This window comes from Elaeis guineensis, chromosome 2 (assembly GCF_000442705.2).
Source record: "Elaeis guineensis isolate ETL-2024a chromosome 2, EG11, whole genome shotgun sequence".
NCBI classification, from domain to species: Eukaryota; Viridiplantae; Streptophyta; class Magnoliopsida; order Arecales; family Arecaceae; genus Elaeis; species Elaeis guineensis.
Genome location: NC_025994.2, coordinates 102,449,466 through 102,521,318, shown reverse-complemented (window position 1 = coordinate 102,521,318; position 71,853 = coordinate 102,449,466). Strand labels below are relative to the sequence as shown.

Here is a 71,853-nt window from a genome sequence, read left to right as displayed (position 1 = left end):
CCATGGCACCGTCACTAGATATACTTTTCATCACCATCATCAACTAATTCGTTGCATCTTGCACTAGAAGGTTAATGTGTTTTTTCATGATTTATTCATTATTGTTCATCAACCTCATCTTTTCATTTTAATATTCATATTTTGCTCTATCTACTATAATTTATCTATTAAAATCCATTTCTTCAATTTTAGTCAAGTAAATATGTCTAGTTTCCTCATTTTATTTGTGCATGTCATAATGTTGCAGCTTGAATCATTGGATGTTGATTTATTCATATCCAATATTTTTTCCAACCTTAACTCACAACAAATAATTTTTATTAGAAAAAAGAAAAGAAAACATGTAATAAATACATTTCTCTCTCCGTCTCTTTGCACGGAGAACAATTAAACCTACATGTACTCCTATCTATCCTGACAAGATTTAATTAGTTTAAAGAGCATTAGAGGTCCACACCTAGGGCTAGATGATCAATTTCGTGGTTCACTAATAACTAGATCTAACATAAGGTACCTAAATAGCTTTTACAATAAATATCAAGTTGTTAAAGATGATGGTCTATATATATGTAGATGGTAGCCGTCACTAACTGTTACATTAATCAACCCATGGACCAAAAAAAATATATAAGTTCAAGTTACATATACATACATATGCATACAAATATACGCACATATAAGCATTTTATATCTATTAAATAGATGGGAGAGAGAGAGAGTGAGAAATCTCTCTCCCATCAAAATTTTAGAAAAATCCTAGATCTAAAAAATTGAGCATGTCGCATTATAAATTTAAAAGCAATAGAACTATTCTTCCTCTTATTCCTACTACAAAAAATTACATTTTTTCTAAAATTTTATAAAAAAAATTTCTAATTTACCTTATTTGATTAGAAGTTTCACTTATATAAAACTCTTTTTGATTACAATTAAGCTTCTATAACTAAAAAAAATAATGGATTAAAAATATAAATTAAATATATTATCTTTAAAATAAAAAAATATTTTTAAATTGTGCTAAGCTTATATTTTGAAAAAAGAGAATCCAATATAAAATCTAAAAAGATAACTCTCTCTAAATTAGATTTCATATGTAATAAGAGTTCTACACTCTTTAAATCCAAATATATGGTGATTGTTGATCAAACTTCTTTTTTTTTGCCTTTTCTTTCAAAGAGTGATCATAACAAGTTAAGCTTATCTAGAATAAGAAATATATACAAAAGAACATCCAATAACTTTTTAAGATTTATTCAACACCTATATCTTTAATAATATTCATATACATTTGTGTTCATGCTTAAACTTGCAAATATCAGTCACAAGTGCTACCATATTTTTTTATGAATTTTTAGATGTACTCAATGGATGTCATTCATCCACAAAAAAATTGATTGCATGAATTATATCGTGATAGGAATTGCTAGTCACAAATTCAATTTTTTTATTATTTAGTAAAAAAGTTATAATTTTTTTTTCTTTTTATTCTTCTTGTTATGTTATCGTTATCTTCAATTCCTTCATTCATTTTTAGCAAAATGGTCCCATCACTTCATTACATTCCTTGCTTACATCGTTCCCCATCACACTAATTTTCCTCAACAAGATCTAAAACACTCTCTGACCTGCTTTTGTTTCCCCACCACACCATGATTAACTTGCTATTATCATTTGATCTATTTTCATAGTTTCAATAAATTTTTTCCTTTTAAAAATATATATTTTGAATAATTGTAAGTTGTTTTTCTTAGTTATATATAACCATATCCACCAATTAGCCTCATCAATTCTCGAGCCTTTCAAATCAAGTGTAATTAGTTAGAGAACAAAAAGAAAATCGAATACAATTTGAAGAAATTAACACACGCGCATATATATATATATATATATATATATATATATATATATATATATATATATATATATATATATATATATATATATATATATATATATATAAAGATATCATTATTTTTTAAAAAAAAATAGAAGTCCCAAGGTGCATGCTAGTGCACGCGTGCATATATATATATATATATATATATATATATAAAGACATCATTGCTCCCTTGCTGAGCCTCCACAACAGCCCTTCATCTCATCAACTTTGGTTTCGAGGGTTCTGATTACACTATTCTCTTGTTCCCACGCGCTTCCATTTGGCAACACCAGTTCTTGCCTAAAACCCTCGCAAAACCCTACCAAGTGGCATCATCCCTGGCGAGAAGCGCAGCGGGAAAGCCACCGTCTTATTTCTCCGCATCAATCCTCTCCCCTTAAATGGCAGCCGCGGTCCCCCTGAAACCACATTTCGATCGCAGAAACCCTAGCCCCGTTGGCGATGGCCGGTCCGTGTAGCCCCTCCCCTAGCGGTGCCCACTCCCCCGAACCCTCCTCTCCGCCCGGATTCGACGCCTTCGATTCCTTCCTCTACGACCCTTGCCCCGACTTCGATCCCGTGAAGGAGTGGCTCGTCGATCCCGACCAGTTCCTTATGCCCGAGGTCGAAGGCAATGGCCCGACCTACCTGGATGCCTCTGACGACCCGAAGACCGTCGAAGGATTCGGCGAGAGCTGTTCTGGATCCAGGACGATGATCGAATCGAGGTTGAAAGAAGAGTTCTTGAAAACGTCGATCGATGAAAAGATGGGAAAGGTCTCCTTGGCCGAAGACGGTGGGCATCATCATCATCATGGAGAGGATTCCTGTGAGGGAGTAGTGGAAGCGAGCGCGAACGTCGGTGGAGTGACTAATGTGGGTGGTTCAAATGATGGCAATGGCGTTTCTTCTTGGGGTTCCAGTGTTGCCGAGGGAGGGAATGGATCGAGGGAAGTTTGTACGGTCAGTGATTCGATAAAGGTGGCCCAAGAAAGCGATGAGGAGAGCAGCAAAGCAGAGACTGAGCAATCAGAAGATGACAGTGAGCCCTCCGGTGATGACTCCTCCTCCTCCTCTTCTTCTTCTTCGAGCAGCGAAGAAGAAGATGACGGTGATGACAGCAAGGATCGAAGCAAAGGGAAAGGGATAGCTCAGGCAGAGGAGGTGGAAGAGGGTGAGATTGTTGCTAGTGATGTGGATGAAGAGGAGGATATCAGAGGGCCCATCAGGACCAAGCATGAAGTCGAGGTAATTTGTGTGCTTTCCTCGAACTGGCTATGTTGCATTTCTTTTATCTTTTCAAAGAATATGTTGGCTTTAATTCTTTCTAGACATACATCGAGCACCTATGGTTTATGTATCAACTACATCTTCGCATGCCATATGCTCACGAAGAGAAATACAGGGCTGCACAGGTGGCGAAGAGAAATACAAGGGACACAGGGGATGCTTGAATCTTATACTAAAATGAAACATGATGACATCCATACATGGCTGGAATCAAACCTTTTGCAGTTATAAATAGTATAGGTACAGTGTAGATATAGATCAATCATAATTTTGTTTACTTAAGAATAAACTGAATAGGTATGACATTTAGTTTGCATTGATCATCATGGGTATCAAAAATTGACTCAGTTTCCCTAAGCAATAAATCATGTGAAAGCTACACATTTTTCAGCAATATTCGAAATGTATAGGATGAATGATGAGATGAATGGGAAAGTTTGCTTTTGTAAATACAGTGTCATCTCTGATTGTGTTTTGTAGACTTCAAATTTATTGGAAGTGTAAAAAGAAATATGAAGGCCAAGATGTATCCTGTGATCTTGTTTGTCTGCATGAGTTAATTTTTACTTGCAATCTTTATCTGGTCAATGGGATTGATTTTGTAGATCGAAGTATACCATGTCATACTTTCATAAAGTTTTAGTTTTTTCAATTGGATATAAGACTAACTTTGGCTCTTAATGAATTTATACTAAATTCACAGAAAAGGCAAGTTTGGGAACATCGTATTTTGCCCTTAGTAGCAGGAACTTCAATCGAAGGGCGCACTTGCTTCAGAATCTCCCCACAAACTCGTTCTTGTGCTTGCTTCCTAAGCATTTTCTTATTCATTATCTTTTTCTAGAGACTTCCTTCACCGTACCCATGCTCGAATTCGCTTGCACACTAGTCACGTGCTTTTAGTAACTAAGGTTTCCACCATGTCTTAGATTATCCATTGGTAGTAGAAAATGTTGGCTTGTCGATTACACAATTTAATCTCAATTAAATTTCAACCTTTTTCCAAATAATTTGTGGAAGTAAATATTTTAAAACCAAGAACCACATTGAAACTCCATCCTATCATGTGGATGCTTCAACGCTTGAATTATTTCATAATATGATATATTCATTCTCTATCAATGAAGCGAACAAGGCATGCAAATAGGCAACTTACATAAGCACGGACACTTCAAATTCAGGGTCCTTGCTTTCTTTGATGCCTAGGGCACTTCTCAACTCTTGAGTCATGCTATTCCTTCCCATCTTTTTGTGCCAAACCATGTTGACATCATCATTCTACATCAACATGGCAATTTGAGCAAACAGTGTTAACTCCAGTACTAAACTAAATATGGTCTTATTAAATTTGATGATATATAGGGCAAAATTTACCCAATTTATAGGAATAATAAATCATATGAAATGTACTCATTTTCCAACAATTTTCAGAAGTATTGTATGAATGCTGGAGACGAATGGTCAAATTTGCTTTTGTAATATAGACTTATCTCTTGTAGTCATTAGTAGAGTTCAAATTTAGTGGAAGTAAAAAGTAATATGAAGGCCAAGAGATCCACTATTATCCTTTTTGTCATGAGCTACAGTTGACTTGCAAGCCTTATCCAGTTAATAGGTTGACTTTGTGTATCGAAGAACGCCATAGCATAGTTTTCAAACATTTTAGTTTTTTTTTAGTTGGATCTCGAAGTAACTTTGGCTCTTAATGAATTGATAACAAATTCACTATTGAGGCAAGGCTAGCAATAATATGTTTTTCCCTTGGGAGCAGGAAACTTCCTTCCAGGAGCCATCTGCTTCAAAATCTCTTTGTAAATTCATTCTTATACTTACTTCCTAAGCATTTATTCAAATTCTTTTATGGAGACCTTCACGATACCCATGCTCAAAGCTGCTCCACACTAGTCACCTGCTTATAATAACTAAGGTTTTGCCATGAAAGTAGAATATCAATTGATGGAAAAAAATCCTAACTTGCCAATTACACCTTTTAATCTCAACTAAGATTTTAAATCCCATGGGGTAGGGCTGTCCCGATTTTTTCATGGAACAAGACGCACCGCTGTCCCGTCCTATCCCGACATTTAGGACAGGGGATGTCGCAATTAGGATTGTCCCGACACATGGGATGGTACTCCATCCCGGTGTTCCGGTGGGACGTGAATCCTTGATCTCAACAACTTTAAACTATTTCCTAGTAATTTGTTGAAGCAAATATTTAAAACAAAAACCAAGTTGAAACACTATCCCATCATATGTATGCTTTCGACACTTGAATTATTTTCATTATATGAGTCTTTTTTTCAATTAATTAAGCAAACAAGGCATGCAAATAGGTAACTTACATTAGCATGAACATTTCAAATTTAGGTTACATAGCACCTCTTGAGTCATGATATCCTTCCCCATCTCTTATTGCCAAACCATGTTGACATCATCATTCTACATCAATCTGTCAATTTGAGCAAAAAGTGTTAACTCTGGCACTAGATTAAATAGTGTCTTATCAAATTTAGTGATATATAGAGCAAAATTCACTCACTTTTCAGAAGCAATAAATCATGCGAAAGCTACAATGAATGTTGGAGATTAAGGGCAAAAAATTTGCTTTTGTAATATGGTTTTATCTCATATTTTGGTAGAGTTCATATTTAGTGTAATAATCAAAACAAATATGAAGGCCGAGAGATCTACTACGATCTTTTTTTTATTTTTTTTGCTTGCATGACATAATTTCAACTTGCAAGCCTTATCCAATCAGTATGGTTGACTTTGTGGATTGAAGTACACCATGCAATAGTTTCCTAACTTTTTAGTTTTCTCAGTTAGATTTCAAACTAACTTTGGCTCTAAATGAATTTATATTATATTCATGACTGAGGCAAGTTTGGCAACTCTGGATTTTTCCCGTAGAAGCAGGAAACTTCCATCTAAGAGTGTGCTTGCTTTAGAATCTCACCGTAAACTCATTCTTCTACCTGCTTCCTAAGCATTTTCTTATTCAATTTCTTATGTGGAGACCTTCACCATACCAATGCTTGAATCTGCTCCCGCACTAGTCCCCTACTTCTAGTAACTAAGGTTTTTCCATGACACTAGAATATTGGTTGGCAAAAAAAAATCCTAAATTTGTGTATTACACAATTTAATCTCAACTAACTTTCGACTAGTTCCTAAAAGATACTAAAAACAAATATTTTAAAACAAAGAACTGAGTTGAAATTGCATCCCATCATATGTGTGCTTTAAGTTTTGAATGATTTCATTGTATGAGATAGTTTTTCTTGATCAATTAAGCAAATGAGCGTGCAAATGGTGACTTACATGACCATGGACACTTCAAATTATGGTTTCCTGTATCATCACATACCATCCGATATGGGGCATATCATACTGTACCGACACTATCATACTATACTGTACCGAACCACCAATCAACACTATAATAAGATGGTACTGATACGGGGTCTAGTACCGAGATGATGAACCTTGCTTCAAATGGAGGGTCATCGTTGTCTTTGATGCCCAGGATGCTTAGCACCTCCTTGGTCATGATATTCCTTCCCATCTCTTATTGCCAAAGCATGTTGACATCATCATTCTACATCAACATGTTAGTTTGAGAATAAAATGTTAATTCTAGCCTTAAATTAAATGGAGTCTCATTAAATTTATTGACATTTAGGACAAAATTTATGCAATTTCCCAAAGTAACCAATCATGTGGAAACTATACACATAGTTCAGCAACAGTTTCCAATATGGGATAATGTTGGATGTGGATGGGCTAATTTGCTTTTGGATTATAATTTCATCTCTTATTGTGATAGGCATGGTTCAAATTTAGCGAAAGTGTAAAAAGAAATGTGAAGGCCAAGAGATTTATTATGATCTTTTTTGTTTGTATGAGCTAATTTCATCTTCCAAGCCTTATCCAGTCATAGGATTGACCTTGTGGATCGAAGTACACCATGTCATGTTTTCATAACTTCTTATTTTTTTCCCCAATTACATCTTGAATCATCTTTGGCTCTTAATAAATTCATACCAAATGCATGTCCGAGGGCAAGTCTGGCAACAAGTGATTTACCCTTAATAGCAGGAAACTTTCATTTATGGGGCACTTCAGAATCTTTCTATAAACTTGTTCTTGCACTTGCTTCTTAAGTGTTTGCTTGTTCAATTCCTTTTTTGGAGGCCCTCTTCACCATACCCATGCTCAAATCCATTCCCACACTAGTCACCTATTCCTACTAAGGTCTTGCCATGAAAATCCTGGCTAGCCAATTACACAATTTAATCTTAACTAAATTTCAATTGTTTCCCAATAATTTGTGGAAAGAAATATTTTAAAACAAAGAAACGAGATGAAGCACCATCTCGTCATGTATATGCTTCAATACTTGAATTATTTCATAAGATGAGATGGCTTTTTGTAAAATGAGATGCTTCAATACTTGAATTAAGCGAATGAGGCGGCAAATATTAGCTTGGACACTTAGCACCTCCAGAGTCATGATATTCATTCCTATCTCTTATTGCCAAACCATGTTGGCATCATCATTCTATTTCAGCATGGCAATTTGAGCAAAATGTTTTGTTTTAAGTTTACTAAATTAAATAAGACCTTGTTAAATTTGTTGACATATAGATTTTCTGAACTTTCATAAGCAATAGATCATGTGAAAGCTACAAATTTTTTGGCAGTATTCAGAAGTATAGGATTAATGTCGGAGATGTATAGGCATATTTGCTTTTGTAATATAGTTTCATCTCTTATTGTCATCGGTAGAGTTCAAATTTAATGAAAGTATAAAAGGAAAAATGAAGGCCAAGAGACATACTGTGTTCCTTTTTGTCTGCATAATCTAGTTTGGAATTACTTCCATCCAGGGGCCGCCTGCATCAAAATATCTATAAACTCATTCTTATACTTGTTTCCTAAGTGTTCTCTTATTCAATTCCTTTTATGCAAACCTTCTCCATATCCACGCTTGAATCCGCTCCCACGCTAGTCACCTACTTGTAGTAACTCGGGTTTTGCCATGAACTAGAATATCAGTTGGTGGAAGAAAACCCTAGCTTGTCAATGTCACAGTTTAATCTCAGTAACTTTAACTATTTCCTAGTTGTCTGTGGAAGCAAATATTTTAATACATTGAACAAAGTTGAAACACTGTCCCATCATATGTATGCTTCAACACTTGAATTATTTCATAATATGAGATAGTTTTTCTCAATCAACTAAGTAGACAAGCTGTGCAAATAGTAATTCACATAAGCATGGACACTTCAAACTCAGGTCTTTGATGTGTTAGGACAGATAGCACCTCAACTCATGATATTCCTTCCCTTTTATTGCCAAACCATGTAGTCATCATCATTCGACATCAATGTCACAATTTGAGCCTAACTACTAACTCTAGCACAAAATTAAATAGAGTATTATTAAATTTATTAACATATAGGGGAGCTGTTTTACCAGCTTTTCCGTCACATAATGCTTCAATAAATGTTTAGAGACACCTTCATGACATGCGGATGAAAAACATAAAGATACTTCTAGATGCTCAGTACTTGATGGTCATTTTTGGTTTACATATGCGCCATTTTAACCTGATTGTTTTCAAATATAGGAAATTCATAAACAGTTGCTTGTTAGACTTTCCATTTCCTTATTTCTTTAAAATTTACCTTTTCGAAATGTCTACAGAATCATAGTCTGCTTATGTTGTGCATGTAGAAGTTTCTATGCTTTTCGTGGTCCCTCATTGTAAATGCATCGTTCTCATATCTTTTGATCAGTTAACATGGTTCTACTTTCTCTTGACATTGTTTTTGAATTTATTTTACACTCTTTACACTCTAGTATGTTGCGATTTTAGATCTCCTTTCTAGAGCTATGATATGGTCTAGTCTGCACATCATTTAGGTTCATGCAAAGTTTTAGAAAGAATAGTTGGATAACTTGATTCATCACAGTGAATGTTCACCCATATGTAGTTTGGTGTTCTCGGTCGTAAGTTTCTCATTGTGGTATAACCTCCCAACTACAGTCATGCATATACAACTTAGAAGGGTTTTGGATACTAACGGAGAGAACCTATACTGCAGGTCCTTCCACCAGTTCCTAAAATCGAAGTATCATTGGAACCGCATCATCAGACTTTACCAGTGGGAGTCATATCATCTGTAAGTTATATGAAACTCAAAACAACTCATTTACAGTTTTTGTGGCTGCTTATATTCTCAGAAATGTAATGCTTTGTACGTATAACCCATTGAATATGTCATTTTCAATAGTGTATTACTTCTTCTCTGAATGATTGTTGTGCTGTCATTACAGTTATGGAAGAAAAAAATGATCAAGCATGTTACATCACATAAACTGTGGCGAAGAGCAATTCATCTGTAGGACTAATAAATGTGTAAACATGTGAACTGAGGCATTTACTTTTTGATCTTCCAAAACATATTAGAGGGGTCATCTCTTCATCAAGCAGAATAACTTTATATTCTGGAGAGACAACTATGGTCTTAATGCATGTAGGCATTGTTAATATGTTCGATTCCCAGATACAAGTAATGATTAATAGAATATGTTCAAAGATAACATTAGGCTTCTTTCTACTTGCTTTATTTTATCTTCAGGACACTCTTCGTCCTGTCAACTGGTGGTTTCAGTATATAATCTAAGATACTTCTGCCTTTTCAGAAGAAGTACCAGTGGTTGGTTATTCTTAAATCCTTTACTTTTAATGCTGCCTATGGCTAATTCGGGCAATAAGCAAAAAGAAGGATCCTGCGGATTAGTCATTTTCTGTAGTTTGTAACATGATTGTCTTAATCTTTTTGCTCTTTCTTATTTCAGATACTGGCTAACCGAGTAATTGTGAACGGTTCCGCGAAACACAATCCTCTCAATGAGGGTTCCATTCTATGGATAACAGACACAAGGTCACTGTTAGGTCCGGTAGATGAGATTTTTGGACCTGTCAAGAACCCCTACTATGTTGTTAGATACAATTCAGTCCAGGAGCTACCAGTTGGAATTAGCGGGGGAACTGCTGTCTCTTTTGTCATGGAGTTTGCCAACTGTATCCTCAATGCAAAAGAACTTCATAAGAAAGGATATGATGCATCTGGTGAGCATGACGAGGAGCTGAAAGATGAGGTGGAATTTTCTGATGATGAGAAAGAGGCTGAGTACAAAAGATCCCTGCAACAGGCAAAGAGAGACTGTAACGTTAGGTCACATGGGAATCAAGAATTTGTATCTGACATGAAGAGGGCCAATTATAAGGATGCCATGGTCCAAGAGGACATGCCAGCTCCTGCCCCTCATACATCGGTAGCAATGAGCCAACCACTACCTGGTGTTCCGGCGTCCCTTCAGACAACACCAGGAACAAGTAATTTGGGTCAGAGTAACATTTCTTCTTTTCAAGCTGGAAATCCTAGCATGAGTGCTCCTGCCATCATTCCGTCTGCAGTGCAAGGTGACAGTGGTTTTAGTGATCTGTCTCAGCAGTCATTACAGCAGCAGCCAAATGCTGTTTCAGCTTATGGATTTCCTCCGCATCAGCAGCCAAATGCTGTTTTAACTCATGGATTTCATCCGCAGCCGCAGCCAAATGCCGTTTGGACTCATGGATTTCATCCGCAGCAGCAGCCAAATGCCGTTTGGACGCATGGATTTCCACCCCAGCAGCAGCCAAATGCGAGTTGGAGTAATGCATTTCCACCTCAGCAGCAGCCAAATGCCAGTTGGGGTAATGCATTTCCACCTCAGCAGCAGCCAACCACCTATTGGGGTCATGGATATGCACTTCAGCAGCAGCCAAATGCCACCTGGAATCATGGTTTTCCACCTCAGGAGCATTTTATGGGTATGCAAGGAGGATTTCTCATGAACGTATCACCAGGTCAGCAGCCAGGAGACGACGCTTACAATCACCTGCATCAAAATCAAGCTTTTAATATTTTTCCAAATGGAATGCTATATCAGCAGTTAATTTCTAGTCTCGCAGCCCTGGCCAACACTGCATTGCTGGGTGGGCCAGTGAATCCATCTGCTTGTACCATGTCTCTGGGATCAGGAGCACAGGGAAACTTCAGCCAGGTAACATTTGGGTGCAATAATACGCAAGAACAAGGGGCTCCAAGTTCTTGTAACGTGCAGAATCATGAACAGCCACCATCAGCTACTGGTCGGGGGGATATCCGACCTCCTATGCAATTCAATCCAGGGAGGTCATCTTTTCGTGGTAGGAAGCCTCACTATAGGGGAGGCCGTCGTTCTTTTGGTAGAGGTGGCCGACTGCAACGCGGATAGAGAATTTTGTATTTATTTGTTTGCATGGCTTTTCTCCTTTATGTTAGCTTACTTGTTATGTTGCTGATACTTGTTTTTTTTTTCCTCTCTCTCTCTCTCTCTTCTTGATGGACAATTTTTGTGGACATGCTATGCAGTGGTTGAACCTTCAAATTTCTTGCATCATTGACATCAAAAGGAAGGCGTTCTCAAAAAATATAACGCAGGGAAGATTGCTTGATTTTTGTTTGTATCCCCTCTACAAAGGAATGTATTTGTTGGCTAATGTCATATTACTTTAGTGTTTTGGTAGTAGATGAAATTGTGATACACTCATTATTCAAAACAGTTGCTAAAATCAAGAAAAGATATCTTTCCTTGTTGAGATTGAAGTATCTTTTTTATGAACATCTACCTTAATCATGATCATTAACCCTTCTACTGGCAGCACTATTGGTTAAATGGTATGGTCTGAGTGCCCTCATCAAGGCTGTTCTATACCATTGCTTTTTCTTTCAATCCTACTAGCATTTCACCGTGATCCACCTAGCTTTAATCTAATATAATATAATTATGGAGAAGCATGTGACCCTTACCCACCATAGAGCACGCAGAACATTGGCCTTTTCAGTTCCATGTTGAAAAAGAGCAGTCAGAAGACGGAGAAACAAGGTATTAAAATGGCGGAAGATTTCATCTTTTCAATGCTTTAAGCTTAAGCGGCCGAGTATCAGCATCTTGGCGCAAAACAACGTTGATTCGAGACTGGCAGGAAACAGGAATAGAGGGGAAATTCATCTTTACACTTACAACTCAACTAGAAACAATCAGCAGTGCAGCTTAAAAGCAACACTAATTCTAGAGTGAAGTTCTCCACTTCATTTCTTTACTAAAATGTTAGGTAGGGTAGGTAGAAAGTTCGACATTCTGTGTTCCCCCTTCCCCCTCCTGATGCCATATTCCCACCCTTGCTCCTCTAATGTCACTTCTTTCCTGCCACTCTTTGGGACTCTTCAGTCGTTGATAAAACCCCTATCAGGTCAATGCAAATGCTACGTCACTATGAATAGGAACCGATTACTTTCGACCAAGCATGGCAGCATACACTACAATGACTATAATGAAGTTGAGTAGGAGAAACCTTCTGTTGCTCTGCGTGGGTAACTCTAAGCAAGGACTGAAATCCTCTGGTGCGTCGCTGGAGTACATCATCAGGGAAGGTTCTCTTGGCACACCATTTACTCCATCTCACAGATCCCAAAATACGCATTAATATAAATCAAAAATCACTTAAAGAACTCACCAAACTAAGAGAGAAAAAAAAAATAAATAAATAAATAAATAGACAGGATAGGAAAGAGGGGTGTGCATAATGTAAATCACTTAAAGAACTCTTACAATATAGACCAAACTAAGAGAAAAATAAAATTAAAAATAAATAAAGAGATAGGATAGGAAAGAGGAAATTGGTGGCCACCACTCTCCCTTCCGCCACCATCGCCTTGTCCAAATGCCCGTGAGATATAATGTCCTTTCCTTTCTCCTCTGGAGCGCAGCGAGATTCGACTGGGACAATTTAATCCGGTCAAATCTAACAATGATCTTGCCCATGTGAGGAGACATGAAGGGATTTGCTTTCTTTCCTTTGCACCGACATACAGGATAGTGGATCAAAGGGAGAGCATGACGCTTGGGCTCACCCAAAGGAAGGAGACCTTGGTGCAGTTGTCCCAGTCGATGATATGACGACAATGCAAAAACTCATTGATACATCACCGTGTCATGGATACGTACTCTTTTTTTCTTTTTTTTTTTTTAATGGTACATTTTAAATTAAAGTAATACATAGTTAAATCATTGTTTTCTAATACATAGGACATGTCTAATTAATACATGTTTGAAGTTTCTCGTATGTTGATACACATTCGGTATGCACCAATTATTTTGTGGAGACAACCTTGTGCCTTATAGAGACGTGCACCTCAAATCGGGTTAATACGTGGCCAATATTGTTACTTGTTGATACATATTACATGACGAAGCAATCCATACCTAAGCCTCCCTAATATCTGAGCATGCTCGTTTGATTTTCTTCCACTTTTTAAGGTCTCCAGTGATGAAATTAATCTATCGGTTATAGTATCATTTGGACAAGATGAGAGAGTTGATGCCTGGAGGTGAATGCCATTGGCAGTAAGGCGAGGACCTCTAGCTTGAGCATATTTGAGGTTTTGCGGTTCTATAAAAAGAGAAGGGTGATAGAGAAAAGAAAGATTGATGAAAAGTTGAAATAGTGGGTAATGACCATGCTATTGAGTTCTTGACGTAATTAAAGAACCCGATCTCCTATAATTATCCTAAGTAGGCTTTTAGAGAAAAAAAAGAGAGAGTGCTTTAAGAGTTGTGAGATGAGATATGTGGTGCACGTGCCAAAGGGCTCTTCTCAAATGATATACTCAAGTGACTTTACCAGAACATTTTTACCTTCAAAGGATTGTAAGACTCTAGAGACAATACATTGTGCAACAAATCTTTTTGGAATGCACCAAAGGAAATGATGGAAGTTTTTCCACAATTGCACAATTCCTTGTTGAACTAATCATTTTCCATAGATTTTGCAATCTAATCATGAAATTATTCACGACTTATGATCAAAAAATCCATCCCTTGTTTCCCTTTTTTGGTGGAAGGTGGTGGACATTGAAACCCGGCGTGCAATTCCAAACAATTGGCCTGGATACAAAGATAGGTCTAACTGATCACCTGGACCACGTTGGAATTCGATATATCTCATATTTTGATAATTAACCTACCACAAGCAAATGATCAGACCATTTAAACCCTATTTATAAATGCCCTTTTCTTTATTCATTTACATCAATCTCCATCCTAAACTCTTCCGAGTCTGATATCTAAGAACATATTTATATTGGTCTCCCACCTTTCAAGCTTATATATTAGACATTGTTTTTTGGGTGGAATGTTAAACCTATTGTTGCTGGTTGGTGCAATACCAATATGAAATCGTGAATGTAATCCGATATATTTAACCCAAAATCTCTGTGAACACGGGGTATGAACTTGCAAGATATTAGTTAGCGAGCCAGTCCATTCTTGTTATAGTTTGGTCCTCTTTTTTTTAAAAAAATGGTAATATTATAGCTTGGTCTTTCATATGGTTTAAATTGCATTTTTTTTCTCTTGAACACTTGCTTGGATTTTTAGCAAAAAAAAAAAAAAAAAACAGTTGCTTGGATAGTTGCTCTCTTTATTAAAAATTTATTACATAATATAGTTTTGAAATATATTTTTGATCTCCGTTCAAGTAAATGGTTATTATTTTTATTTATTTTGATACTTCATTTTGTTTCGATTGAACAGTACTTAGGACTTGTTTGATTGGGATAATCTGGTATGGGAAAAAGAATCTGATATTAAATTATCATATTTAGTATAAAAAATGGAAAAAAAAGATGGTAAAAAATTTAGTGGGCCCATGGCTATTTTTTGGAGAGAAAAAATAAAATAAATATCATGGAAAGATTGATATTTCTAAATTTCTGAGTAGAGATAATCTATACTTGACAAAAATATCTTTAATAAACCTACATATGTAATCATTAAATTTGTTCTGATGTTTTTTTAAATTTATTCAATAAAAAATTTTTACAAAAAAATTAACGTAAAGATAGCATTATGTAAAAAGATACATGATTATAGTTGCTATATAAAATCTAATTGAAAATGATAATGCTATCCTAATATTAAAAAATAGATTTACTACCGTACTTTTTTATATTATTTTATTATAAAAATATTTAAGATATGATATATTATTTTTTTTATATATTATTATTTTTTAAATAATATTTTTTTATTATTATTCCTCTCTTCTTCCTCCCTTTGCTTGTGCCTCCTCCACGCTTGTCGTCCCCCCCGGTTGGCGCCACCCGTGGCTCCTCCGTCGTCTTCCCTCCTCTCCTTGCTAGCAACCCCCCCCGGAGTAGCTTGCAACTTCTTTGTGCTACCACCCCCCAGGTGGCTCGTAGCTTCTCCATGCTATCATCCCTTCGGTGGCCTATGAGCTTCTCCGCACCATCGCCCTCCCCCGATGCGAATCAAGGCTTCGTCCCCCCACGGCCCACTATCACCTCCTCCGATCCCTGCGATCGGTAGCTTCTCCGTGCCCCTGCCCCCATGGCCTGTAGCTTCTCCGCACCCTCCCACCGCTACAATCGTTGCGGTAGCTTCTACGCGCTCCCACCCCCTTATCGACAGCTTATCTGCACCCTCCATCCTGCGACTGACAGCTTCTCCATGCCCCCACCCCCGCGACTAATAGCTTCTCCACGCCCTCCATCCCACAGTCGATAGCTTCTCCATGCCCCCAACCCTGCAACCGGCTACTTCTCCACGCCCCCCATCCCATTGCCAGTAGCTTTTTCGCACCCCCGTTCCTGTGGCTGACAACTTTTTTGTGGCCCTCCCATCGCCAGCCGCTGCACCCCCACCCCCCGATAGCCCACAACTTCTCCACGCCACTGCCCCCACCCAACCCCTGCAGAGCCCGCAGCTTCTTTGCACCACCACCGCCAACCCCAAACCCCTCCGATGGCCCATGGAGAAAGAGAAGATTTTTTTAAAAAAATAATTATGGTACAAAATAATCTCAATTTTTAAAATATTTACCGTACCAACCATGTATATGGACACTCCATCTAGCTGAAATCCGAATGGTCCATATTTAATCCGACATTCAGAAACAGATAAAAAATAAAAGGACTAAAATATTCTTTAGAGCACCGTAGCAAAATCTTAAAAAAATTATTTTATATTGAAGGATATATTTATAAATTTGCTCATATTCCCATACAGATTTATCTCCAACCAAATATAGTAATTTTTTTTCTGTGTCATTTTTCGAAGTAATTTTTCCACCAACCAAACAATATAAAAATTATTTTTTTTAATTATTTTTTCAATTTTTTTTAAAATTATCAAATTATTACATATTCCAGCCAAACGAACCCTTAGATTGGGTTTGATATATCGTCAGGTAATCTTGAAAGATAATGTAGATTACCTTCAAGATAAATTATCACTATTAAATTACCAGTAACTTGATTATTATGTTCGGTGTATGTTGATAATATTGCAGTAAAATTACTAGAAATCTTGATTGTCATGTTTGGTATGACAATCAAATTATCAATAATATAAAATTAAAATTTTAAAATAATCTTATAAAATTTTGTGAAATCTTAAATTACTGGGAAACAGTTTGATTTTATTTTTTAAATTTAAATCAAGATTTTTAAAATATATATGGTGAAAGGAGGGGGTAGTAGTTGGGTCGTCGGAGGAAGGGACGGTGATAACGGAGGCAAGAGAGGAGAGGTCGATGCGGTATAGAAGTGGGAGCCATATTCGAAGATGACGGGGGGCATAAATGAAGGGGAGGTGAACGAGGGCACTAAGGGTATGGGGGAGTTTGAAGAAGAAAGGGAGGATGAGAGCTGTCGAAAAAAGCAATAGAGGGATGAATTTTGTGTATTTTTTTGAAGATAATTTTGTTTAAAAATTTTTTTTATAATATTATTAAATAAATAATAATCTGAATAGTTATCTCTTTTTAAAATAATCTGAATTGTTAAAATAATTTAATTCATCATTCAAAAAATATATCAAATTTAATAATCAAATAAATTTATTTTAAATTATTAATAATTTAGATAAAGTTTCAGCCGCCAAATACAATTTTAATGCTATAGCTTCTCATCTGATATGGAAGGACGGATTGCTCTTCCGCCACCCCGCCACCTTGTTTACCTTCCGGTAAACCTACCTGATGACTAAGACGCCTTTTGGGCCCTCTCCAGCCGTCCAGCGGAGTCCGGCTACGGCGACGGAACGCGAGAACCGGGAAGTGGCGGTGGAATTTGCTGGCGTCACCCATGTGAGAACGTGGCCAACGTCCCCAATCCTTTTGAGTGGGGCCCACTTTGGAATAATAAAAAGAAACCTCAAAACGTTTGTGGGAGAAGCAAAAAAGTAGGGAAATTGGAATGGGTTGGACCCCGCTTGGCAATTAGTGGCTTCCAACTCCGGGTTTATTTTATCGAGGGAAACTCCCGGTCTCCGCGGAAACACAGCCGAGAATTGCGCTGGGCCCACAACGTGGCCTCGCATTCCCCTCCCCCTCTGTCTCTCCGCTGTACGAACGATGCCATCGATCCTGGCCGTCGGATCAGCGATCACGATGAAAGACCATGTTCGCCACAACTTCCCCGTAAGCTGACCTCCCTCACAAGACCTAGCTCTGTTGTTTGTACGGTCATCAGTCGCCATGAGTCACATCATGATTCATAATTGGTACGTTTATGAGGATTTTTTTATTTTTTATTTTTATTTTTAAAAATACCACCTCTCCAAATTTATTTTTCAAGTTACCATCCATGTTGAGATCGTGGATTAAACTGACGATTTCATGGATACATTGATGCTGATATGTCCTTTATTTTTATTTTTTATTTTTTTGAGCAATCAGAGGCCAGAGGACGGAGGATCCATGGGTGCGTGGGGGTGACATGGAGAAGTTGCGACGGGGGTAGGGGGAGGGGGTGGAGTTTGGGGGCTGGTGGGGGTGGCACGCGGAAGTCGCGGGTTGGGGGGGGGAGGGGGGGGGTGGGGGCCGGTGGCGGGGGAGGGGGGCCGTGCGGAGGAGGAGGCGCAGAGGAATGGTGGGCGGATGAGCTGCGGGTGGTGTCGGAGGGGGTTGGGCATGGAGAACCCACCGACAGAGGGAGGGGTCGTGCGGGCGGAGGACAGCATGCAGGGTGGGGATGGACCGCAGGCGTGCGGGGGAGGGGAGATGTGCGGAGCAGCAGCGAGTGTGGGGGGAGGGGGCGGGGGGGTGAGCGGAGCAGCGATGGACGGTGCGGTTGCAGGAGGGGGCTGGGGGGGTGGGCACGCACGGAGAAGCGGCGGGTGACGCCGCAGGTCAGGGGGGTGCGGCTTCAGCACGAAGCCAAGGGAGGAGGAAAAAACCCAAAAAATAAAATAAAATAAAATAATAATAATATATTAATTCAAAAAAATAATTTAAAAAATAAATATCTTCCAACCGCAAATCATCTATCGAGGGGTGCGCTTGAGAGCCACCTGGGTGAGTTCCTTTAACTCTAAGTATTTTTTTAATATTATTTTTTAAATAATATTTTATTATTATCTAAAATTTTTTTTTGGATCTTAAGTATTTTTTAAAATTAATATTTTTTTTAATATGTTAAAAAAATTTTAAAATTTTCTTCTCCTCCCGTGGTCCTGTGCTGAATACCCACCCCCTCTGGGGCCACCCGCGGCTCCTTCGCAAGGCCGTCGCTCCTCCACACTCATCCGTATATTTTTTAAAATTATTTTTTTAAAAATAATATTTTAGTATTATATAAATTTTTGTATTTACTTGCATATATTATTATTATTTTTTTAAAAAATTAATATATATATCTTAAAAATAATTTGAAAAAAAATGAGTGGGTGGGGGCAGAGGAGCAGCAGCCGGACAAAGGAGCGGCGGGTGGCGTCGGAAGGGGGTGGGTGTTCGGCACGAAGCTATGAGAAGAGAAGGAAAAATAAAAAAAAAAAAGATTTTTAAAATAATAATAAATTATTATTTTTAAAAAATAATTTTGAAAAATACATTGGTGGGTCTGGAGGGGTGGTAGTCTGGCGGAGGAGCCGCGGGCGCGCCGGAGGGGGAGTTGTGGGTGCTAGGCACAGAGCTGTGAAAGTGTAAAATAAAATTTTAAAATAATAATAAAATATTAATTTTAAAAATAATTTTGAAAAAAAGGTCGCGAGGTCCTCCGCTTCGACCGCCACTCCTCCGCACCCACCTATGCATTTTTCAAAATTATTTTTTTAAAATAATATTTTATTAGTATTTTAATTTTTTTTTTGTTTCTTTTTTCTCCCCTCAGTATCGAACACCCACACCCCGCTCCGACGCCACTTGCGGCTCCTCCGCCCAGCCGTCGCTCTTCCACACCCACCCATACATTTTTAAAAATTAATATTTTTTTATTATTTAAAAATTTATTTTAAACTCCTACGGCTCTATGCCGAGCATCCACAACCCCCCTCCGATGCGATCCATAGCTCCTTCGATCTAGGACTGTTCATAATTCGATTTCAGACCGAAAATCGATTCGAACCAAATCGAAAAATTGAATCGAATATAGTTCGATTCGATTTTTAATTTTTATTTTTAAAATTTTTTATTTTTAATTTAGTTAAAAATTAAAAAATCTAAAAATTGAATCGAAAATCGAAACCACAATTTAAATGTATGTTGTTTACTATTTTAAGAATTTGTAAGCTACATGGATGGATGATTGGATATTAGATTTGATCTATTATTATAATTTATTATGATGCTTGATTGTTTATTTGTATTGTAGATAATGTGATTTTTGATATATTATAATTTATTTATTATCAATTTATTATTTATCAATTATCAATATATTATTATTTATTAATTTTTAATTTTTAATATAAAAAATTATCAAACAACAAATTCAATAGATTCTGAATTTAATCAAATGTAATACAGCAAACTAACAATGAATCAATAATAATTATTTAAATATATTATATTTAAAATAAATAATTAAAAATAAAAAATTTATTAAAAAATCGAATAATCAAATGGAACCGAATCAAAATTCTCGGTTCGATTTCTTTCTTATTTAAATCGATTTTCGATTTTTATATTTTTATTATTCAATTTTTAGATCGAATCAGATCGGTTAAAATCGAATGAACAGCCCTACTCCGATTCACTCACAACTCACATATTTTTTGAAATTATTTTTAAAAATAATATTTTATAATAATATAAATTATTTTATTGTTATTATAAAAAAATCTACCGTTCCTCGTTCTCCTCCCACGACTCTGCGCTGAACCTCCTACCCCTAGTGGACCCCTGCACGGCCACCGGCCACATGCAGCTTAGGCCCGTCGTGCCTCCATCGCCTCCCAGCCCCCCGCGCCGTCTATACCACCCCCTGACCATTGCTCGACATCTCCTCCCACCTTCCTGCACCACCTCCGATCATGCGCGGCTTCACCACCCTCACCCACCCCATCGTCCCTTGCACGAGCCCTGTTGCTCTGCACATCCCAGTCCCCGCAGCACCCTGGCCCATCGCGCCTCCAGCATCGCAACACAAGCATCCACATCGCTCTCGACAGCTGCTCCATAGCTCCTCGCCTCCTATACCGCATGTGGCCCTCACCCATCCACACCGCCCGTCGGTCTCAAACGAATATGGCAAATTGCAAAGCTCGTAATTTCATTGGAACCGTCAGCTCAAATGGCAATTTGAGTGGAATAGCTGGTTCAAGCGGTGATTTCACTGAAATCATCTATCCAAATAGCAATTTCAATAAAACCATATGTTTAAGTGATGATTTTAATTTTATCCATCTTATATGGTCAGCTGTGTCCAAGGTGGGCTTAGGTGGCCATGAAATCGGGAGTTGAAATAGCGGTTTTACGTGGATTCGGGAATGAGTTGGAGGCGAGGTATTTTAAAAAATAAATATAAAAAAATAAAATAAAAAAATTTCCTGCTCATGGGAGGTGACGGGAACCGCAGACCAAACGGCTACTACGTTGGAGTGGAAGGGCAGCATCGTAAATATAAAGGAAAGGGACGGCGTCGGTTTTGAGCCCCGCTCCTAGGCATTGCGATCGCGTAGGGGGCTCGTGGGCGGTGGAGAAAAACATATCTCACGGAAGTGTCAAGATTTGGTCACCTCCCGGTGAAACACTCATTGCCTTTGTACGGTTCTTCAAAATCTACTCTTTGAATACAAACAAACTATAGCGCCACGTGATACATAAACCAATGATATGCGTGCATACAAGTATATATTTGAAGGAATTTTATAAATACCAACTTGCATGCCATATTCTATTATGTGTTTTAGTTTTATTAAAAAAATATTCATCCTCATGAATTAGATAAAATTATGTTGCATTTTCACAAATTTCTAATTCAGATAGGGTAAAATATATTCATAAGCTTTAAGAAACGCCATTTAGCTAATTTTGCCGAATGATTAAAAGAATATTTATTGATTAAGTAAATATAATGGATCAGACATTGATTAATAATAATAAATCTTGATGTATTTGGTAGGAAAGCTGGATGTTCCGTTACAGCTCAAGTCCAACCCATTTACATTGCTCCAGAGGTATGTTTACCTCCTCGTGGTGATTAGATCCTGGTTGCGTGCATCAAAAGCCGTCGTGCTCTATCCGTAACAGCTGGCACGGGATGTACGGGCATTCGGCAACTGGAATGGGTTTCGAAAACTAAAACCATTTCCTTACCGCTAACAAACAAGTAAACAAATTTAAATTGACGGCGCTTTGTTTATATATTTCAGGGTATGGGTTAACGGGATTTTTTTTGTTTCTGACGGCCAGGGTGACGGTTGGGGTTTAAGATATGCAGTCTACCATCGTCGCTGTCAGCCTCTCGTCATGACGACGGCCAACGGAGCGCCGCACACCGACGGCGATTCCCCAGAAAAATGGTGACAAACTAAACGCCCGTCTCCTTTGCCGTTATGTGAGAGCACATCGCATTTCTCGCCGCTTCGTTCGTCCGCCGGACCACCAGAGCCGTACGAGGACGGGTTCCATCTTCCGCAGGATTTACTCTACTTCGCGCAAAAAATTAGATCATGCGATAGACAGGTGAATGAAAAAGTTCATGATTCTCTTATGAGAAGAATGATCAATCTTCTTTCGAAATGTTCATCGCACCTCACATTGTTCTCAAAACAATTTAAATTTTTTTATTTAAAATTAAAAATAAATTAGATTGACTCATAACCCGATCCACTTCAAAGAATTTATAGGGTCGAGTCAAGTTTTAAAATTACATCAATTTTATTTTTCTGATTAAATCTAAATTTACTCAGTTCTAAAATCATCGGACACGGCCGATTCATTTGATTTTTGAGTCATTATTGGGTTTTATACTCCGATCCAATCCAAACTTGATATACATCATAATCTAAATCTATTTAAATTTTTAAATTATAATTTAAGAGTTATATAAGTAATATTTTTGACATAAAAATAAATTTGAAAAAAAAATATATATATATTTTAAAATAATATTATTTATTATCTATTTTGTATGTTAATAATAGTTTGCTATATCATAATTAAAATATAGTTAGCTATATTTAGCTTGGATCCAATCCAGACTTGATCTAGATCCAAATTTTATAGATTAGACCAGATTACACACAGACCAACCCGATTTGAATGGTGCATTGGATTGAAAATTTTGGCTATAAACTCAATCTAATTTGATTCGATCTTTTATTAGATTAGATTGAAGTCGGGGTCTAATATTAGAATTTGATCAATCGAGTTGGATCGGAGTTATTCATGATCTAGTCCAATCCAATCCATTTCCAACTCTATTTTCATTCATTCATATATCTCAAAGCAATCATTGCCCGATGATGACTTTACGCTAAAGAAGATAAGTCCTCTTTTTGGGCAAAATATCGACAGATAATGTCGTTGGATGATGATGTACGTGATTAAGTATATTGAATCTATGACAACATCATCAGATTTTTTTTTAATTTATTAATATTTTATTTATTAATTTTTATAAATATTTTTATTCTAGATTGATTTAATAAATCTAATTTATTTTTAAAAAAATTCATTGAAAGGGTGTCGTCCCAAATCAACGTTATTTCATTGGTTGCATGCCAGGAGGGCTATATGTCAGCATCACCGTTTCTACAGTGGGTTACATGACATGTTACGCATGATAGCGAAGGGAGATTTGTCAGTGGGAACGGAAGGAGCCATGAGGCACATATGGGTGGCATATGTAGCGGGGATGGCAATGGCGACATGTGGGGTGGTGGAGGAAGAGCTTCCGCCACCAGGCCGTGGAGGGACCGACATCAGAATTGTCATGTATGATGTCAAGAAGTGCTATATGTTTTTTTTTTTTTTTTTTTTAAAAGAACCATGCAACTATGGGGAAGTACACTGGACCTTCCTCAGAAATAGATTTACAATACTCCTTTTAGATGAAATAGGTTTAACTTCACAAATTAATTAATACACTGGACCTTCCTCAGAAAGTACTGAAGGATAATCTCCTTGCTGTTTGCTCTGGAGAGAATCTCGATCGGGTTCAAGCTCAAAAGGTGGCATTTTTCACGTACCTTTGGCCTCCTTTACGTTATGCAGCTTATGGCTCTTATCTTGTGAAACTATGTGCATGCCTTCAGTTTGTCCTTGATTTGATTAGAATGTTACGGCCCGGGACCGCATCTAACAGGTTAATAAGCCCTGAACAAAAGCTGTATCCGTTGGTTTTGGGCAGAAAAGCTATATCCATTATAAAAAGAGCATTTGCATTAGAATTTACATATATCCGTCCAAAAAAATTAGAATTGTTATTAAATGTGGATGTCACAGAATGTGCTCCGAAATTAGCGCATGTAGCTTTAAATCTACACTTCAAGGGTATATCTTGGTGCATGGCGCCTTAACGTTATGCGGGCGCAAACAACTCATCATAGACTCTATATCGCAGCCACCATAGCCAAAATATTTATATACCTCGTCTATGTAGGTATGGTTAATTGCTTCCAAAGGGGAGGGACCTTCTTCCTTGAAAGCAGTCGATAAAAAATTGTCTCAAGAAAGAAAAATAGGACAACCACATTGGGCTAAGGATGAGGATGAATTCACCGTATCATAATGAAAGCCACCAATATTTTCTCCAATTCATTATAACCATCCATAATTTTTATAATCACAACATTACATAAACCACAGCATTAATTTAAGTGCAAAGCGTAAAAAAGACACAAGAAAAATATAAAAACATGAGAAGAGAGAAATGTGTATACAACCAAATACGACGAGCATGATAACTGATTTATTATATTTTTAAAAATTGATAAAGCATAGAAGTATAGATCTATATTTTATTAAATAAAGCAAACACATTCTAACTATCCATCCAATTGGTAATCAATTTGTTGTTCGGTGTATCAGACCAAGTATGACCACTTTTTTCATGGTAAAATGATGAGAGCTGGAGGAGAGATATTGTGGTATGTTAGATTTTTTTTAAATATTTTTATGCATAAAATATATGAGATACTAAAAGCTATTTTAACACCAATCATTTTAGAAAGTATTTTTTTTGTACGATGCACTCCCCTTTACACATGTATATAAGTGAAAAATTATATTATTCATATATATATCTCGTAACCGCCGTTCATAAAGAGTTGCACTGATGGTGAATAATAAACTAATTCTATTCTAATTAGGGTATTGAATCCATCTCAAATAATTATTTCAGATGATGGCTCCGTGGTACCAATATATTATAAATAATAATATATTTTTTATCAAAAAAATAACAATATATCTTGATACAATTCCAAATTAACGAGTAATAAAGAATACTAAAATAAAAATATATTTAATGAATATATAACAGTAAATTTTGATATATTTACTGAATAAGCCATGTCAAGATATACCATGCATGCAGCCAGTTAACAACCATGAAATAAAAACGTCCACCGTCTGGTCACGGACGCTGGCGCCGTCAGTCAGTCCAGCCAACGGTCCACGTTATCCCATTAGACGTCGTTATTGCCGTTTCTCGAAGCCGCGTGAGATCATGACTCCCAAAAAGAACTCATTGTTCACGGCCCGCTCCCATCACCATGTCTTCCCTGTATTCTTGGATTTTTTTATTTTCCTTAGTTTGTAGCTACGACTACTAAAAAGCAACCGAGAGATAAAGACCAATAAAATCAATACCATCTGTCTTCTAAAAGCTCAGTTGCAGAGCTCCCATGGCGGTTAGTAGTATTTAAACCCCCCCCCCCACAAGCTCTCTCTCTCTCAATACATCTACCTCCCCGCGAATTGAAGCAAGCCCGCATGATCATCTGAGCTCGGAACTCCACCGATGGCCCTCCGAAAGTTCGTCGATCTTTCCCCCCTCCATTTATTCTTGTTCTCGCTAAAAATTGGTTTTTTTGTGGGCCGAAAGATTAATGTGGGTCCGGTTGCTTCTCTGTAGACTGCCAGCCTAAAGCTACAGGCTGGAAAGAGCTGTTCGGGCGTCGAAGAAAAGCACCAGCTGATCATCGTGGTGGGGCGCATTCTGCCCGAATCTCATTGTGGGAGCAGCAGAACTGGGCCTTGTTCCTGGAGCGAAAGTGAAGGGTACGGAACGGTGGCAAAGGTCCAATCTTGATTGCTTTCCTTTCTGTCACTCTGGCTGTGAATCCTCGAGCTGGTAGTAGGATCCCATTGCCACCTCCATTTTGTTTCAAAATCGAGCAGCTCCTTTGTGGATCTGGGCTGTTTGAGGTTTTGTCCTTGTCCCCCTTCCCAAAACCAATCTTTTGATTATTTGGTTGTTAACTTTTTGAAGTTTTGAAGGTGCCATTTGGATTTAGTTTCCCTTCCCTGAGATTTCATTTTTGGGGTATCTTTTTTCTTTCTTGTTTTCTTTTAATGCGGGTTGAAAACGTGCAGTGCTTGAGTTGGGAGATTAGTTTGGGTACATTGAAGGTTAGAACCCTAGTTTTATCGAGTCTAAAAATAGAAATTTTGTGTTTGTTGGGCAGTGTCTTCTAGACACTGAGCAATTAAGGTTTCCGATATTTTTAGAACTCTGGGCTTTGGGAATCTTGGATTTCGAGGTTCAAGATCTTAGAAAAGTGCTACTTTTGTGGTGTTTTTCCTATATTATTACTTTTGGAGCTTCTTTACTTCGTCTTCTAGATTTTGAGCAAGAGATTCAGTTTTTAGGAGGAATGTGGATTTGGTGATTCTGGATATCCGGGGAAATAAAATCTTTGAGCGATCTATCTATCGTAATCTGGTCTGTTGTTCATCTGGGTAGGTGTGGAAGATGAAGGGGATGAAACTGTTGAGCTGGATCTCTTTGCTCTTTCCGCTTGCTTTCATGGCCTTCTTGGTTCATGTTTCTTCTGCTGCATTCACCCCTGCCGACAACTACCTTCTTGCTTGTGGTTCCACCCAAAACATCTCGGTCCAAGGCCAGGTCTTTGTTCCTGATTCACAGCAGTCTTCATTTGTTCTAAAAACTTCTGGGGATGGTACCTTTTCCACCTCCAGTTCTGCTCTTCCATCACCCATATATCAGTCCCTCCGTATCTTCTTCGAACCTGGCTATTACAAGTTTGATATCCGGCAACCGGGCCGGCACTGGATCCGCCTCTATTTTTGCCCGCTTCCAAATTCCGGCCATGACCTGAGCTTGGCCCCGTTGACGGTAACAACGGATGAGTTTGTCCTCATGAACAATTTCACTTTCAAGAATTCCAATTTTACATACTTGTTCAAGGAATATTCGGTGAATGTGACCTCTGATTTGTTGGTTCTTAGCTTCATCCCATCAAATGGCTCTGTTTCATTTGTGAATGGGATCGAAGTCGTCTCAGTTCCTGATGAATTGATCAATGATCAGGCTCTGGCTATACCCAATGCTCCTTTCAGTGGTCTCTCTGAGATTGGCCTTGAGACCGTGTATCGGTTGAACGTGGGGGGCCCTGTGCTCACTCCTCAGAATGACTCCCTTGGGAGAACCTGGCAGCCTGATGGCAAATACCTCCATGTTAACGGCTCCGCCGTGAATGTGTCTGTAGATCCTGCAACTATACAGTACCCTGCTGTGATGACCGAAGAGATAGCACCAAAATGGGTATATGCCACTGCCGATGCAATGGGAGATGCAAATGTAACAGACCTGAATTTCAACATCACGTGGGTCTTCACCGTCGACCCGAGCTTCCTTTACTTGATCCGTCTCCATTTCTGTGATATTGTCAGTAAGGCTCTGAACACATTGGTTTTCAATGTTTATGTGAATTCAGACATTGCTATCGCAAGCTTGGATCTGTCATCTCTAAAGGGTGACCTATCTGTGCCATACTACAAGGATTTTGTTTCGAATTCCTCAAATGGTTCAAATACCATGACTGTGAGTGTTGGTCCAGACACGATGGCTGACTTTAGCAATGCGATCCTGAATGGTTTGGAGATTATGAAGATTAGCAATGATGTCAAAAGCTTGGATGGAGTCTTTGCTGTTAAAGATCTTATTCCTGAGTCACCTTCAGGAAAGAACAGGTTGGGAATTATAATTGGGGTAGTCATGGGATCTGTGGCTGCTGTTGGTTCGATGGTATTGTGCTACTGCTGTTTCATGGTTCGCAGATCGAAAACTAGAGCCCATAGTCACCTATGGTTACCACTGCCCTTACACGGAAACTCCCACACAATCAGCAAGGTGTCGACAACTTCTCAGAAGAGTGGAACAGCAAGCTGCATCTCTTTGGCCTCTACAAACCTTGGCCGTGTCTTTCTGTTTCAAGAGATCATGGATGCAACAAATAAGTTTGATGAGAGTTTGCTTCTCGGTGTGGGTGGGTTTGGAAAGGTCTATAAGGGGACGCTGGAAGATGGCACTAAAGTTGCTGTCAAGAGAGGGAACCCCAGGTCTGAGCAAGGGCTTGCTGAATTCCACACTGAGATTGAGATGTTGTCCAAGCTACGGCATCGTCACTTGGTCTCACTTATTGGCTATTGTGACGAGCGCTCTGAGATGATTTTGGTCTACGAGTACATGGCAAATGGGCCACTGAGGAGCCATCTCTATGGTGCCAACCTTCCATCCCTCTCATGGAGACAACGTCTTGAGATCTGCATTGGGGCTGCAAGGGGACTGCATTACCTCCACACTGGTGCAGCTCAGAGCATAATCCACCGTGATGTGAAGACCACCAACATTCTCTTGGATGAAAATTTTGTTGCGAAGGTCGCAGACTTTGGTCTTTCAAAGACTGGCCCAGCTTTAGATCAGACCCATGTTAGTACTGCAGTCAAAGGCAGCTTCGGATACCTCGACCCTGAGTACTTTCGGAGGCAGCAGCTAACAGAGAAGTCTGATGTGTACTCTTTTGGTGTTGTGTTAATGGAAGTCCTCTGTGCAAGGCCAGCACTCAACCCTGTGCTCCCAAGGGAGCAGGTAAACATAGCAGAGTGGGCAATGAGCTGGCAAAAGAAGGGCATGCTGGAACATATTATGGACCCAGCATTGGTGGGGAAGATCAATCCGGCTTCCCTTAAGAAATACGGGGATACAGCTGAGAAATGCCTTGCAGATCAGGGTGTTGATAGGCCAACAATGGGAGATGTGTTGTGGAATCTTGAGTATGCTCTCCAGCTTGAGGAGACCTCCTCACTTGCCGACCCAGATGAGAACAGCATAAAGAGTATTCCTGGTATCCTACTACCACAGATGGAAACTTTTGATAATAGCATTAGTATGGTTGAGGGAGTAAACTCAGGTACTGGTACTGATGATGATGCTGAAGATGCTACCACGAGTGCTGTATTTTCTCAGCTGGTGAATCCACGGGGAAGATGAGAAAGCCGATCAAGTTGCTGTGGTTTTCAGATATCATGGGATCATGTACGTGAAAAACATGTGGCCTTCTTGTTAAGTTCAAGAAGGTCTTATCATATATTTCTTTTACGCTAATATTTGTTCATGCCTCTTGTTTCAGTTTGTAACATATGCTACTTCATTTATGTTATGCCTTCATGGCCTTATTTGTTCTAGCTCTTTGCAGCTGTAAACTTGAATGAGTTTGGTTTGAATATGGTTCATTGAGATCAAATGGTCTAAATGTTGCACTGTCTGTACTAATATTTTGTAGAATTTCCCTATTTGTGTGATGGTGGAAGCAAATAATAAAGGAATCATATGATAGTTGTTACATTTTTTTGCTCTGCACAATAATTGTGCGCTTTTCTCAGTTTTGTGTCTTACATCTTTAAATAGCACGTAGTCCAGTTATAGTTAGGTGTATTTCCCTCTGTGGCTTTCCTTCTATTTTTTAATAATGTCATAGTTTGTCTATATTTCAGTTATGGTCAACTCCTCTATTTTCCATTTTATATCCTTCATCAGATTTGTTTGACCTTGTCTGATGAGTTTCTAAGCAATGAAATTTATGAAAATGCTTCTAAGAACATGGCTACATACCATGAGACCTGCAAGATCTTATAAGTGGGAATCATGGACCTGTAATATATGTCACCTATCTCCTTCAAATGCTTTACAAAAGTCAACAAAATATCCAGCATAAAAAGACAATACTAGGTTTAGGGACTTTACAGTCTAGTGAACAGTGATAATTTGGAGACATGCTATTTCTTTCTAAGGTGGAAATTTTCATTTGAAAAGTGACATCTTTAGAATAGGATATCTTTGGAATAATTGCCACTATAGTGGCAAATATGCCTTTTGGCTGTTGGGGCATTCAGAGAACAAATATGAGATAGTGGAAAGTATCATTAATTGGTCTCTGGTTATTTTGGTTTCACTTTTATTAATAACTATAAATGAAACATGTCTCTTTTATAAAGAGCTTATGTTATTATGTTGCTTCAAGCTGAGATTTGTCATTTGGGTATCTGTTAGGTTACTGAAACTTTTGTTTCTATGGTTTTCTGTTGGATATCAAAACATGATTTCTTTGCACTTTGTTAATTATCTTTCAGCAAGCAGAATTCATTAGTAGGATCACATGTCACTCTATTTGCTACAGCCGACGAATAAAACAAATGTCCAAGTTGCCACAATTCAAACTCCTTACATGAAATTGTTGTTCTTGCATGTGTAAAAGTCCAACCATATCACTTTTATTAAATTAGAAATCCTTAAACCACATTAAGAACTTGATTTCTTTCAGATCGCTTCTTGTTGTGTTTGTTGACTTCACTGCTTGATATCATTATATTGTGCCACCATTTAGTTAACTGTCACAGGTGAAAACAAGCACAGCTTGCAATCTGGGGACACAAGTGATGAGGTCCTATGCTTGTCCTCTCCACCTACTACTGGCATTGCTACCCCTGGTTTTGCTGTATGTTTGAAGTTCAGATGGTATGTTCGGCCAAGAACTCCTTCCACGTCTGGGGATAATCCAAAGATTCTGAACTGCACCTCCAAGTGTGCGAAGCAATCATCAGATGGTATGTGGTAGTTGTGGATCTTATCATCTTCCTTGGTGACTGGAACAACATTTAGTGATAACTCTGCAATTCCCTCCACTGTGATTGTGACGCTGTTTCTGCTTCCAGTCCTCTCTACCACAAGCTTCTTATCAATTGACTTCCATTCAGAGAGATGGCCTTCTGGGACTTCCAAGGGCTCCCCATTAAATGTGAAATGGAGATGGTCAATGGCATCATTCCATCAGTTCGGTTCGAGTTGCCTCGACGGTGAAGGCGTGCGAACTGAACATGATGCCAAGGGCTTGAATCCATGTGAAATCACGGGTCCTTCCAGCAGGCCGGATGCCAATGAAGCGTGCGTTGATCTGGAGGTGGGGGTTGGATATCAGACTGAAGTACTCATCTCTCCTCCCATGGAAGTAGAACACACTTCCATCACCACCAATGAAGCGAGGGTCGTAGCAGCCAGATCCCAATCCGTTGCAATTGGGTTTTCGACCTGCGATTTAGATATAAATTTGTAGACGGTGCTCAAGTAATCTCGGGGTGGACACAAAAATAACAAGGTATGAATAGACATGAGGACTCCATGGCTACAAGTTTCCATATGTATAGGGTCGAGTTCTAGTTCTGGCAATGGTAGGCAAAGTAATGAACTAGTGAGAAACTGTCGAGCTGGTGATCATACCACGGCAGACTGTCTCGCATTTGGGTGAGTTGCAGTCCAGAAAGCATCCTTTGGCTTTTGGATTGGATGGTTTTGCAACCGGGCACTCGTTCGGGCATCTAACCTGCTTACGGAAGCACGGGCTTGGTCGGTTTCTGCAGGTCTCTGAACTTTGGGCTGAGGTTCCTCCAATTTCTATAGCCACAGCCAAGAAGAACAGTACAATTGTGCATTTGATGTTCGCCTTCATCTTCTACTGTTTGGTTGTTCGGAATCTTGGCTAAAGGATAGAGATTGCTCAGTTATGAGAGCTAGCATCTTCTCTTTCCTTCTTATAGGTGATGAGTTGTTGGTTTTTCTTCTTTTTTTTTTTTTTTCTGTTTTTTTTTTAGGGGAAAAAAAAAAAAAAAACATTGGACTCAGTACGCAGCAAGGTTTGCTTGTTTGACATTCAATTGTTTGCCGGCTTTTGACTATGAGGAAGGCAGATGGCCCTTCTTATTATCCGCAGAATTTGGTACTTGGATCGGTGAGTCCAGTATATTATATGTTCACAAATCAAGATCTGACAGACCAACTTGATGGGGTTTTCCCAAGATTTGATCTCTGAGTATTGAATTGCTTGCCAGCCTTGGTTCTTAGGTGGAAATCCACCAGCAAGTAAGGGCACTTCAGTTTCAACTTATTTGAGATGTGGGCTTTCAAGCGTGAGACTGGACTTGTGAATATAATAAAACTATCGAGCTTTGGTGCATTGGGTATGACAACTTTGTTGAATGAATGCTCAATGTTCCACTTTAGGAGCACGACCATGTGTTATTGCCTTGCATGTTATCTTGCTTGCATGTAGCCAGTCAACTTTTCGCCTGGGTGAGACCGGGTGGTTCTCATGTGGACTTCCGAAGAAACACAGGTTAGAAAGAAGGCAAGCTAGAATAAATTTGGAAAGCGAACAACTCTTTAAACATCTAAAAAAGCTCTTTTCACCAAAAAAACCATCTAAAAAAGCTCTAATCTAAGGTAATGTCTAATTCTTCCTAACACTTTCTCCCTTGATTGCTGAACAAACTTGCCATCCACAATAGAATACAAGAGCAATGTCCAAATTGGCATTGACTTGAACCACGCGGCATAAAAATGTCATGGCTGGTGCCCTATGCATTTTCTGAAAGTAGATTACTGGCAGATAAAAGGCGGAAAGTGATTCCTTGCAATCTGAATTCAAGGCCCCAGCTTTGACGTTGGGTCTTCTCAGCAAGTATTGGTATCCAGTGCTTGCTTGTTTTATTCATTCATTCTTTCCTTCATTCACTGTTCTTATCGCCTCACATCGATGTGGTGGGACGGTTCAAGACAGGAGCAGGCAATTTGGCAGAGTCAAATGCAACTTGGATCCAATAGTGTAATTTTGGCTTTCTCATGTTCGGACGAGATCATTGAGATCTCAGTATACTTGGTTTTATGACCATTCGATATAGCTGAGTACATTTTGATGGACTAATGTTGAAGAATCTTAGAAAAAATGGTAATGCGACAATGAGAAGAGTCCAAATATGGTCTCCTAGTGCATAACCAAGTGGTAACAGCTTGACATCCAGACGATTCACTGCCGGGCAGCTTTCATGCTCTTGACTGGAAGTAGATTCACAGCTACGGGAAGGCTAAACAATGCCCAGTCATGGGTCCCAGCAGGTCTGAAATTTTTTGGGCACAACTCGCATCTTACATGGCAGGGATAAGGAAATAGATCAGCTTATGTCGGTCTCAGAGAATCAAAGGTAATTGTCCTACTATATCAGTTTAGGCTTCAATATGGAGATGCCTTTTGTATGTATTCGAGTGCATGTGATTATTTATCTGGGAAGCATATTTGAAGGTATATGAGCAGAGCTTGTTGTCTGTGCTATCACCTACTAGCTAACTTTTCTTCATCAAAAAAATAAAAATAAAAATAAAGGACATTTACATCCAGAAATTAATCCATCATCAATCAACTGTACTAAATGATGGAAAACTAAAAGCTGATTGAGATTTAATTAATCATTTGTGCATGATACCTGAAGGAACCATGGCTGACTACTTGTCACTCATATAAGAGACTGTATTTAGATAGTTAATTACTGGAATTAACTTTCTAAAGGAAGATATTAGAGCACAAGAGAGTTTTTTTCTATTTTTTTGGTGGATTACGGGGCACAAGAGAGTTATTGATATATGTAACTATTAGAACCACCCACGAGGGAGTTAATAGGGAAAAAAAAAACACCACCAAAAAAAGGATAGTTATAACTGAAAATAACTACAAATCTGTATCATAAGATGGGAAATACATTAGATGATTAGCCTCTAAAATAATCCATTTTGCCAAATGATTAGATGACTACCCTTAGCAAGAAGGATCTTTTTCCCTAGAAAGAGGTCTTATAGTACTTGATATTTGTAATAATACAAGATCCCATCTAAAAAGGCTAACTAGAAAGTATTATTTGGATTCTCTAATGCTGTGTAAATATTTAAAATCTATCCAGTAAATAGCCAATATAAGACTAAACACCTGTCCTGGTGGGTTGATTTAATCAAAGAGAAGGAAGAATTTTTCAATCCACACAAGTCGGATCTCTCTTCAAAAAAAAAAAAATGAAAGAATTGAGAAAATAGAATTTAATTCCTCTTTTTTCATTGATTGATTCAAAATCAAGATACACAGTTTTTATTTACAATAATAAGTTCCATCCTTGTACAATTCAAATCAAATTGCTCTTCTTAATTCTACTGGGATTCTCTTTTAGTAGAAGTAAATTCGAATAAATTACAATTCTTTAAAAGATAGATCCCGGCTTTCAACTTTAATTTCTGTTGCTTTACTTGATTTTTTTCTATGATTGAAAGATATGTTTGATCAAATTCTTATCTAAAAATAAAATTTTTGGTTTGAATGATCCATTTCAGACCTTACATGATTGAATTTAGGTCCAATCCTTAGGGTGCCACCCTTTAAACATTGTGACGTCATATCATAAATCTTGAAAAATTATTTGATTTAACAAAAAAATCATCTCAATCAAAATATCACGATTAGCTCATGATCCTTTTAAAAAAATCTGTACTGTAGTACCTTCTAGTCCATATAAACTATCAGTCGAGTTTGTTTTAATACCATTTGTAATAATCTAAAACTTCACCTAAAAAGACTAACGAAAAAATATTATTTAAATTTTTTAATTTTATATAAATACTCAAGTTCCATTGAATAGATAATCTCTCTCTCTCTCTCTCTCTCTATATATATATATATATATATATATATATATGCTCATGTGGATCATCACGGTATCATCATCATTATTATCTCTCCTTCACTTAAGCTTCCACCAATTCACTATGTTAGGAGTCAACTCTCGCACCTCAAACGATGGAGTGCTGTAGATGCACCTAGGAGCAAAATCTAAAGCTAGGTTCGCAAGTCCAAGGCCCTATTATACACCCACTTGGCAAATTTCAGCGTCCAACAAGGCACGTCAACCTACAGGCGAGCCCCCGAGCTGATTATTAACAGTGTCAGCCTCTAACTAGAACGGAAGAGAAGAGGCAGGCTCCCATTAACCGAGCGACCCTTTGATCAACCCAAGTTTCCGAACACTCGAAAGACACCTCAAAAGATGAAGCCAAGCAGTGGCAAATGCCTTGCTCTGCTCCTCTTCTTTGTGGCCGGGGCCATCGAAATGGGAGGGGCATCATCAGCCCGGGACATAATGGGCTGCCCAAGCAATACAAGTCCGTGCTTTTGGAGGCTGTTCCCATGCCCGGCCGAGTGCCCGGCCATCCAACCCAAAAACCCCAAAGCCAAAAGATGCACCATCGACTGTCACTCACCCATTTGCCAAACCGTCTGCATCAGTATCACACCATCGATCCCCTGCATTCCTCAATATTTCTCGTTCTCTCTCATCCGTTAAGCTCACTTTTTCTACTTAATTCCAGGTCCTAAACCAAGTTGCAACGGCATAGGATCCGGCTGCGGCGACCCTCGCTTCATTGGCGGCGATGGCGTCGTGTTCTACTTCCACGGGAGAAAAGGCGAGCACTTCAGCCTCGTCTCCGATCCCAGCCTCCAGATTAACGCCCGCTTTGTTGGCCTCCGGCCGGCCGGAAGGACCCGTGACTTCACTTGGATCCAAGCGCTCGGCGTCGTGTTCGGTTCTCATGCCCTAACCATTGAAGCAACTCGAGCGGCGCGGTGGGATGACGCTGTCGACCATCTCAACTTCACCTGCGATGGTGACCTCTTGCAGGTCCCAGAAGGTCACCTCTCTAGCTGGAGGTCAGGTGATGGAAAGCTGATGGTGGAGAGGATTGGAAGCAGAAATAGTGTTAGGATCACACTGAAGGAAATGGCAGAGGTGTCCCTGAATGTGGTTCCTGTCACCAAGGACGATGATAGGATCCACCGCTACCAGATACCGTCCAACGACTGCTTTGTACACTTGGAGGTGCAGTTCAGATTTTTCGGGCTATCGCCGGACGTGGAAGGAGTGCTCGGGCGAACATATCGTCCGGACTACAAGAATGCAGCAAAGTTCGGAGTGGCGATGCCGGTGGTTGGCGGAGAAGACGAGTACAGAACATCGTCACTCCTATCACCGGATTGTAAGCGCTGCTTGTGTTCTCCCAAGGAAGACGCCGTGTGGCAGGATGTGATTTGATTTCCCCGGGAATCAACGTTATCCGTCGAATCGAAATAAAGTAAAGGAGACTGAGTTGCCAAGGCATGAAATCATTTGTTGTAATAGCTGACCGTATAATTACATCTATGTATCTAATGTACACGTATGTAATAATAGCCTCACTTGGGGTTGGTAAGATAGTTTGACCGTATGTGTTTGAGAAGTTGCACATGTTTCCCTTTTGTCACATCGTCCATGCTTTCTCCCATTAACGAAAATTTAAAATCAGGATCGGTTGTGAGGCTTCATGACGGGAAGAATGAAGAATTCTTTCTATTTGCTTAGATTAACTCTTCTAAAAAAATTTTTTAAAAAAATAATTTTTTTAAATTATATATATATATTTTTAAATAATTTATATATAATAAATTGAAGTACGTAACTTCTATTTATAATAATGTTGAGATCCTCTCTAGTGCAACATAATTCGAATTCTTCTTTTAATTCAAATAAAATTAAATTTTTAAAAATAAATATAAATAATAAAAATAATTTTTTTTAAAAAATAAAATTTTATAAAAAATAAATTTTGATTCCTGCAACAACTTTATCTTGTATCATTTTAACTATTTTTTTTTATTAAAAAATATAATTGATCAAAATCTTTTATACAAAAAAAAATTTTAGTTCAAACAGCCGATTTTAGAATCCAAATAATTGAATGTTAGCTAGTTTCAACCCTCAGAGAAATAGCTCTAAGATCTAGAAGAGTGATCTGGTTTCATCAAAAAAAAAAAAAAAAAAATTATCGTCATTGGATGTTGTATGATCAAATTATAATTTCTAAAAATTTGATATATGATTCGACTTTTGGATGTGATGGATCTTATTTCTAAATCATATCCAATCTAGTCCAACCTGTGGCTAATTTGATCTGCACTAAATCCTAAAATCTTTTCAGATCACTTAGAAGCTAATGCTGAGATAATCTCTATTTGCAAATAGGGAAAGTTGATTCAGTGTATAAATTAACAATCTTTTTGCCTCTTTTCATGCCCGAACAAGATTCAATGGGTAAATTAAGAATCTTCTGCCTCGTTTCATGCCCTAAAAGCAAAGTCACGGATAACAGCTACAAAGAATGACAGCAGGATGAAGCATTTGCTTCTGTCAAACTTTAAATTTATGCTGTGGTTGAATGACCAGCTTTATAGCCGAAGGATAGGAGGCTACTCAGGTAATGGGAACTCTTGGATTATTTTAATTAATTGAGTTATTGGCTTTCGTTATAACGCAATGGGTCCCGAGTAAGGCGATGACCGCTGGTTATGTTCAAGTGTACAGAGATACAAATCAAACAAAACCATCGCGCTTCCGTCTATTGGTTGCCAACTTTGAGTAGAAGAGAGGCTCGTGGATGCAACTACACTGAGGTCAATGGTTCTATTCTTTTCGTACTTCTAAGCATTCGATACGCTGCTGTGCACGGCTCAAGGAAGGCCTTTTGCACTCATGGCCGCGTTCTATTGCTTCTGATGGAATCTTGGCCACATGCGATATTGACTTGAATCTACTGCTTCTTGGAGCATCAAGAGAGAATATTTTGTCGTTCATTGAATTACTTGACAATTTGATACTTTATGCATTAGTTTCTATCCAATTTGTGGTAACTTTTTCTAAACAAAAAGGAAAAAAAAAAATGGAATTCTATTCGCTTATTGGAGATCACACGTAGTGACCACCTTTATTAGTTTGCAGGTCTTTTCCACGAAGTGCTCTCGGGACAACTTGGTTTATTTTATAATCAAAAGGTTGCGATGTGATCATTGAGATTCCCATCACGTGATTTAGAGAGGCCAGAAACTGAACCCCGGTTAAGAAACGAGCATTTTAGTGCACGCAGCACCAACTCATATTCGAAGATGAGAAACCTTGGACCTATCCTGTGCAAGCAACAAAACGTAGTGCCATCATAGTTTTCTACCGTTAAAGAAGCATCAAGCTTTGTGGTTCTACTGTTTTGATTGGACCTCTGACCTCACGAGAATATTCTTTCTGTCTTCATCCCATTTCATAAATTGTGAGGCAGATCATTTTTTGTTGACAGACTGACCAAGCATTCTCTAAAGGAAATTTTATCAGAGAGCCATGCTTCAGAAAATAGAAGCCCAGTCTAAAATCAGAGTCGAAATCGAAGCTCTATGGAGAACTTTTGCCAAGGATTTCACTGTTTCTTGGGCAAAAGTACTTCCAGACATTGTGACAAGTGTGACCATACTTGAAGGAGATGGTGGCCTCGGTACGTTGTTGCTCCTCCAATTTAAGCCTGGTAAGTCTTAAAAACGTGATGAGTGCATTGGATGCTTTTCTCTCCATAATTTTTCCAAAAAAAAAAAAGTGCATTGGATGCTAATTGTTTTAGGATTGGTTGTTCTGATTATTTCTTGAGATCTATATATTTTCACTGATAGATAGAGGTGAGAGCAGGTGGACCAACTGTATCATTCCAGAAGACCAAGATTGTGGAATTTGACAGCACAAAGCATCAACTTGGACTGGAAGTACTGGAAGGGGGTCACTTAAGTAATGGTTTTACGAAATATATAACCTATTTCAAGCTCACTGAAAACGGTGAACGCGAGACTTTCGTTGACATCACAGTGGTGTGCAAGCCAGTTTCAGAAGAAGCAGACTTGCAAGCAAAGACAACGAAGTTTCCTCTGCTTTTCTTTAAAAGCCTGGAGGCATATCTCCATAACGCTGACATGTGAACTTTCTTCTCCATAGTTGTGGTTTCAGCGGCAGTATTAGGAAATCAAGTCAATGTGCCGGGGTTGTAATTTTTGCACGAAAGAATGATTGTTCTTCTTTTATGACATCAGCCACTGGATCTCCTCTTGCGCAACTCTTAAAGCACTCCAAACTTTTCTTTCATCTGTCTGCATGGATTTGAAGTTCCTATCGTGTGATGCCAAGATTGACGCGTCAAGAATGAAGGTGAATCATTCTTTCACACGAAAGATACAATCCGAACCCCAATATGCCACCATTATAATATACTAGAGAAATGGTGATTCTGTTTAGTAAATTGAATGTGAGATCTTTGTGTTAAGAGATTAATTGTTTCAAAGGCTAGAGATAGTGGACGCTTTGTGGTGGTTTGATCTTTCTTGTTTTTCTTGTTGCTCCAATTCCGGCCATTGGAAATCTAGCTGTGGTTTGCGTCCTTCATGAACCATGCTTGGCAGTTTGTTCGGTCCAACCCTCTTCCAGCAACTTATATTACAGCGACATAGTGAGAACGGCCCATTAGCATATACGTGATGAAACTTATTAGGCCTCATGTTGTTATTAAAAAAAAGAAAAAAAAAGAAAGTCCTTTACCACTGACTGAAGTAGGGAATACATGTTTGTCCTTTAATCGTTTAGATTAGATTTTTCGGATACTTTTTTCTAAAAAAAATATCTCAAAAATAACTGCCAATGTGAAAATATAGTACTGGTTGAAATGGTGATATGCCAGGAATTTTACATATATTGTATTAAGAGGTGCCCGATATCAATATAAACCAAGATCTCAGAGGAGACGAAAACCTTGAACTTAGGACCTCTTCAATGAGGAGAAGGTGCCGCTCGCACATTTTCTAACTCAGATTCCTTCCCAAGTTTTCATGAGCTTATTATACCTACAAAAAAAGCTTAACATTTTTCAAAATTTGGTATCCGGGCATTAGAATGGTGATGACAAGCGCTAATCTGCTCCTATAGCTATTTTGTGTTGGAAACATAACTCCAAAAGTTGTATAAATGTTTAATTTCAGAAAAATTGTGAAGGCAATTATCTTTTCAAATCACCAAATTATTGATGGATGCATAAAATTAAAATTTAAATACATCAAAGGTAAAGCATGAGAATGGTACAGGGGATAGAAAGCGTTCACATAGGACAGAGGCGCATCATTTGCTGCCCTAAAGGAACCACAGCAGCTTTGGCAATGAAGGCCTCCAATGAACTTGCTCCAGTAGCACAACATGATCACAGTGGAGGAGCATACACGAATGATCCACTCAGTAATAAGAAAGACGTGAACTCTGGGGACTTGGGCGAACGGCTATCCGGACGGGCCTAAACGGCTAGTCCATTTAGTGCTCCAGGGGCTCCATGGAGTCCTCTGCGGGTCAGCTGGCGCAACGGTCCAATAGGCCGGCCAGCCAATTCCCAACGGGCGTACAGCGGCTGACGCGGCCGAAAACGGAAACACCACAAAACCTCCACGGATAAGTTGAGGAAAATCGGAGAGCCCCTAAAAATTAATAGAATTCTTACAATATCTGCTTTATGAAGCACTCCCCATCCTAGAGCCACACCTTTAAGCCATGGTGAGTCATTTCTTGCCTAAGATATTTAAACGAGACATCCAACAAACAAAATGGCTAAGCTCTTCAGAAGATAGATGATACCTTGTGAGCCCCTCACTGTTCTATGAAGCTTTCAAAGCCAATAACAACATGGTGCTTCTGAATTGCCGAAGCCTCCCCTTGACTAGAATTCCCCCATTACTGGAAACTGGGAACACAAAATCCACCAGAGAGACAAAACTGAAAGGAGCTGAAGAGATGACCAATGGTGTCCCCAAAAAGGTGTGTGGAGACCAAAGTCTCAGAAGAAGAGCATTCGAGCTCTTCTCCAATGACCAGAGAGCGCTTAGTTCAGACATCAAGCCTTCTTCATATGGGGCTTTGCTGCGAGCTTGCTCAAAAGAGAGATTTTTAGAAGGGGGTCTTCAAGTCCATGCTCGCATGATAAAGAGAGGTCTCGAATCCGATCAGTTCTTGCAATCCAGCCTGCTGAGCTTGTACGTGAAATGCGAAAGCTTGGATTTTGCTCGCAGGGTGTTCGACACCAGCAAACTTGGAACCAATCTCATCTGTTGCAACTCCATAATTACAATGTACTATCGAAGTGGGCTCGTCGAGGAGGCCTTGTCGGTGTTCCTTGAATCGCAGAGTCATGGGATTGAACCGGACGCGTTCACGTTTTCTGTTGTTATAAGAGTCGCAGGACAGCAAAGGGAGCCCTCTCTAGGAAAGCAGCTCCATTCTCTCTCCATCAAGTTTGGATGTGGAGGAGAAGAGTTCGTGAGCAACTCTCTCATCCAAATGTATGCTGCTTGTGAGAATATAAATGACTCTGCTCGTGCTTTTGAGGCGATTTCCAGAACAAGGAGTCCAGTAGCTTGGAATTCTATGATCGCTCAGCTAGTGGAACATGGGATCCACGGTGATGGTTTTAATCTTTATAAGGAGATGCAGAGCACTGGAATTGAACCGACTCCTCTAACATTCAGCAGCCTGCTGAAATCTTCTGCCGATATCGAAGCAGATTCTTTGGGAAAGCAACTGCACAGCCAACTTATCGTGCGCGGTTTTTCTTCAAATCTAATTCTAGAGACCGCCCTTGTAGACTTGTATGCAAAGTGTGGAGAATTAGAATATGGAAGGCAGGTTTTTGAGAGAATGAAACAGAGAAACGTTACCAGTTGGAATTCCATAATTAGAGGGTACTCTCAGGTGGGCTACAGAGAAGAAGCTTTCAGACTGTTTCAAGTGATGAGGAGACAAGAAACTCTACCGGATAAGTTTACATTCCCTGCTTTACTGACTGGAGCTAAAGTAGGAGACTATTTTCCTGAAGAATTCGAAGCGGTACATGCATATATCTTCAAGGTTGGATTGGAGAGAGATCACTTTATCGGAACTTGTTTGATTACTGTGTATTCAGCAAAGCAAAAAATTGGGTGTGCGAGACAAGCATTTGATGATATGGATTCAATGGACAGTGGAGTTTGGTCTTCGATGATATCTGCAAGTGTGAAGAGTGGCAGAGCAGAGGAGGCACTCCACCTATTCCTTGAGATGATGTACTTGGGTATCGAAACCAGTCAGTTCATCTATTCAGGCTTGTTGTTGGCTTGTGGTGAATTGTCAAGGATGGAAATGGGAAAACAGGTCCATGCTCACTGCTTAAAAAGCAGTGATTCCCCTGATGTGGCAACAAAGAATTCCCTTGTTACCATGTACTCAAATTGCGGGTGCATCAGTGAAGCATGGAAAATCTTCAATTCAATAGCAAAACCAAACGTGATTTCATTCAATTCAATTATTTCAGCTCTTGCTCAACATGGCTCTCCAAAAGAAGCTGCAGAGCTCTTCAGACGGATGAAACTTGTTGGCCAGAGACCTGATGAAATTACTCTCCTAAACCTCCTTTCAGCTTTCAATCATGCTGGTCTTGTTCATGAAGGCCTAGAGGTATTCAATTCCATGGAAGAAAATGAAGGAATTAAACCAAGTTACCAACATTATGCATGCATGGTGGACATGATGGCCCGAGCAGGAGATATTGAGGGAGCAATGAGACTAATAGATATTATGCCTTTTGAACCCGACACTTCTCTATGGAGAACCGTCCTTGGAGCTTGTCGTAAACATCGAAACATGGGAATCGGAAGGCAGGTAGCAGATTTGCTGCTCGAATCAGATCCTTATGAAGCTACTAATTATGTACTTGTTGCTAATATTTATGCTAGATCAGGAAGATGGATAGAAGCTGAAAGAGTCAGGCAGTTGATGGAAGAGAGAGGTGTGGAGAAGGAAATTGCTCTTAGTTGGATTGAGATCAATCGAAGAGTTCATACGTTCAGAGTTGAAGACCGATCGCATCCTTTATCACAAGAAATATATGAGAAGTTACACGAGCTAATCAAGGAGATTAAAACAGCAGGTTACGCACCTGACATCAGCTTCACACTTCACGACATGAAAGATAGTAGAAGAGAAGAATCACTGTTCAATCACTGTGAGAAGCTGGCATTTGCTTTTGGAGATCTTTCTACTGCTCCAGGGGTCTCACTTCGAATCATGAAGAACCTTCGGGTTTGTGGAGATTGTCACCGTGCATTTAAATACTTTTCTCTGATAACAGAAAGGAAGATTATATTGAGAGACACGCATAGGTTCCACCATTTTCTCAATGGGGTGTGCTCTTGCCGCGACTATTGGTGACCAACTTAGAGATTTCATTTCCTCGCTCAACGTAACTCGGCAAATCTATGAAGTTCTTGAACTATCGTCAGTAGTGTTCAACTGAGAACTCGGTTGCAAAGTTAAATTATATAGTGCTCCATGTCCAATGAAGGCTTCAACACAGCCTTTCATCTACTGTAGTTAAGAACAAGTTCTTGTTCCCAAATTTTCCATCATTGTCATTTATGAGCAAGTTCTCCAGTTAAAATAAATACCCAATAGGCCTCATCTTTTTCACTATCTTGAATAGGTCACTGAAAACAACAAAAATTGAACCAATAACGGAAGCATCTTAATTCGCCTGGCAACCAAAATAGAGCTTAAAAGCTCTCCCTAAATGCTACTTCAATGGCCCGAGAATGAAAAATAACCCAACGAACAGGTTTAATTTTTTGCATTCTGAGTGAAATCAAGGCAAGTCTGGCAACTGCAGTCTGTGAAGCGACAGATCTCACAACCAAAACAGACGCATGTGGTGCACCCACTGCATGATGGTGAACGCAAGCATCCCCTCAATACCTTGCGACTGGCCCGCTCCTCTTCATCATCACAGCTAATCCTGATACATGGAAGCAGCACACAAGGAATGAAATCAAGGAAATGGGAGAAAATGCAAGCAGAAATAATGATTGTGTTAAAAATATGGAAGAGCGAAGAAGTCCTTGGTTTGAACCTTGAGATGACAAAAGTACTGGGTAAACAGATGCATGTGCTGAGCACTACTTGTAGGTCATTAATTTTTTTCCCTCCCAGTAAAGCTAGATTTTTGTGCAAATCTTTCTAATAGCACCATTGTACTGCTAAATCTAAATACTTTGATTTAATTGGATATTCTTGATGCATTAGCTCCAAAACATGGTAGCAACACACGGTTAAAATGGTACCATCCATGCTGCCACGTTTGAATCTGGAGATGCCTAATCTAAAGCCCGGATAAAATATGAAATTAAGTTTTTCTAACATCAGATTCAGTTTACCACTATGCAAGTCTATTTCCCTTCTTCGGCTTCCACTTTTGCAAATTTTTTGCCCCTAACCCATTAAATAAATTAATTAATAAATTAATAAAGCATAAGGATTGCTATGATCCAATGTAAGATTTCCTCAGTTCCCTTAAAAGTATAAAGAAAAAAGATTTTCTCAGAGTCTAACTCTGTTGAAAACACTCTTCTAGTAAGTCAAACAGTCAAAAGAGTTCAACTTGTCATGATACACTTAAAACACCAAATAAAATGAATATGAACTATTGGATTTTCAATTACAAACACCTAAGCAAGCCGGCCGTAATTGCATTCAAATTACTCGATGGTTAAACGTGATCTTAATTCTATCATATCCATTTGACTTTTTTAATAAAAAACACTCCATAATCCTAGACTAAATGCATTTATGTGAACTCGAATTGATGCAAAAAGGAGCTCACTGTAACTAGAACATAACCAACACTGATGGTAATTCCTGACATAAAACTATTATTTGAAACCCAAACTGATGAATAAAGAATAGAAAAAAGAAATTAAATGGATCTGTAGGTGGATCATTTTGCTTCTGATAAGCAAGAATTTGTCCCCACTTTAGGGCATTGATGAACAGCCACCTGTATTACCATTTTCATACTTTCATGATGTATTCCTACAATGGGATGCCATGTTATTCTCAGGGTTGTGCATCTGACTGTCATAACATTGTCATAAAGAAAGAGAATGCCTTCCACCAAAAATTGTCAATTTACAAAGACAAAAAAGAGAGAACACTTAATCACAACAATACTCAAATGTTTTTGAATCACAAAATAACCATGAAGCTTAAATTAATCGCTAGACCCATTTCAAGAGTAGAGAACCACCTGAATATCGAGTGTGACTGCACGATATACATGCAGAGCATGAGAAATAATCACAGAGTTGTGTACAAAGTAGGCTATAACCAATTTGACAATTTTTTGCAAATAAAAATTTATTATACAGCTACAGCATAAGCAAAAATTATGCATGTCAACAAGTTGATATGAAAAGAAAAGAGGCAACCCTTCCCATATATAAGGCATGAAGAATTTGCATAGGTGTGACAATAATTAAACAGTCATACTACCCAGTTAGACCACTTACTTTTCAAACTTTGAGTCAGAGCATTTCCAATCGAGAGCAGCAACAGCATCATGGTAAATGCGGCATTCCTCTTTGATCCGAAGGCGAAACCTGCGCTGCTTGTTACACCTTGTACAGCGGATAAACTCATCACGATGACATGGTCGTCCATTGGGACCTTTATGAGAGCTATTGCCAGTTTTTGACATTTGATTGTAGTACTTAAGTAGAACTGTCTTTGATAGTGGAACTTTTTCACCTTTAACTATGACCCATACATTGCTCTTCCATTTCCTTGCAGTCTCCCGCCCAGAATGCCTCTCAAAAGCAGCTGGCGTCAACTTATCTGAAAATTTTATTCATAGCAGATCAGCCAACAGACAACAAGACTACAGCAAGCCTAATGCCCACATGCATTTGAGGTGTGACATTGAGTGCTCCAGAGCATAGAACAAATGACAACATCTTTAGCGTGAATCAGATATATTTCGTGACATTGAAAAAATACAGGCAAGCATGCTATTTCATTGTAAACAAAAAAATTATATATTCATCTAGAAAAGCATGTACAAATGGAATTAATCAAAAAAGAAGGTTCTGATTCGCAGATAACATCATATGCCGTCGTTGTGCACTCACACATAAATTCAGGAAAGGGAATCATATACATAATCACCAAAAGCTACAAATATGTATGGAATGGCATTTCTGAAGCAACCTTTTTGACTTGAGTACCTTGATGTAATGAAGCAGACGAACAATTGGATACATTAAAAGCAATTATTTGTTCTTCAGAACCCTGAGGTTTTCTAAGAATTTATCATACTGCTTTTAACTTTTTGTTAACTAGGTCTTTCATTTTAATCTAATATCTTTCTGGGCTTTAATAACATCCACACGCTTTCATCCCAGATGAATTTTAATTAGAACTGGACTTCCTAGTTTAGAATTACATACATGCATTTTTACTTAGCATTTCTCTACAGAACCTCAAAAGGATCTTAAATAGATAGCTTGGTTATGTGCTAAAAATCATTCTTGATGCCTGAAAAATATTTTTTTTTCAATTTTATTCTATTAACTTCATGGTCTAGAAGATTTAGATCACAAATGAATGTATGGTCAAAGGTACTGGCATGCATAGCTTTTCCTGACCAAAGTCAAAGTAGGAGAGGCTCCTAGAAGAATTGTTATCAGAACAGCAAAGACAGGTTAAATCTGTTCATATGCAGGACATCAAATTATTTATTCTGGTATATCCATGCACATGCTACCTTATGCTTCATTTTCTCAACAAGATAATGAAATAAATTATGCAGGGGTAGAGTGTAACAGACATTACAAGATGGTATAATCAAAAACAGAAACTGTAAAAGCAAACCAAACTTGACATGCTCATGGAAAGTAGTTAGAGATGTGAAAAATAGGATTAGTCATTCAACATAATATATCGTGTTCAACCCACTTGATTAATCAAATTAGGGCCAGGCATTTACCATTCATGATTCAGTTATTCCAAGTCATAATGCAAATTATATAATAAAGTTGGATAGAAAATAATGTGGTTAGCTCCCAAGGCATCATTTACTGGCAACAACCACAGTTGATGAGAGCACACTGCTGCCATCATTAAGGAAACAAAAATTCCCCGCTTCCTAGAACTGTGAAGCTTCCATAAAATCTTGTTATTTCGTACACTCCCAAGGAAAATTGAGAAAGAACAGAGAAGTAAATCTCATCAATGTAAATCTACAAAGCAAGTATAAAACAGTTGAGTGAAGATAAATAGTCTGTACCATCACAAAACAAAAATCTGCCATGGCACAAATAATAGTAACGTCTCAAAAACATAGAGTCTCTAGAAAGTAAAACATGCAGAGGATCTTTTGCAAGAATATTTCTAACAAAAGTTCCATGCTCAAAAGTTGGCTGCTCGTGATAGTAGACGAATCAGACTTAAGACTTAACATGAGAAGCAAAATCTCTCGAACAGAAAAAGATGGCCACCGTGAGAAGCAATATCTCAAAACCAGAAACCAACCAACCAAAGCCCGACAACCAATGATAAGACGTGATGCCACATAGCAAGGATCATGGATTCATACATCACTGCACACTACAAAAGAGCAACGCACACAAACACTAACACAGAAGGTGTCGTGTCAGTACTGAATATCTCGGCATCATATGTGAACATAGCTGATATTTTTATACATGACAGATATATCTTTCACAGAACGAAGAAAAAATACGCCACTGGAATGAATGTAGCTGACCTAATATGCAGATAACAAGCATAAATCCAGTATCAAACATCATGTGTGCAAGAAGACCAGATGCTTTTCTACCCTTAGAAATCCATCATCATCAACGCCAACTAACCCATACCTACCTCATATCTCATACTATAAACAATATACCTAAGCATTCAAAGAGAGAAAAGCACAGGAGAGCAAGAGATCGAACTGACCTTCCTGACAACCCGGCGTGCACTCGCAGCTGATCTCGAGATCGCCCGAGGCGAAAACCCTAAGCTGCCCGACGGCGTCGCCGTAGCGGTGGCTCGTGCACCCGCACGTCACCTCGACGAAGTCTCGGCCTCTCTTCAACCCACTCATCTCGCTCAATTCCTCGTCGGTGAATAAAAAGGCGGCATCTTTCCCCGGAGCATACGCCATCTCTTTCTCTCCGTCGGAAATCTCGAGAAACCTCACAAGATCCCTCTTTTGACAGCCGAACAACGAAAATAAGACAAGAAAACAGCTCGGTTCGCCCTGGATGGCCTTTAGAAGGTTCGGGGCGTCCCAAATAACGAAGGACTCCTTCAACGGAGATCAGGGACGACGAAAAGTCTCCTAAAACCCCTGTAGAGAGCCGTGGAGGAGAGATCTGGGATGAGCCCACGTCAAGGACACGCAACGGGCCGTTTTCAGAGGACCAAACCTCGTCCGTTGGCAGCCGAAAGGTACCAAAGACGCCACCTTTTGGCTACCACGACGGGTCGAGAGGACAAAGGCCACAAGGATCCACGGAAGGAAGCCCTCCAGCACACGCCTCTCCCATAATAAACCGGCGGACAAAGGGCTCTCCCCTCGTTACTCCAAGCCGCTTCCCCTGACACTTTCTACCCCCTTATTCCTAGAGAGAGCAGCTCCGACGCAGGCGGCGCGCAAGGAACCCTAGAGGCGAATCGTCTCAGGGGCGCGCTTCGCTCCGCGAAATCTTGTGGAGAGAATGCAGGGGGAGAAGAGAAAGGGAGGAGAGAGAACAAATTTGGGAGCAAGTTTGGGATTCCCGAAAAGAGCCTGACTGAGCTGGCCGAGACGATATGGACAGTGTAGCGAGCGGCGCTCGTGCATGACATGACATGAGAAATATATGCGGATTTTTGCATCACGGTCATCATACTTCTCTGAAATTATGGATCAGTGTTCATCTTTTTCTATCATTTTATAATAGTTTTATATTTTTGATGAAGAATTTAAATCAGTTCATTGAATATTGGATCCCTCCCTCATCCCTTCTCAAATAGGATTTTTCTTCTATGCCGAACAGTTTCCATCAGCTTCTCCTTCCATCTGCTCCACAAAGACGTCAACAAGATATCTTTTTTTTTTTTCATATTGGATTTTGGTTTCTAGCAAGTTATTTCTCTTAAACCCTATTCTCCAATCTCTTTCATTTTTTAATTAATTTTTAATTCTTCCTTTCTAAATTCACTCCCACCTATCTCAATTTTTTTCTTACCATCTTCTTTTGAAAACAAATTGAACTTAATATTTCTCTGTCTCACTTCCCTCTTTCAAAATCTACATTGTGAAGCATTTCATAATAGTGCTTTGCCAGTAGAATTTCTTTAAAAAAAAAAAAGAGAGGTGAGATCAATTCTTCATTTATTGACAAGCTATATAATTCAAATTTTTGCATGTTAACTTTATTTTAGTATATAATTTGAGTTTTAAAATATTTTAATATAATATCAATTTATAATTTAGTTAATCATAAGATAAATATAACATGGATTGTGTCTTGTATATGTATAATGTTGTCGAAAATAATAATTATGAACCATGAAAAGTTGTCAAAACTTTGTTTTAGTTATTGAGTACTTGTCAAAAGTTTCAATTACAAACTATAATTAATAGTAAGAAAGTGCTTGATGAGGGTAAAAAAAATGGAATAATTGGGGAAAAAAAATGCAGTACACTAGTAGTGTGCAATATTGTTGCACGTAATAAATAGTATCAATACGTATAATAAGTATTATCAAGATATATAATAAGAAATATTAGTAGACACGACAAACAGTATTAGTGTGTATATATGATAGGTACATATAATGTATATAAAATATATTCATGGTGAAAAATATGAGTAATAAAATTTTTTATTGCAAATTGTGTCTCACCACCCACCATATTAAGTTTGGTTTATTTGAAAATAATATAATTTTTGATAAAATATGTCATTGCTTCTTTTAGTTATTTATGATGTTTATTATATTTTATATTCACCTCTTTTGGTCCTAAGGGTTTAATAAGTAATTAAGTTGTTGTTTTAATATTTCCAGTGATATTATTGTAGAGGAGATCATATTATCTCTTTTATTTTGGAGCATATATAACATGATATTTTCAAATATTGTTAAAAGTTCCTATCACATATTGAGGGAAAACTTGGAGAAAGCACTTCACATAAAGTTCATTGTTCTATATAGATTACATACTAGTTTTCACGTGATAGTAGAAAATACTCATTAAAATTTTGTAAGGAAATGGATTGGGTGTTTAAACAGTGGCTATCAAATAATGTAATTAATAGAGATATACATCTCTGTGAGACATAGGGAAAAAAATTATATGTTACCATCCACTAAGAAAAATTGATGCCAAAAGCTTCCACCTTTGGAGTCTAATACACTTCAAATCTAAAGCAACTATAAAAAAAATCCTTTTCTCAATGGCAGCCATATAATATTTTGCAAAAAAGATGCATAATAAATTATTATCAAAAAAGTATGATTTAATCTTCACTTTCGATGATCAATCCCATCGAAATTACCGATTAGAAAATTCTAAAAGCATGAAAGAACTAAGATTTCTTTAGGCTTGGTGGAGAAGACAAAAAAAAAAAAAAGAGAGAGAGAGAAAAGAGTACTCTTGGATAAGCTAATAATCGGTCCGTTCTACGAAACTATTGGCCGAGGAAAATTTAAATATGTCAATTAGATCAAACAAAATATTCTGTTTACTCTGCAATAGAGTTTCATGAAAGGATTAATCCATTTCTAAAAGTATGATGACCATTTTGCAATTATTGAAAAGATAGAGACAAGCTGCAATTTCGGAGGAGTACAGGGTTGATGATGATGCAAAATATCTAAATATTTATTCACTGATCCGTTCTGAAAAGGGGAGGCGAGAGAGAGCGCGCGCGCGGAGCCAAAGGTTTTATGATGGGAGTACTTTTTTGCTATTACCAATTCCATATAAGTGGACCCTTCTCACTCTCCGAATATCAAACTTGGATTTTGGTCTTGGACGATTAGGTTTTTCAAAAAGGTCCACCAACCATGCCGTGCCTTCCTTTCTATGGCGCACTCAATTAGGTTTTTTGGTGGAGGTTTCCATGTCATCCTGACCATGATCTGACACTTTTGCAAAACCATCGTCACTTCTGGCATCATCGTCGATTCTTTTATCCAAATAATATATAAAATCTTTTATAAAATTAATATATTTTTTAATTTATTTATAAAAATAATATAAAATTATAAAACATCATTTCAAATGATATTTTTTTTTGATAAAAAATATTATTTAAAATGACGTTTCTTCATCCCACATCATCATTTCTCCATCCACCGTGAAATTAAAGGAACAAAAAATAATCTTCCACGAAATCAAAAGACTCAGAAAAAAAAAAAAAATCATTTGTAACTGAGCTTCTTAAAAAGCGCCGCTTGAAATAACGTTTTCAAAAATGTCAAATAGTATTTTTTTCTGTCATCTCCAAATCATCATTTCCCCATCCACCGTGAAATTAAAGGAACAAAAAATAATCTTCCACGAAATCAAAAGACTCAGAAAAAAAAAAAAAAACCATTTGTAACTGAGCTTCTTAAAAAGCGCCGCTTGAAATAACGTTTTCAAAAATGTCAAATAGTATTTTTTCTGTCATCTCCAAAAATTCATCCAATGGTGAAAAAAAAAAAGCAGTTGGTGACTGCACCATACTGTATGATTTGTGTTGGTGCAAAAATCCGCTTGCGCCGGAGAAGCTGGAGTCGAGGGAGTCGCGGTCGCCGTCGGGACCTGCAAAGGAAGTCTAAACCGGAGGTGGGGTTGCTCCGACAAGACCCTCCGACGCTCAAGTCAGTTCTCTGCCTCAATAAGAATGGAGTGCTCGAACGGAGATTTAGCAGAGTTTTGGGATAAAGAATTAGAGCTTATAGAACAACGTATCTGGGGCCTCCTTTTATAGGCGGAGGGGGCAGTAGTCTGATAGCGACATCTGTAACCGTCTGACAATGGGCTGCCCAGGGTCAGGCGGAGTTTGCTGCGAAGAGTAGTGGAGTGGACCCGTGGCTATTACCGGGGCGTGCCACGTGCAGTCTGTCGCGGGGAGTGGAATGGCGTCTGTTGTCGCGACTTGCCAGCGGATGGGAGAATCACACGGCATCCATCGCAGGAAGTGGAGCAGGATCGTGGCCGTTATTGTGGCCTGCCAGGGAGTAGTCGAGCTGCGTGGGATCCGTCATAAAAAGTGGAGCAGGATCGTGGCCGTTATCGTGGCCTGCTTGGGAGTGCAGATCCGTCGGTTGAAGTTCGGCATCGGTCGGAGCTGATGACGGAGCCCGGCTCCCGTGGGAGTCCGGGCGGAGTCCCCCTTGAGGTTGGAGTCGTGGGCGGAGTCCGGCTCCCGTGGGAGTCCGGGCGGAGTCCTCTTGGAGCTGAAGGCGGAGCCCGGCTCCCGTAGGAGTCCGGGCGGAGCCCCCTGCGATCAAAGTCAGATGCGAAGTCCGGCTCCCGTAGGAGTCCGGACTGATCTTACCGGCAGTCGAAGTTGACGACGGAGTCCGACTCCCGTGGGAGTCCGGGCGGAGTCCCCCTTGAGGTTGGAGTCGTGGGCGGAACCCGGCTCCCATAGGAGTCCGGGCAGAGTCCCCTGCAATCAAAGTCAGATGCGAAGTCCGGCTCCCGTAGGAGTCCGGACTGATCTTACCGGCAGTCGAAGTTGGCGACGGAGCCCGGCTCCAGTGGGAGTCCGGGCGGAGTCCCCCTTGACGTTGGAGTCGTGGGCGGAGTCCAGCTCCCGTGGGAGTCCGGGCGGAGTCCCCTGCAATCAAAGTCAGGTGCGAAGTCCGGCTCCTGTAGGAGTCCGGACTGATCTTACCGGCAGTCGAAGTTGGCGACGGAGCCCGGCTCCCGTGGGAGTCCGGGCGGAGTCCTCTTTGAGGCTGGAGTCGTGGGCGGAGTCCGGCTCCCGTGGGAGTCCGGATGGAGTCCCCTACAATCAAAGTCAGGTGCGAAGTCTGGCTCCCGTAGGAGTCCGGACTGATCTTACCGGCAGTCGAAGTTGGCGACGGAGTCCGGCTCCCGTGGGAGTCCGGGCGGAGTCCCCCTTGAGGTTGGAGTCGTGGGCGGAGTCCGGCTCCCGTGGGAGTCCGGGCGGAGTCCTCTTGGAGCTGAAGTCGCGGGCGGAGCCCGGCTCCCGTAGGAGTCCGGGCGGAGTCTCCTGCAATCAAAGTCAGGTGCGAAGTCCGGCTCCCGTAGGAGTCCGGACTGATCTTACCGGCAGTCGAAGTTGGCGACGGAGCCCGGCTCCCGTGGGAGTCCGGGCGGAGTCCCCCTTGAGGTTGGAGTCGTGGGCGGAGTCCGGCTCCCGTGGGAGTTCGGGCGGAGTCCTCTTGGAGCTGAAGTCGCGGGCGGAGCCCGGCTCCCGTAGGAGTCCGGGCGGAGTCCCCTGCAATCAAAGTCAGATGCGAAGTCCGGCTCCCGTAGGAGTCCGGACTGATCTTACCGGCAGTCGAAGTTGGCGACGGAGCCCGGCTCTCGTGAGAGTCCGGGCGGAGTCCTCTTGGAGCTGAAGTCGCGGGCGAAGCCCGGCTCCCGTCGGAGTCCGGGCGGAGCCCGGCTCCCGTCGGAGTCCGGGCGGAGCCCGGCTCCCGTAGGAGTCCGGGCGGAGTCCCCTGCAATCAAAGTCAGGTGCGAAGTCCGGCTCCCGTAGGAGTCCGGACTGATCTTACCGGCAGTCGAAGTTGGCGACGGAGCCCAGCTCCCGTGGGAGTCCGGGTGGAGTCCCCCTTGAGGTTGGAGTCGTGGGCGGAGCCCGGCTCCCGTAGGAGTCCGGGCGGAGTCCCCTGCAATCAAAGTCAAGTGCGAAGTCCGGCTCCCGTAGGAGTCCGGACTGATATTACCGGCAGTCGAAGTTGGCGACGGAGCCCGGCTCCAGTGGGAGTCCGGGCGGAGTCCCCCTTGAGGTTGGAGTCGTGGGCGGAGTCCGGCTCCCGTGGGAGTCCGGGCGGAGTCCCCTGCAATCAAAGTCAGGTGCGAAGTCCGGCTCCCGTAGGAGTCTGGACTGATCTTACCGGCAGTCGAAGTTGGCGACGGAGCCCGGCTCCCGTGGGAGTCCGGGCGGAGTCCCCTGCAATCAAAGTCAGGTGCGAAGTCCGGCTCCCGTAGGAGTCCGGACTGATCTTACCGGCAGTCGAAGTTGGCGACGGAGCCCGGCTCCCGTGGGAGTCCGGGCGGAGTCCCCCTTGAGGTTGGAGTCGTGGGCGGAGTCCGGCTCCCGTGGGAGTCCGGGCGGAGTCCTCTTGGAGCTGAAGTCGTGGGCGGAGCCCGGCTCCCCTAGGAGTCCGGGCGGAGTCCCCTGCAATCAAAGTCAGGTGCGAAGTCCGGCTCCCGTAGGAGTCCGGACTGATCTTACCGGACTCCTACGGGAGCCGGGCTCCGCCCGCGACTTCAGCTCCAAGAGGACTCCGCCCGGACTCCCAAGGGAGCCGGACTCCGCCCACGACTCCAACCTCAAGGGGGACTCCGCCCGAACTCCCACGGGAGCCGGGCTCCGTCGCCAACTTCGACTGCTGGTAAGATCAGTCCGGACTCCTACGGGAGCCGGACTTCGCACCTGACTTTGATTGCAGGGGACCCCGCCCAGACTCCCACGGGAGCCGGACTCCGCCCACGACTCCAACCTCAAAGAGGACTCCGCCCGGACTCCCACGGGAGCCGGGCTCCGTCGCCAACTTCGACTGCCGGTAAGATCAGTCCGGACTCCTACGGGAGCCGGACTTCGCACCTGACTTTGATTGCAGGGGACTCCGCCCGGACTCCCACGGGAGCCGGACTCCGCCCATGACTCCAACCTCAAGGGGGACTCCGCCCGGACTCCCACTGGAGCCGGGCTCCGTCGCCAACTTCGACTGCCGGTAAGATCAGTCCGGACTCCTACGGGAGCCGGACTTCGCACCTGACTTTGATTGCAGGGGACTCCGCCCGGACTCCTACGGGAGCCGGGCTCCGCCCACGACTCCAACCTCAAGGGGGACTCCGCCCGGACTCCCACGGGAGCCGGGCTCCGTCGCCAACTTCGACTGCCAGTAAGATCAGTCCGGACTCCTACGGGAGCCGGACTTCGCACCTGACTTTGATCGCAGGGGACTCCGCCCGGACTCCTACGGGAGCCGGGCTCCGCCCGCGACTTCAGCTCCAAGAGGACTCCGCCCGGACTCCCACGGGAGCCGGACTCCGCCCACGACTCCAACCTCAAGGGGGACTCCGCCCGGACTCCCACGGGAGCCGGACTCCGCCCACGACTCCAACCTCAAGGGGGACTCCGCCCGGACTCCCACGGGAGCCGGGCTCCGTCATCAGCTCCGACCGCTGCCGAACTTCAACCGACGGATCTGCACTCCCAAGCAGGCCACGATAATGGCCACGATCCTGCTCCACTTCCTATGACGGATCTCGCGCAGCTCCACTACTCCCTGGCAGGCCACAATAACGGCCACGATTCTGCTCCACTTCCTGCGACGGATGCCGTGCGATTCTCCCATCCGCTGGCAAGTCGCGATAACAGACGCCGCTCCACTCTCCGCGGCAGACTCCACGTGGCACGCCCCGGTGATAGCCACGGGTCCACTCCACTACTCTTCGCAGCAAACTCCGCCTGACCCTGGGCAGCCCACTGCCAGACGGTTACAGATGTCGCTATCAGGCTACTGCCCCCTGCGTCTATAAAAGAGGGCCCCAGATACGTTGTTCTATAAGCTTTAATTCTTTACCCTAAAACTCTGCTAAATTCTCCGTTCGAGCACTCCATTCTTGTTGAGGCAGAGAACTGACTTGAGCGTCGGAGGGTCTTGCCGGAGCAACCCCACCTCCAGTTTAGACTTCCTTTGCAGGTCCCGGCGGCGACCGCGATTCCCTCGACTCTAGCTTCTCCGGCGCAAGCAGATTTTTGCACCAACAATTTGATTCATGTCATTTATCGAAAAATCGATCTGAATTGTATCGGTTCCCCACCAGCACCTTAACCTCCCTACTTGGATCCTGTATTCTAATAAAGTGAAGATGCACATCCCAAGCAACTCCTACATCCTCCATGCCTAAACATACCATCCCCAGAATCCGCACCAGGATTCAATCGGTGAATTATACCACTTGATAGTATCAGGATAGAATCCACCCATTCAAGATTTGCAAGATTTTTTACTAATTTATTGTTAATTTTAAAATAATTTATAAAAATAATCGAAAGAAAATCGCTCTATGATAAGGCGACTTTAGGCACCACCTAACCCACCCTCACATCACGTGGGAGTGCTCAATCAGCCAAGAAAAGTGCTGAATCAATCAGAAAAATCGTAGTGTGGAAAGGCGACTCTATGATAGGACGATTTTGTGACACTCTCGTACATGTCCTCCTAACTCTCATCCTCCGATCGGATCCCAACTCTATCCTCCAGTAAGATCCGACCAGATCTCATCCAATCGGATCCTCTCAACTCTCTGGGTGATCAGATAGAACCGCCCTACTATAGGGCGACCTACTATTGATGTGCACTCATCTTCAGGATGTCCAACCAAGATGTCCAACCAGTGCTCGTCATGGATGTGCATTGATGTTCTGATGTGCACTAATATTCTATGTGCATTGATCTTCTTATTCTTATTCTTATTATTCTTGTTGCAGTATTCTGATGAGCAAGAAACTGTGGGTAGGGCACATTTCTACCTTATGCTTATGCTACTATGATGTTCATATCTTTAAATATTATGGAGTAAGAATTTTTAAGGATTCTAAGCGAACAATCAACAAAATTAGGTAGAAGTAGCAATTTGTTAAAGCTAGTTGGGCACAATTTGTGACTATTTACCGTTATAAATTTTGAAAATTTTCTAAGTCACTAAGCTAGCACCTATATGGAGGGATATATAAAATATATATTTTTTTAAAATCAAAATTAGCGATAATTGATCCTTGGATGTTAGTGAGTTATAAAATAATTTTTAATAAATTTTGAGACCCTTTAATCTATTCATTTGAAAAAAAAAATTTAGATTAAAAAAAAAAACTAAAACCCAAATATTGACTTCTTGTGCTTAATGATTTTAATTTTTTTTGATATTTTTATTGATTTCAAATAAGACGTATTTGCTTCTTTATATTTATATTTTAAAATTAATAGAGAATAAAATAATGAGGACATTAACTTAAAATAAAAAAATGTAAATAAGATAGAGACGCGCAGTAGACACACAAAGAAATATAAATAAGATAGAGACACAGAGATTAATTTATATTAAATTAAAAAAATTAAGATTAATTTATATAAAAAAATATAAATAAGACAGAGACATAGAAATTAATTTATATTAAATTAAAAAAATTAAGATTAATTTATATTAAATTGAAAAAATAAAAAAAAAAGGATGCCTAGATTATAGGGGCCTACAATCTGGATTGTAGGTGCCTACAATCCAATATAGGCCTACATTGGATTGTAGGTGCCTACAATCCAGGGGCTTTTTTTTAAAATTTTTTTAATTATATATATTATTTTAAAAAAATAAAAAAATTACGTGTGAATTATAGATGCTTACATAAAAAAGTGTCTCGATTGTAGGCGCCTATAATCCAATATAGGCGCCTACAATCTAGATTGTAGGCACCTACAATCCAATGTAGGTGCCTATCATTGGATTGTAGGCGCCTACAATCCAGGAGCTTTTTTTTTATTTTTTAATTAAATATATATATAATAATATTTTATTTAAAAAAATTACATATAGATTGTAGGCACCTACAATCCAGTACATCTGAATTTTAGGCGTCTACAATCCACAAATACTTAATTTTTTCTAAATAAAATATGATTATATATATTTAATTAAAAAATTTTAAAAAAATTATGTGGGATAGTCTTCAATTCTGTTCATTTTCTCTGATATTTTTCTATTCTCAAGAAACAAAAAAAGATTTGATTTTTGAAAAAAAAAAAAAAATCTATAAGGACCTTGATTTTCTCTTCTCTATGTTTCACAGATTATGAGGAATTCAATACGCATGCAGTTTTAATTTAAGGGGCTCCATCGCAGAGCACATTATTTCATCATTGACCTATGTTAGGAGTTAATCATAGGATGCCAATACGAGGCATCTAATTCCTCAACATATGAAGGTACTTGCATGTATTGTGTCTAAGGTCTGACTTCAACCTAGAACAATAATTTTATCAAAAAAACCTAAAATATTAATGATGGATGCAAGCATTGTTCTTTCCTCCTGATTCTTCAGGGATTGTATATTTCATGCGAAAGAAGAATTCATTTTCCTCTGCACAAATCCATCATTGGAACGTTCACAAATTATTTTGAGATCTGTGAAGACGATGAATAATAGAATTGGAATTGCATTGAGATACATGTGGCGGGTGATCCAATGTTGGATTTGGACGAAAGAAGATGGATCCTTCTTTCATGCAAAGATAGGACCCCTTTCCCTCCGTGATCGCTTCCAAACTCTTCCCACCATGCATTATCGAGGCACTGGAAAGCCCACAAACCCGGAAGAACCCACATGGTCACTGTACTAACGAGCCACTTTGCTTTCAATATGTTGAAGCATACCTTCTAACGAGTGAATACCGGACACTCCCAAGATAGAATGAATACATACTTCAGTCAACTTGGATGTCAATCTAGCGGACCTATCCACGTGGAAAACCAAAATGGTTTCCTTCTTTTCAGCTTCCAAGTGCATCACACGCCATGGTTGCGTTGAACAACAAGGTGAAGATCACTTTAGAGAATGAGAGAATCCAAATGGATAATTACCACAGGCATTTGTGATAGCGATACACCGACCGTTCAACTAGGGGTTGGAAGGGCGATGACTAGTTCATGTCCCATCTTTGTTATTCCACATTTTGGAGCCAGCAAAATCCCTCAATGAACTTGGATGGTTTCCCTAAGAGGAGAAAGAAAAATTAAAAATACCTTTGTGTGCAAATGAGGAGCAAAATTAGACATCAAAAACCTAATTTCTATATTACCATATATTGTCGTCGAGGATTCGTGGCTTGGATAGATAGGATAGGTCGGTTTGCATGAGGTATTATTTATTTTGATCGAAATTTTTTTGACTCACAATCGATGAAGGACTAAAGGTATTGTCCTCCCACAATAGTGAATCTTCCAGTCATAAAAAACTCTCCGGCATATCAGATGGTAGGCATCAATATTATGACTAGAGACTCATAGCTCAGATGAATAGAATGGATCAATTTTTTATATTTATTTATGTAAGATATTATCCGTCTTGATCAAACTATGGCGTGGGATCTCATAATTTTATTTTTTAAATTGCATCGCGTTAGATTAAAAGAAGATCCCTATCTCATGTAAATCAATACGAAACCAAAGGTGTCATATTAGCATATGCTTGGCCAGTCACATGCCAACAGTTTGTTTGAAACTAGCTATAGGGTGGTGGACCATGGCATGAGCCAACGCAAGCCTGACATCATGTGGAAGTCTTTAAGGCGCTGCCCGGCTAGATGATATTGGCATGGCAAAGCCAAGCTTTTCTTTGGAGCTCTGCAATTAATATGTCCACGCTTTCGTGGCTTGGCGTCCACTTTATGGTAAGTTGACAGGCTTTTATGATAATAACTGATTAAGATGATTGGGTATGATCGGATTCGCCCAAATTCTAATCTATATATAGATTTAAATGCAGTCAGCAAATTTTAAAGCAAACTAGTCAGGACTTCTGAGCCGATCTAAAAAATAGAACGAGCAAATCAGAAGCAGTTGATCTCTAGAATCCCCTCGATTCGGTCTGACCATCACTTAACTTGGCCATCAGTCCAAATCGAGTATAACCTTCTCGCGGTAATTCTATCGTATGCCAAACGGTTACGGCACGTCTCCAAATTGTTACATCACATCATGGGGCGTGATCCATGGAAAATTTGAGATTCTAGGTATAAACTAGCACTCAACTCCAATATTGCTGAAATTTGGTTGATAATAATAATTTTTTTATATTATTAATATTAATAAATTTAAAAATAAAAAATATTATAAGATAAATTTGTAGAACATATTTTATAAGTGTTAAAAATAACATATAAGTTGTTTGATAAAAAAAAAAAAAATTCTACTTTTCTTAATAATTTTAATGCATGAATTCACATTAAAGCTTACAAGTAATATGAGAAAAAAATTGAAATTTTTTTAAAAAAAATAAAAAAATTATATCTGTGTGTATTTGCATATATGAAGCTCATGGCACTAATTTTATTCTTCAGAATATTTGATTTTATATTTAATAAATTTTTTATTTTTAAAATATTAATTTATTAAATATTTGATAACATCCTTACCGGCATCCATTTCAAAATATAAAGCAAATTTAAAATGATTGGCATGTATGTAAGCTTCTTAGATGATTTACTGCAATTTTTTCTGACTCTTCAATTTCGTTAGTCGAATTTATTCTGAGATGACAATAGTAATAGATTGTTGTAGGATAAGTCAATCGATCATTGGCATTTTATTTCCATCATGTCATTTCCTTGGAGGCCCATCCTTTCTGGTATTCAGTATACAACCATATAAAATAGTAATATCTTTACTATATACCTTTTTCTTCTTATCAGCCATCTTATGATAATATCATGCATTAGTTATCTATTTATCACACATCAAGTGCATTATCTTAAAATAAATCAAATACCCAATATAAAACCCTAGCCATTGTCTGAGCTTCCCTTTCGGCTGCTCTGATTGGGATACCTGAGAACGGGAAAATAGATGAAAGATGGAAAAACATTGGAAAAATCAATAGAAATGGAGGAAAGAAAAAAATTGAGGGTAAGATCTTTCCTTTGATCATTTTTTAGAGGAAGATGACGACAAAAAACAGTGCGAGGTAGCGGCAAGGAGAGCAGGGAAGAGGCTGACATCTCTATTTTTCAGAAATCTGTGAGGGTTTGAGAGGGGTTCGATGCAAAAAAATTAAAAAAAAATATGCTATCCAAAAAAATCAGAACTACTTGACATGTGGCACGTTGGGAGATTACTTCAAAATCTCATGTGTCAACATGGGATTCCACCCCTAATATCTATTTATTATTTTACTTATATTATATAAATAGGTCTCGAAGCCTTCTATGAAAGATGAATGCTTCATTGCTTGATCTCTCAATTACCCTACATCTTCCCCATATTATTCATCCTATTTTATTCTTCCTTCTTACTTCCTCTTAAAAATCCTTCAACTTAAGTATAAAGGGTCCAATCGGAACTAATCCCGCAAGCCCACCTATCTTTTTATCTATTGCCTCATGGATCCATGAAAACGATCGATATTGACATCCTAAAATCCATGATGGTAGTATATAATTTATATAAATTGAAACGAATATATGTATTCATCACTTGAGAGCTCCCATCTCCTGGATATATCAAGATCAACTTCGATGGTAGTATCAGAGATAATAGAAAGGATGTGGAATTTGTGATCTATGATCCGAATTCTAAGCTTTTGGCTGCCAATGATGGTCACCTCATTGATAGCACGGCTCCTTCAGAAGCAGAACTGCAAACGGCATGGGCAGATATTGTCTTTGCTAGAATAAGATTTGGAGCCGAGGGACTTATGCTCGAGGGGTACTCTACCATGATGGTAACCTGGTTATGCGGACAGGCATCATCAACGATAGTGCATTCTCTCATTTATAATAGCTAGTGTTTGACAAGGAGCTACATTTTCATGAAGATTCGCCACATATATTAGGAGGTCAATAGCACTGATGACTGGATGGCCGCTTATGTCGTAGAGCATAGAAGAAATGATGTAAATTATGATCGAAGATCTTCTTTCGGATTTCAATGATATATTTTTTTTAATTTTTTTGAATATATTTATATTAGATCTATATATGCACTGTCTGACTTATTAGGGAAAAAAAAAAAAAACGTGTAACCATCCTCCGGAATGCTTTAAAATCCCTGTTCATGAGACGATGAATTTCCAATTGAAGCAAGAGGAGCATTGGATTCTTTAATTCCCAAGAGCAATAATAAAGTTACGGCCCCTTGGTTGCCAATATGTCATAGCATGCCATATTTAATGCCTCCAAATAGAGAGCCTACGCTGCTAATCTAATTATAATATTCCATACACCAAGTTGGAGCAAAGATAGGTCGGCTAGCAATTTCCTAAGCCATATTATGTCAATTTTGGGTGGTCACTCAACAGTCTTTTAGATTCCCAACAATGCTTCCCTCGGAAGCAGAGACAGAATATTTATTAGTAGGACCCATGAAGTCATGAGCTTTCACCCTTTTGGTAAACAATGATGCATCAGACTTTTTTAACGCCGTCCTATCAGCCTAACTATCACTTAAACCCTTGCTCAATAATCGTTTTCCTCACAGATTGCGGAGCTTAACCTCTAGTTTCTCTTACAATTAGACCCTTCCCTCTGCCTCCCTTCATTGGTACGACACTGAATCAACCACTACAGTAGCATACAGGCTAGTCACACAATAGGCACTGGCTACGTTTGGCAACTTACCTGGCCCCAACCAACACTAGACTACAAACGAACAGGTTAGATTACAATGTTAGTATGCCAAACCCAAACAACAGCGACCATGAGTAATAAAAGTTGGGTTTCTCAAAGTACAAACAAATGCAGGTTACGCAGGCCTAAAACCAGCCTAAGCTCGAGTGGCCCCGCTTGGCTTGAAATTTGTTGTTTGGACCACTTGCTGATTCTTGTTCATGTAGAAACTCTCGAGCGGATTCTTCATTGAAGGTCGTAATTGTGCGATAAGATTCCGTATCCCAATTTGCTGGGTGGTGGATTTTATGGCTTGACTTGGAGTACGAAGGCTAGGAGTGGCAATTGGATTGGATCCGATCATAAACAGATTGGATCATAAACGGATCGGATTAAAAAATCGTCAACCCAAATCTGATCTGTTTATTAAATGGATCAAAAATTCAAATCTGAATCTGACCTATTTATTAAACAGGTAATTCGATCTGATCCATTTAATCCATTTATTAAATAGATCAAATTAGGTTAAACGAATTAAATAAGTTAAATAGATCGGATTAAATGGATCACAAACAGGTTAAACAGATTAAACAGATCTTGAATGGGTGAAACATATCGGGTTAAATGGATCAAAAATAGGTTAAACAGATTAAATGGATTAATTGACTCAACCTGATCTGAATATTAAATGGGTTAAACGGGTTAAATGGATCAGATATCTAAAATCCAAATCCGACCCACTTATTAAACGAATTGATTTATTTATGACCCAAATCCATTTAGTCTAAACCCCAACATATTTATAGCAGATCGAATATGGATCGAATTGGCGGATTGGATCATATTTTGCCAACCCTAATGAAAGTTGATTCTCTGCATTCACCCAATATGGTAAGCCCCATCCGAGCTAAGCATGTGTCTATTCACATGATCAGTGTTGTGAGGTCATACTATCTCGATCTTCATCTTCGATCTTCATCATCGGACATAATTTTTGGCTAGTAACCGACAATTTCATCGAACTACTACTGACTCCATGGTCGGATTCTAGCTGATGGCTCACGAGATTTTGGAGACATTGAAACTATTATAAAGAGAACATGGGCCGGTGTCATCTTTCTTAAATTCTGAACAGTTACATAAAACTCTTGATGATTATAATAAAACATGACATACAAATTAATACTACTAAAAATTAACCACTACCTATGATGACATCATAAATCATGATTCTTCATGATATTTATCAATTATTAAGATAATATATTTTTTTTTCTCTCTGTAAGGGAAAAACAGAGAGTATCTTCCAATGAGTTCTCTTTAGAAATACAACAAAAGACATTTACTTGCCAATTTTTTTTTTTTCTTTGTTCTCAAAATTTTGACTAATATATTTCAACATCGAAGAATTTTTTGTTGAAGAATTTTTGATGATTAAATTTTTCTTTCAAATCCGGAGAGCATCCAATCATCTTTAGATTATGACCAATAATTGAGCTCCATCTCAGACATGTATCGATCTCGGCTGCTCCGCCTCGATCTGTATCTTTACGGCAATGATCGGTTTTCAAGATAATCCAATATCTTAATATATAAAGCACTTGCTATTCATACAGTCCAACAAAGAAAGCGGTGATACGATAGTTGTGAGCCTTCACTACAGGTTTCACTTTTCCCCTGGAAGTGTTTTGACCTCGCTGACTTTTATAGCCCCGGACCATCTCCAATGCATGTTGTACTTATAAGGCGGAAGCATTGAAATAATTAAAATCGTTTTACTCACTCTTGTGATAAAAACATGCCACGCATTCAAGCTTGTTAGAAGCCCAACCATGCCTCTACTCCTATAATTCCAATATTCCACGGCCTGGTAATCCTACTGACAAGCGATTTTGCAGACTAATAGTTTATGGTTCCTAACCTCTCCTTCTGTAAACCTGCCCAAAATCTCACAACAGCAATTAGCCAAAATAGGGAGAAAAAAAAAACCCACTCCATTTGCGTAGCTACTATGGCCCATAAAACCCGCGCATGGCACATTGATCAAAAATGGAAGAAAGAGGAAGAGTAAACATGGCAATAGAAGGGGTGGTTATCATCGGATTCCTCCTCATTGCCATGCTTGCGCTCGCTCGCTGTGGCTGCGTGAACAGCTGGTGATCAGAATCACCGGACTGACACGCAGATTCGCTTGCATGCAGGGGTGGGCGATGATCGATGACTGATGCACCGATTGCATCGCTTCTGCTGCCAAGCGATGTCAATGATGTCATTTGCTCATTGCATTTATGTACGTGTGTGTGTTGTTTTTTTTTTCTAATGTACGCCAAAGGATTTTGGCTTAGTGTGCTGGTTGGAGCTCATGCTGTCCCGAGTTCTAATAAGTCCATTATAAAGTAATGTATGCATTTATTTTAATGGAATGCTCTCGTATGTGAGTATATGTGTGTCTCTCTGTTATTCCATTCTTAAATTATCAAACTCAGTGCTCCGATTATGAGGGTGATCTGTAATTTCTCATGCCATCTGCTCGTTGGTCTAGCTCACTATTGTCTGTTGCAACTATCGTATAAGCATTCTTACGCGTTACCAGCATTTTTTTTTTTTTTTTTTTTGTTGGTAGAACGTTACCAGCATTTAAAAACTACGTTTTTACATAGGAGTTCAACTATTTGATTGTTGTTTAGTGATCCTCCCCATCTCCAGGGACCGAGCAGATCCTCTCTTGTCGCTGGAGTGCTGAGCTCGACCCATTTGGGCCGGGATCTACAGAATCAAAATCGAAAATTATACAGATCGGCTGATGGTACAAATCAATGTAGATCTGTGTCAGATCGAATCAGCGTAAATTAATACAGAAGAGAAAAAGGAAATCGAGGAGGAAGAAAAAAGAGAAAGAGGAAAGCAGAAGGAAGGGTGAGGGAGAAGAAGGAAGGGTGGTTGAAGAGATGCCGACACATTTGGAAGGCTGCTAAGATCTTTATTTCCTCCGCCAAATCTCAATAAAAAAAGAGATAAAGAGAGGAGGAGGAAAAGAAAACTGCCAAAGAGACCGTCAAATAGCAAAATCGCAGCCTGCGGTGCCACGAGTGTAAAACAAAGACAATCATCCTATTTCACATGATTTTTTAAAAAAAATCCGATCATTAGTCGATTTCACTACTGAACAGAGGTGATCGTCCCTATTCCATGATCGTGACTCTACAAATATATTTTCTGCTATTTGGTAGCCACGACGGCCACCCAGCACTTTTCAATAACCTCTCTATCGACTGCACCTTCCTTTAATACCGTCGCTCATCCTTTCTCTCTTTCCCTCTCAATTAAATATCCTATCGGACAATACCAAGCCACGAAGACCTTCACGGCCTTGGTGGGCCATTACCGGGCCCCAGCAACATTATCCTCTTTTTTCCCTTCCTTTTCCTTCTCTCTTTTTCCTTCTTTTTCCTCTGATATTTCGATTTGTATGACTGAACTGTCCCAATTTGCCGTCAGTATGGTTTCAAACTTTCGAAACCACTCGGTTCAGAACGCTGATCTAGGCACCGATTTCCTCTTAACGAAGCGCATCCTACCACCTCTAGTAGGAGAAAAATGGAAGAGAGAAATTTAGGACCTATTTTTTTGTGAATAAATAGTATAAAAAAATCAATCTACTTTTTTATTGATCAATTTACCCATGTTCTCACACTTTTCAAGATGGATAAGTTATTTTTCTATAGATAGTATTTACCCATGAAATAGAAAAAAATCTTAGGAGGTGGTTAAATTATTTTTCATTAACTAGAAAAGTAATATTTTTAATTCATTCCTAATATACCCTTAACCTTATAATAATATAATATAGCATAATATATTATAATATACTATAATATATTATAATAATATATAACAATATAATGACATAATAAATTATATATTAATATTTATAATATATTATACTATATTATTATATATAATAATATTATATAATATATATTATATTAATATATTAGTATAAGATATTAATATAATATAATCTTATAATATATAATATTATAATAAAATATAATAATAAAAATAATATAATATATTAATATTTAATATTATGATATAATATTATAATATATGATAATATATTATAATACTATAATAATATAATATATTAATATATATAATAATATATATTAATATAATATCATATGCTATAATATATTATAATAATATAAAGACATATAAGAATGTAAGAATATAATATATTATATTATAATAATATAATAATATATTAAAAGATATTATAGAAAATATAAATAGATCATAACAACTTATCTAGAAAAATAATAATACAAAAGAATATGGATAACAAATTTTTGAGTCATTTTTCAATACATTAAAAAAATATAAATAAATTATTTTTTCATCTAAATATTATCTGTTAAATATTTATCTAAAAAAATATAATTTTTTAAATAAATCTTTTATTCATAAAATATAGGTCTTTTAAGTTCAAAGCGCACAAAATAAAGAAATTAAAGGTCCAAGTCATAGTCATTTCACATTGATCGGATGAAACACATGACACTGCCTTCAATCAGCAGAAACTAGTTTCATGTATCTCTGTGTGATCATATCTTGTGAGAAATCTGTGAAGTAGCCTTTCTCCACCTCCTGGCCCTCTTGGGCCGCAATCAGCTCCACCTGGCTCTGGACCTGGTCCGCCCCAACACGGTTCGGCTCCAGCAGTATGCACGCGATCTCGGTGCGGTCGTCGCCATGTACAAGCCCAAGTGCTTGGACCGTCGGAAGGCCGCCTCCCCGGCCACTCACCAACCGGGCGATCCGTCGGACCGTCGGCACGTCGGTGGACAGGACTGGCACATTGTAATTCTCAACCCATGGGCTTGCACCAATTAGTGTGACGCCTCTGGCCCGGGTCACATGGACCGGGCCCTCATCGGGCTTATCCGGCAGGATCTCTGGCAGGGCCCATCCGGCCCATTGGTTGCCCTTAAAGTTGGGCCGGAAATAGCCCAGTTCCCTCCTGATGCTGTCAAGGGCCTTGCCACGTGGATGGGCCGCTTCATAAAGGAATACTGGAACTGCAGTGTCTCAAACACAACTGATTTGATTATAACCAAAAGTCTTTTCCATACCAATTCAACAGTTTTGTCCGGGTGAGTTCGAACTTAAATCAGTGACAAGGTTTGCAAGTGGGTCTGATCCTGAAATTTAAGCTTTTCTTGATCTCTTATTATTGCACTGGCTCTCATAAAATTAAGCGGAGTGAGGAAAGAAAATTTGCATAGGGATGTCATTTAGAAACAAAATTAAGAAAGGAATTATTACATCATCTTTTGAAAAGCGTAACCTTTGACAAACTTTATTTATTTAGATTTTATATTTGTTGCATTCAATAGATAGCTGATATCCATATTTGTAATTTCATAATCATTGATTAAAGAATAGATATGAATGGAGAGAAAACAATAAATACATAACCTTCATTTCATTTTCAAAGTTGGTTGGTAGCTGAAGAAAACTGACCTTGGAGCCCATTGCCGATGTCAGAGGCGACCAACTTAGCAACCCTGGCTGCATCTTCCAATGTGGATCGAACCAAGGGGTGGAAGCAGATGTGGTCCACAACGCCAAGCCGAGGGTGCGCACCGGAGTGCATTTCCAGGTTGATGGCGGTGTATGCTGCCTCCACCATGGCCAACAATGTTTGCCGCACGGGAGTGTAGGTGATCCCAGTGACAGAATTATGAACAAGGTAGGAGACGAGAGTGTATCTAACCCGGTTATAGTTCCTATCTTGGAACTTGTTCACGATCGCAGCCTCTGGATCAATCTTTGCGGCTTGCTCGATCATGTCAAGGGCTGAGTTGTTGCGCGACTCAGAGATGTATAGCTTGACGCATATGAGCTTGGTGTCTTTTAGTTCCATCTTGGTCAGAAAAAAAAAAAAAAAAAAAAAAAAAGGAACAAAAACAAAAAAACTCGCGAGGTAAAAATTCCAACATCATGCCATCTCTAACATCTAAGTGTTACACAAGGAACCGAACACCCAACCTTCATATTCCTTCACAGGTATAGCAAGTGACTTATCTCAGGAAAAAAAAAAAGAAAAAATAAGTAGAAGAGGCTTGGAAATTAGCAAGTAGCAAGTGCCAATTCGATAACCCACTGGGTACTGGTCCGCAGCATTGCAAGGTGAAAAAAAGGACCACGAGCATTCATACAAGACTAAAGCAAGACTTTTGACAGGTGAACTGACGAGAAATTAACTCCAGGGTCTGCACCTAGGGGGACCCCAAGAAAACAGACCATCCCAGAAATTAACTCCAGCCATTCACTTCTTCCTCATGGAAAAGGAGGTTGTTTTTGCCATCCTGGATTGCAAAAAATGCCCTGCGATGATACAAGAAGAAATAACAAAAGCACAGGAGCTATCCTCTCCTCTATCACCTGCGTGTATGTTGCGAGCCCCTTCTTGTAAATATCGAACCTTAGCGCATGAATGACTTCAGAGAGATCTCAGCAACATACGCGTCTATGTATATGACGAACAAAAGGGGAAGAAATTTGGCATCATAGTTGATGGAATGTTGACTTGTATTAAAATTAATCTACTTATCCTACTATGACACTCCACTGTCTTCTTGAAATGTAGGCAGCTATTAAAGAGAAAATGGTTTACTCAAAATATTAAAGAAACAAAACATAACCAGAGAGTTGACGGGAAAAAAAGGAGAGAAGAAGAAGAAGACGACGACGACGACTTGGCGTACAGTCCAGTTTCATCACAATATGCGACGAAATTGAAATGTGGTATGAAAAATGTAGAGATCACTGCAGATGAAAATGATGATGACAAAATAATTGAAAACTGGATCTATTATTGACCAAAAGAAAAAAGAAAAAAAGAGAGAGGTTTGGGTTCGCATTTTCTCTTGTTCTACCTAGGCAAACACTTGTAGTCCCTTCTTTCAAGGTTATCTTCTAAGTGTGACCTTGATGCTTACTCTTTGATTTAAGTTTATTCATCCTATTTCAAGATGAACAGCAAACTCTAACCAATCTTCTCCAAACATATGGTGGGGCTGAGCTCATACCTTCTTGTCCTGGTGTGAATCCATTCTCTTCCTCGGTCCTCCTCCTCCTCCGCTCTCTCTCTCTCTCTCTCTCTCTCACTTATGGTTGCAAGATCGATGGAGATATCGGATGGGAATAGCATTATCCTCTTGCTTGGACGCAAGCCTATGCAAGAAGGCCCACACCGGGTAACGTCATCCATCTACTTGCTCGGATTAATAAAAGTGGGTACGTGGCTCCATCTGCGTAACTCTAAACATCCTTTTATTGAACATATTTTTGGAATTTTAAATTCCCATAAAAAGGCACCAGCTATATTGTTTTGTCGACAATGATAGGATAAAAATGTGGCGGGATGCTTTCTAGATGAAGTCCACGTCAAAATATTTAATATCAGAGTTCCATCTTTCTTATATTTGGACAGGTTGGATGCATCTTTACCATTACGATGAGCTTTGCCCATTGTTTCGCTAGAAATCCACCAGTGGTTAAGTGTTGTTGCCTATGCTTCTGAAAGATATTTTATTGATATCTCTTATTTATTTAAAAAAATTATCCCAATTCTTTTGTTTAAGAGTGTGGGGGAAGGAGAAGAGAAAAGCAGTACCTACAGGTTTTTGTCAAAAAAAAAAAAACCCGTCTATGTAGTTTATTTTGAAGAAAAGGACCAAAAGAAGCGGCCCTCTATGTGGACTCCATGGCAGGGTCCAATTTTTAGGTCTCGTCTTTCTTCTATTTGGATAGATTTGAAGTGTACGTCTTTTCCAAAAGGCATTCTATACATACCCCTTCTTTAATTGTTTAGAAATGCTTCTCTATACAAGTCTTGATCAAGAGAGAAATGAAAAGAATGCACTAGCTATAAATTACATTATATTTCCAAATCTATAAATCACAATCGTCAATGCTTCCTCTCATACAATAATAATCAATAATCATCTATGGTTCTACATAAGTTGTGCATGCTTTAATATGGAAGAGAGCTAATTAAATGTTATCTAGCCTCATTAAATTTTATGGGATGAATGGTAGTAGTCACAATTTTTGAGCCAAGAAATGAAATTATTAACATCAAAAAATTAAAAATTATGAAATAGGTCTAGAAAATCTTGCATTTATTTATTTTTTCTTGCCAAATTCCTGGAACTATTAGGTTTGAAAACCTAACCAGCCATGCTTTATTAGAAGTCTAAATTAAGAAACTATAGCATTCTTGTATTTTACAAGTTTTAATTATCTAAAAGTCAAATATTATCTTTATAATCCTTACCTATGCATTAAGTAAACATACAAATGCATTATTAGCCAAGAAATGAAATTATTTACTTCATAAAATATCAAATTATTTTTCAAAATTAAAAAAAAAATGTTACAAAAAGTTTTGTATTTGTCTATCTATTTTTGATAAACTTTTGGAAGTACTAAATTTGAAAACCTTACCTGCTATATTTTATTAGATGTTTGTATCAACAACCTAGAGTATTATCTATATTTTAAAAATTTAAATTATTTAAAAATTAAATATTTTTTTAATTGAAAAAAAAGCGAGATACTTTCCGAATTTAATTAAAATAGAAAATTATATACAAATACAAATATAATGTACAAATAGATGCGATCATACCAACATCAAAATCGAATATTATTTTAATAAATTTTATAATACAATAAATAAGTAAACAAAAGTATAAATTTTAATTATGGAATGAATAGTCTGATCGGAGCATTGGCACCAAACATTCGGACATCTTTGATTTTGTAAATTTTCATTTCTTATGTACATGATGACATAATTAAGTTAATTACATACTACACATGAATTTTCTTGTTATTTTTCCTTTTCTGCTGTCACTTTCTTTGATGGTCCATCCCTCGGACGTGAAATGAATGCTGTCTGCTGTGTGGCTCATACAGGGAAGCAGCTGTCCTCATCAACAGCAGATATTAAACCGTCAAGAGGCCCACAGTAATAATAATTGCGCGTGGTGTGGTTGGGTGATGGCGTGACTCGGAGCCAGCAACTCAAAACTCCCCATCACGCTTGTTCGTGAGCAACGCTATCTATCATCCGGACACGTGGCCATATGAGAACCTGATTTTGTTGAGATATGCATATCTTATATTTGAAATTTCGCTCGCTGCAAGGAAGCTAGAGTCGAGCTCTTAAGTTTGATGGGATATGTTCAAGCTTGGTTGCCCGATGTTAAATATCTTTTTAAATTCAATATTTATTTAATATTTTAAAATGTGGATATCTAAACATGGCCTGATTATAAAGAAAGCTTTAGAATAAAATCAAGCTTGAATTATTTCTCGACTAAATTAAATTTGAAAATTTTGTTTTGTTCTCGTACAAACTCAAACAAATCTTAGTATTGCCGTGTTAATCATATATAATTCAAATTTTTCATGGCTATAATAACTATTAAGTGCACAACTATATAATGCACATCTTTTTTTGCCCCATATCTTCATCATATACGGTGCATATTGCCAAATGTATCCTCTTTTCACTCTTCGTCTTTATCTCACCATCATGTCCATGGCACAATGTAAATCG

At 39.2% G+C, this 71,853-nt stretch overlaps 6 protein-coding genes, 1 long non-coding RNA gene and 1 pseudogene across 7 annotated transcripts; 4 read left to right on the top strand and 4 right to left on the bottom strand.

Annotated features, from left to right (window-relative positions):
- The first annotated feature begins 2,265 nt into the window (after positions 1 to 2,265).
- On the top strand, positions 2,266 to 11,593 carry LOC105032496 (uncharacterized). Its single transcript, XM_010906955.4, is given in 4 exon segments — positions 2,266 to 2,306; positions 2,308 to 3,127; positions 9,283 to 9,360; positions 10,040 to 11,593. Coding segments are annotated over 4 exon segments (2,388 nt in total). The 5' UTR covers positions 2,266 to 2,280; the 3' UTR covers positions 11,504 to 11,593.
- Positions 11,594 to 11,598: 5 nt separating this feature from the next.
- LOC105032489 (uncharacterized) lies at positions 11,599 to 13,186 on the bottom strand. The gene is made up of 2 exons (XR_829820.4): positions 12,624 to 13,186; positions 11,599 to 12,514 (listed from the first exon to the last, which is right to left on the bottom strand). It is a non-coding gene; the product is annotated as an uncharacterized lncRNA (long non-coding RNA).
- Positions 13,187 to 25,340: 12,154 nt separating this feature from the next.
- Positions 25,341 to 29,228, top strand: LOC105032478 (receptor-like protein kinase THESEUS 1). Its single transcript, XM_010906936.4, has 2 exons — positions 25,341 to 25,553; positions 25,654 to 29,228. Exon 2 carries the CDS (start codon positions 26,494 to 26,496, stop codon positions 29,032 to 29,034), a length of 2,541 nt encoding a protein of 846 aa, XP_010905238.1. The 5' UTR covers positions 25,341 to 25,553; positions 25,654 to 26,493; the 3' UTR covers positions 29,035 to 29,228.
- Positions 29,229 to 29,947: 719 nt separating this feature from the next.
- Positions 29,948 to 32,027, bottom strand: LOC105032904 (uncharacterized; annotated as a pseudogene).
- Positions 32,028 to 34,854: 2,827 nt separating this feature from the next.
- On the top strand, positions 34,855 to 36,162 carry LOC105032894 (uncharacterized). The gene is made up of 2 exons (XM_010907487.4): positions 34,855 to 35,193; positions 35,278 to 36,162. The coding sequence occupies exons 1-2, from the start codon at positions 34,956 to 34,958 to the stop codon at positions 35,997 to 35,999; spliced, it is 960 nt and encodes a 319-aa protein (XP_010905789.1). The 5' UTR covers positions 34,855 to 34,955; the 3' UTR covers positions 36,000 to 36,162.
- Positions 36,163 to 40,469: 4,307 nt separating this feature from the next.
- LOC105032885 (pentatricopeptide repeat-containing protein At2g03880, mitochondrial) lies at positions 40,470 to 43,025 on the top strand. The gene has a single exon (XM_010907479.1). The coding sequence runs from the start codon at positions 40,470 to 40,472 to the stop codon at positions 43,023 to 43,025; it is 2,556 nt and encodes an 851-aa protein (XP_010905781.1).
- Positions 43,026 to 43,248: 223 nt separating this feature from the next.
- On the bottom strand, positions 43,249 to 48,429 carry LOC105032452 (protein ULTRAPETALA 1). Its single transcript, XM_010906909.4, has 3 exons — positions 47,604 to 48,429; positions 45,155 to 45,479; positions 43,249 to 43,605 (listed from the first exon to the last, which is right to left on the bottom strand). Exons 1-3 carry the CDS (start codon positions 47,809 to 47,811, stop codon positions 43,431 to 43,433), a joined length of 708 nt encoding a protein of 235 aa, XP_010905211.1. The 5' UTR covers positions 47,812 to 48,429; the 3' UTR covers positions 43,249 to 43,430.
- An 18,290-nt stretch (positions 48,430 to 66,719) lies between these two features.
- LOC105032442 (formiminotransferase cyclodeaminase-like protein) lies at positions 66,720 to 69,465 on the bottom strand. Its single transcript, XM_010906899.4, has 3 exons — positions 69,314 to 69,465; positions 67,743 to 68,145; positions 66,720 to 67,297 (listed from the first exon to the last, which is right to left on the bottom strand). The coding sequence occupies exons 1-3, from the start codon at positions 69,335 to 69,337 to the stop codon at positions 66,786 to 66,788; spliced, it is 939 nt and encodes a 312-aa protein (XP_010905201.1). The 5' UTR covers positions 69,338 to 69,465; the 3' UTR covers positions 66,720 to 66,785.
- Positions 69,466 to 71,853: the final 2,388 nt, after the last annotated feature.

Bases quoted from the DNA above. Each gene is read 5' to 3' on its own strand.
- LOC105032478 (XM_010906936.4), top strand. From the start codon at position 26,494: ATGAAGGGGATGAAACTGTTGAGCTGGATCTCTTTGCTCTTTCCGCTT.
- LOC105032894 (XM_010907487.4), top strand. From the start codon at position 34,956: ATGAAGCCAAGCAGTGGCAAATGCCTTGCTCTGCTCCTCTTCTTTGTG. The intron at 35,194-35,277 runs GTATCACACCAT...ACTTAATTCCAG, and splicing joins TTGCCAAACCGTCTGCATCA to GTCCTAAACCAAGTTGCAAC.
- LOC105032885 (XM_010907479.1), top strand. From the start codon at position 40,470: ATGGTGCTTCTGAATTGCCGAAGCCTCCCCTTGACTAGAATTCCCCCA.
- LOC105032452 (XM_010906909.4), bottom strand. From the start codon at position 47,811: ATGGCGTATGCTCCGGGGAAAGATGCCGCCTTTTTATTCACCGACGAG. The intron at 45,480-47,603 runs GTCAGTTCGATC...TAAAATTTTCAG, and splicing joins CACGCCGGGTTGTCAGGAAG to ATAAGTTGACGCCAGCTGCT. The intron at 43,606-45,154 runs GTAAGTGGTCTA...TCCATGTATCAG, and splicing joins TCTGACTCAAAGTTTGAAAA to GATTAGCTGTGATGATGAAG.
- LOC105032442 (XM_010906899.4), bottom strand. From the start codon at position 69,337: ATGGATTCACACCAGGACAAGAAG. The intron at 68,146-69,313 runs GTATGAGCTCAG...TTTCTGACCAAG, and splicing joins ATTCACACCAGGACAAGAAG to ATGGAACTAAAAGACACCAA. The intron at 67,298-67,742 runs GTCAGTTTTCTT...GAGACACTGCAG, and splicing joins CATCGGCAATGGGCTCCAAG to TTCCAGTATTCCTTTATGAA.